The following is a 68,463-nucleotide window of genomic DNA, read 5'->3' as shown; positions in this document are numbered from 1 at the left end:
CTACATCATGGTTGGAAACCAGGGTGAACGAGTACGAGGAGGAAAAACAGCAGGACGAAGAGAGAAAAGTCGACCAGCGTGGCAACAAATGCCATGGCTGAAGGTCGTCGTCTCGGACCATAAATCCAGACGGCTCGAAACCGACTTTCGTCCGTCAACTCCACCTCCAGCCCCACCAATGAAACCGACCTTGAATGGATAAAAGCAGTCAACACACAGTTACTGCGAGCGGACGCTGTTATAGTCGAACTCCGAAAATGATGGACGAAACCGACCAACGAGTCCACAGTATTGTCAGATCGACATCAACCTCGGACGCGGAGAACAACACCAAGGAAGCCCGATTTATCCTTCGACCAACAACAGTGTGGTCAGCTAAGAATCAGGAACGGCTGCAAACATTGGTAGCCATGATTCAGTCTCGTAGACGACTTCTACAAGCGGAAGGAAGCGGAAGAGCAGCGTAAGCTGAAGAGGCCGCCCTCTGCCAAAAAGCCAAAGGTACAATCGGTCAAACCGACACAGGTAGTTCCACCGGCGAGTCACCCAGACGAGCCGATGGACGAAGTACCAGTACCACCACTTGAAGGCGACGATGAACCGATGGATACTTCGGAGGAAGTCGGAACAACAGAAGTAATCCGACCTAAGCCCCTGGAACGACCTACAACGTTACCTGGGCTCTCACAAAGAACCACAGAGTGAACAGACACCTGATGGTCGACTTATCCTCCAACCAGGCGGATCGAATTCAACAAAGTTTGCACGGAAGCCAAAAACGACGGATAACGTCGAAGAGCAGGGACCACGCAGGCGGCTCTTCCCGTCGAAGTCGCCATCACCAGTCCCAGTCAGGACCAAGGAACAACTCTTGGAAATCCTGAAGGCGGCTCCAGTCTTCCTTACCATCGGCCGAAGAGAAGCCGAGCCCGTCGCGGAAAGTGATGGGAGCAAAAGCCTTGTTCACTCCGGCCGTCCATAAGCTAGTCGGCCAAGCCAAAACGCTGGACCTTCAACGGATACTCTACGAAGCACAACTTCAAGGAGGTATCCGAGATCGGACCATGACAGAAGAGCAACAGACTCAAATGGCCCAGAAGATCCATGCTACCATCCAGGATAGAGACAAAGTCCTGAGAAGGTTGGTTACTCTGAGATGCGGAAAGCAGGAGTTACGACAACTCCCGCTGGATACGAACATGATCCAGACGATTCAGCGGCTCCGCAACCCGAGCATCAACCCGGGCGCTTACACATTGGAGATTCAACCTCGGCCTGGAGAAGAGGTTACCGAGAAGATCCCGATAACAATGTCGGATAGCAGCGAAGATGAGGAGAACGCGGACAACATCGACTCCGACGACTCCATGCACCAAAAGGCAGCGGCACCTACGAAGGGATCTATACCGAAACGAGGTAGATCGCCGGTAAAGCAGATTTCGCCGACTCGATCAGCATCCCTGCCGACTAAGCTGCCAAGTCAACCGACGACTGAGAAACCACCTAGGTTCTCACCTCGGAACACCCTAACGAAACCAAAGAAAACCGAAGAAGCGATGGATACAACATCCCCTTCGGAAGCGCGAGTCGGAATTACGGTCGAAACGTCACCACAAAGGGACGAACCGACCTCCGTTCACTCTGGTCCACGTCTAACAATAGACGAGTCTCGAACGAACGAGTCGACGACCGAGTCGGGTAACATACCGACCAAACGGAGTACGGCTAAGGAGAAACCACCTCAAGACTCGTCGCGGGAATTTCATGACGACCTCGCCTTACAACACGTAAAGGACTTGACGAGGTTGGAACAGGACGTCTGCATCGACATGGCGTACCCAGAGGATAGGGAACTCTGGCATTCGCTGAGAATCCGACGTGCCAGTATAGTCGGAAATACCACGGAAGCTCGGCGTGACCACGACCGACTTACCGAGAAGATGGCCGACGTGATGAAACGAATGGGAGAACACTACCGAGTGGAAAGGAGTCGACCTAAAGCCCTACAAGAGGCTACGCCGACTCAGCGTAAGGTCACCGCCCCGGAACCCAAGTCGACTAAGAAGACGGTACAACCACCCGTCGTCAAAATGAAAGTTCCCCCTCTGATCAGACAACCTTCTGTCCAGATCGACGATGACCTCGACGCAAGGGTCATCAACTCGGCTAACTCCGCGAAATCCCACAAGGATAAACGGAAGGCTAAGAAGGAAGCAGCAAAACAGTCTGCCAAGCCGCAACCGACGGAAGTTCAGAAGAAACCAGCCAAGTCGGAAGCCAAGGAGCCGGCCAAACCGAAGTCGGACTCCACGGTTAAGACGCCGAAGCCCAATCCGGCCAAGCGGCATAAGTCATCCGACGACTTGGATATTTCGGATGCCGGCCCACAAAGGACCGAGCAGAAGGAGAAGGCTCAAGAACCGCACGACAAGGAGGCGGTCGAACGGAAATTTAAAGAAGTCATGGAACGAACCGGCACAAAGCCGGCTAAGACTTCAGGAGGTCGGCTACGGAACCCACCCAAACCACCGACCCCGCCCGAACAATCTCAGCCTTCTACATCCAAGCAACAGTCCGATGTAGAATCCGACCAGGCCTCGGACCTTGAAGATAAGGATTCAATCTCCGACCATGGAGATGGGGATCCCTACGAAGGATTTAAAGGCGACATGAAAGAAATGTTTAACCATGGAGCGGACACCGACGAATCCCAGTGGCCAGCTCCAGACGATGTACGTGAGCGTCTCCCGGACGAACAGCCGGAGGACCCGGTCGAAACATTAATCCGCACAGTCCGCGTGCACGTCGAAGTCGTCCGTAGTATTCGGAGCGCCAAGGAAAATGGCAGGGACATCTACCAATCCCTGGTACAAGACTTGTCGAATAACATACAAGTCGAAGGCGAAACCGGAAAGTGGTTAACGCATCAACTCATGATGCAAATCGTCGCCTGGACCCTCGACTATGGATTAGCAGTCGCCGTCCACCGACAATGGGGACGGATGGCTGAACTTATCCAACCGGACCTCATCAAGTCACTTAAAAGTGCAGCAGCAAGGAACGCGGATGACACACCGACTAGAATTGCACGGTGTATCGGATACATTCGGAACCCCCGCGGATCGACTCTGGTCCAAATCGCCCGTGTATACAACGTGATGTACATGGACAAGAAGGGGAACATCGACGAAATTATCACGTATAGGATAGGCGAACGAATCGCGCTCCTGGTCGAGAAACATATTCTCCAGACGACTAATGCGGAACGCGATGTCCCAGTTCGGTATACCGTGCCAAACTTCATACCGGAACAACATCGGCGTGAATTCAACCTCCGGATGTCTTACGTCAACACGGACAAGCCTCCGGCGGGCACGGAACCGACCGAAGAATACAGTGAATCCAACGAACAACCGTCGGAAGATGCAGCCACTTTGCTGCATATAGCTCGAACGGCTGCACAGTCGTCACAAAGACGAGTACAAGCCTTAACCCGACCTCGAGCACCGCACGAACCGACAACATATGTCGGCACGGCATCGGCTCCGGCGGGACGAGCAAGCACTGCGAAACCAACTCGGAGTGCGAAGGGACGGTTTATACCGAAGGAGGTACAGTCACTTCCACCGTCCTCGCCTAAGGAAATTTTGCCGGAACCAGAGGACTCGACCCAACAGAAGGGAAAGTCGAAGTCGACTAAAACAAAGTCGACTAAGCCGGCTAAGAAAAAGGAACCGAAGTCATCCGAGCTGATCTCGTCATCCGAGGAAGAAACCGAAGACGACGACGACGAAGATTTCCGAACACCCGGAAATGGATCGCCGAAGGATGACGACGACGACGACGATGGAAACGGTAAACCCCCACCACCGTCGAGCTCGGCACCTCAACAGCAGGCCGAACCGGAGATACCGGCTAAACAACCCGAAGAGAAGGATAGCGGCGACAAGGCCGACGACTCCAAGAGTAACGAAGACGATGGCGGAGTATACGTTCCTCGTCAGTACGGTAAACGAGTACCACTGACGCCCGACTCCGACCACCAGCCACTTCGTTCGGACTTTCATGAGGACATCATAGAAGTCCTACCAGACGACATACCTCCATTGGTCAACGTTAGGCTGAAGTATACCGGCATCAAATCGGCCTCGAAACCCAAGCCGAGTGTCTCGGAATATGACGCCGGATGGATGTACACATTCGCCGCTCTGAAGGCCTTGGCCACACGTGGACCAAAGTTCGCCACACCAAGAATCGCCTTCAAACTCCTCCAACACTGGAAGGTAGATGAAACGGGCGACTGGCGACAACTTAGTCAGAACAACGTACGACATTACTGCGACCTCGGATACCATGCTGGGAAGCTGATACGTACATACACCAGCGGAAAGCGGATGTATTACGAGTTCCCACCGGCTAAGAAAGACCCGGCTCCTTCAACATATGAAGGATGGATACACGCTATCCAAGCGTGCATGGAAATGTCCTGGCACCCCGACGGACTTACCCGCGGAGAAATACTCCACCAACTCATAGCGCGGTTCGAGTTCCAGTGGACATCAGCGGAACCCCAGCTGGTCGATCCCAAATACAAGGCCAAACCGGACACGATTGCCGGACGGAAGAAGTATTCCCTGGACGATGAATTAGAATTCGTCATATCGAAGGCACTCTACCAACAACAATTCGCCACAAATACCGATAAAACCCAAGGCGGTCAACGGTTTATCGCCTTAAATCCATCCAATCATCGACATGGACATTTACCGAAGGAACGACCGACCTCGGCACAATCGACCGAATTGGCCGACTTGCACCAAGCAAGTCGGCTCGGGTCGCCAGGAGCGCCCACACGGGAATGAGGAAACGCAGAACGCGTTGGGAGAGAGGCATAACCGACCTCCTCCCATTGACACCACGTAGGCGTCATCGACCAACAGAAGTCGACTTACCTCATTAGACGACCACAAAGGCGTCTTGGACCAGTTCGAGAACCGACCTGGCCCGACCGTAGTAATCATAGGGTGTAACTTATAGGATGCAACCGAGAAACGGTTCGCTTACTTTTATTTTGACAGACTCGTACGGAAGCTTACACGGAGGACTGCCGACAGTGCAGGGACAACGCGACACGGGACAACAACAGACTGCCATGCGCGGGATGCATCGTTTCCTTTACCAACGAACGAGTTACCGGTACTGGAGCGCAGACGCGAGCTCAGGCAGCGGCACTTTACATTAATGTTGTCGCTGGAAACCTGAGCGCGTACCGATACATAGCCCGAAACGAGATTTTGGTGGATCAGCTACAGGCCCATGAACAGGACAACCTAGCGGTCATTCAACGACAACGAAGTCGGGACCCAGGTTGGGTGGGAACAGTTCCACCAGTCTTAACAGATAGACTGTGGGAGTACCGCCAGCTGCAAGAGGCTAACCGTCAATTAGAGGACCAGAAGAAGATCAGAGAGGTCGACAAACGAATTGCCTCGATGAAGGTCCATCCCCCACCGACCGATTACGAACCGGAAATAAAGATTCGGGTACAGACACCCACACAGGGTCCCCCGACGGTCGGAGAACTGATTCCTACCATACGCGACGTCTTCGTCGGAGATCCACACCGACCAATGACGGGCGCTTCGTTAACTATGATGATGAACATGCCGGACGGAACTCAACAGCCAGTTACCTTCACACCGGCAACTCAGGAACAGTTGATGGCAATCCCACACAGGGCAACGCCAGTAGTCACACAGGCTCGTCCAACTGTTCCTCAGCAGATCCCCCAGCCCGGAAATCGAACCCAATCGACGGCTCAACAACAGCAGCGCCGATCCAGTAAGAACCTTACAGGACATGACCTTCGACACCGGATCGGCCCAGTTGATCTTCGAGACAGAATCGAAGCGCAACGAGCCGTTATCCGTGAAGCGGGAAAGGAGCCAACTCGAGCTCCACCGGGAAAACGTACTGGATCGGGAGAAACAGGAATCGGACTTACGGTCGACTTAACAAATAAGTCGAAACGTAATGTCATCCCACCTGAACAACGGCCGGAAGCTCAACAAGCAGAACCACCGGCCGAAGTCCAAGCTGAACCAGCGGCTCAACAGGAGCAGATGGATGTTGACGTAGCCGACCAGATGGCACAACTGCCACAAGTGGAAGTGCCGATCCGAGAAGACCCTCGCTATGACCGAGCTCGACAACAAGGAATCGAGGTCGTCATGCCACACCCCACCGAAAGGACGAACCACATTATGAACGTCATGAATTACGAGGAACGGTACCGACCACAAATCTGGCGGATGGTAGAAAACCTTCGTCAATTTCTTGTCCGATCCGGATATCAGACGCTGTTCGAACAACACCAGTGGCAGGCCGACTTTAACATGAACGCGCACACAGCGCCGAATGTTGAACACCCGTACACCAGATCGAATGCGTTGCCGTCGATGACCGAACCGGTCTTGCTGAATGTACCATTGTACAGCCCGGACGGAACACGTGCGAGCCAACTAGGAGCTCGGGAATACTCCCATGACGAGTTGGAGAGTGTTGCCCAGTTCGTCATCACGGACGCACATCCAGCCTTTGTAATTACCGCGGCTCGGGCAGCACTGGATTTAACCCAGCATCTTCCGGAAGGAGAAGTTGACACGGCCCAGGATGGAGTCACGGCATTCCTGCGATTTATCTTCGCAGCTCGACTCGGCAATTACTATTGCCATTACACCTTATACGGACTGTATAACAACGAGGCGATACCGGCGGCTGTGGAAACCCTCGTGACCCAACTTGGCACACCGATGAGGAGTGTTATCCTGGCTGTCTGGATGCGCGACTTGCTGTACACCCACGAACGGTATGCGACAAAGTATGCCTTTCGTGAGGATCACATAGATCCCAGCGACGACGCGACCAGATTTATTAGCTGGTATCGACGGAAGAAAACTTTGCCCAGCGGATTCAACTCATCGCCCTACGAACCTTGGATGTCGGATGACATAGCACCTGGCGCACAACCGTACGCGCTGCGACTCCGCAAACAAGCGGCCAGGGAATCGAGAAAGGGCAGAGCGGAGCGCCCAGGCCAGGAAACAGATGAGACCGACGAGATGTCTCAACGGAGCGGCCCGGCGACCTGTAAACCGAGGGACCCGAACATACGGCCACATAACCGACCTGGCCCGGACGATGACGAAGAAGAAGATTACTTCGGCGGCGATAAACCCGTCGAAGTCCCACTTAGCTAGGGTCGAGTTCCCACATTGGAACTCGATTCCCCATTTGGAATAACTACGGGAACTTAACGCCGAGAAACGGCATGGTCGAGAACCGACCTTCCGACTGAGAAACAGTCTAGCTGAGAAACAGCGCCGTCGAGAACCGACTTCGGAATAGACACTTCTCTTTAGTTTTTCTGGAAAATGACTAACCATGTACGCGGCGGACGTCAACGACGATTTTGCCAGAAAAACCGACTACACAAGTCGGCCGGATTCTTTGGTCGGACCCGGAAACGCGTGGTTAGACCCGGGTATTTCGGCTCTTTCACCGTACCGGTACGTTCCCCAAGGAATCCCCTGGAATGAACTGGGCAACCGACCCCAGTTCCCCAGCTTGGCAAAAACAGATCGTAACCACATCTGCTAACAAAGCAGATCGTCAACCACGTTCTGCGACCATCGGAGCCAACAGAAGCCCCAATCCGCGTTACATGGAGATTACTCCGGCCAACCGACTCCGGAGAAGAGACCGAGAGGATTACGCTAACATGGTGCGAAACACGTGACTGCGCGCGTTTCACGCCATGTTTGCCAAGCACCCGTGGCCAACTTCGGAACCGGGTAGCCGAGCAGCCTTCACCATTGTAAACAGCGGAAATCCCTCGGCCGAGCCGCCAACAGTGCAGGAAGACTCGGATTTGACTAGGTACGGGAGCCGACCACAAAGGTCGACTTCGTACTTTGCCCATAACTTGGAGACATAATGGATACTGCTGCGCAAGTCGACCACAAAGGTCGGTTGTGCAAGCCGACCACAAAGATCGGTTTTGGAGACCCAAACAGTTCGAACCGCAACGATGCAGATCGTTAAAACCACGATTCGCTACCTTTAGACGACCACAAAGATCGACTGAGTATGGTAGCCGACCGACAGAAGTCGACTATGGAGAATGGATGGAAGCTGGCAGTAGTCACGTAATAATTCAACCGGATTCTCCGTTTGAATCCAGACCTACAGGCTCTGTACCTGGAGATCAACCGCAGTCTCCCCCGGCCGATATCGGGTAAACCAGCCGATTCACCGGTGACCACGACTACGCGCGTCTCTGAACGTGCTGCCATTCCCTGAAGAGGAACAGCGACGGTGATTTGGATACTGGTGTACCAACGACTCCGCCGCGACCTGCTTCCCCATGCCTTCAATGGAACATCCTAGGCAGACTGAGTTAGAATACTCGACCTGCACCCCTTTAACGAATCCCCGATGGCGATGCCCACTTGCCCGCAACAAGTACCGGCCAATTGGACAGCGTCACCGGCAAAAGAAAATTTCCCCGTGGACATGAGTCGTCTACCCCCAACAGAAGCGGCTAGGCGTCACAGGTTCGCGACAAAACAAAATGGAAGAATCGGATCTGACGACCTAAGGGACTTGCATGTGCATGAAGTTTAAACCAAAGAGCTCGGCTCGGCAACCGGGGCCACAAAGACCCTTAGTGTTGTGAGCGAGCGCAGTGCATGATGAAACGCCAGTCAATCGGCCAACAGACGCCAAGGAACTTCTACCTTGCACGACTCGACGGCCTAGAAGCAAGTCATTCGGATTGACCGACCTCAACAGTAGCTCGGATCCGACCTGGAGTTCATATCAGAAACCACAGAAGGAACGGAGTTGTGCTGCCGAACATCCTTCTGCCAGTCCGAACTGACCGTAGGATGTCCTGACACCAAGGACCCGGCCAACTGTAGCCGAACGCACAGAACTCCTAAAATGAAGTGGACAACCACCAGATGGAGGTCGGAAGTAAGCGACAACAGCCCGGAAAACCAACCAGAAGTACGAAATCGACCTCTCAGTGGAAGAACTTACATTCCCGGCGGATAGACACAAAGTTTATCCGACCTGGGGAAGTCGGAAAATAGCCGACCTCCGAACTTGGATATGGATATCCGACCTCAAGCCGAAGTCAGAACCGACCGCATAGAAGTCGGAAGGGTACGACAATAAGTCGGCAAAGGCACTCGGAAGTCGAGAACCGACCTCCTAACGGAAAAATCCGACCTTCGGACGGATGGAAACATAGTTCATCCGACCTTCCGAAGTCGACCATAACTGACCACATGTCGGAAGCCGGCAACTTAGTCAACATGACGGAAGAAGAACGACAGATATCTGCGGTGGACGAATTCGACTTGAAGGAACTTGTTTAGCCCCACATGGGCATGTTATTGCAGGTTAACCCTAGTCGACCACTGACGGATAGGATAACCGACCTCGACAAAAGGTCGGATAACAACGGAACAGATCGGATGGAAGTCGACTGGACACTTCCATCGCTGAAACTCATAAAATCCGACCGGACCTTCGAGCCAGTTCGACTCGGATAGCCCCAAATCAGGCTCGTTGTAGCAGATTGAACGGTTGTAACCGACCACTTTTGAACGGAACTGTTGTACATGACGACCACACAGGCCGCATGACTCACATACAGCTTTTCCGACCTGGACTTTAAGATTTCGGAACATGGCCGAATTTCCCCAGCCGCTGGTCGACTTACCGGTAGGCCGACCTTGGTCAAACCGACCTCGGTTCTATTCCCCATTCAGAGAGGATGCCTCGGCATTTGCACTCGCAACAGTGCCTCTCTATCCCAAACGGACGGATACGAGTCGGAAGTAAGTGTTTAACCGTGCTTATCCGACCTCGGTGAATTTAACCGGTTACGACGGGTAACCCGGGAACCGATGCCCCGGACCCAACTTACCGGATGAAAGCGGACAGGAGACCCCGTGGAGACTCAACTGCCCCGTGGACGTCATCCTAGTCGGAATAGGACCCCCGGACAGATTTTTGCATTTTTTTTTAGTATTTCTCCTAACAAACGGAATTGTATTTTTCTAGTTCGATCTCTTTAACAGATCTGTTTTTGTAACCCCTTTTGCTCACTGGAATTGTGATTAAACTTTACTTCATACTTTCTTTCGCGCTGTATACAACTTTCATTACACTTTTCTTTCACACTGTTCTCCGTTGCCAACAGAAGCAAGAAGCCAGCCAACAGAAGCATCACCGGTCCAACGAAACGCCCGAGCGGCTTCCGGATTTTTCGGCCGTGAGTGGTTTCCACTCATGGGTCTGGAAGTGAAGAAGGGACGGTCAACCAGACACCGGACTCCCACTGCCAGAGGACGCGTACCAGCGACCCCACATTGGGTCCGACTGGAGAGTTGTGCGGTACTGGTGCGGTACCGAGTCGGAGCATCCTTCGCAGGAGCTCGGATTCCCGCCCAGAGGCATGTCAGAGGCACATGACTGCGCCTGGTGCATACGGCCCACCATGGACGTATTTGCACTCATGCTTGCCATATCGCCTCTCTCGCTGTACGTACGTGTGCTGCTGCACTGCACTCATATCCGCTGAAGCGGATATACGCAGCGCATACACTGAGCCACACTTGCTCTCTCGTCCCTCTCTCGCAGTATGACTCAGCGTTCATACGCTCGCGTTGGATTGAGTCCAGTCTGCGCATCATCCCACAGCTGATGGCACACAGCACGTGCTTGCCGCCAGTTGCTTCTTTCACGCCTTGACGAACGCAAGAGCCTTTCTAGCATACACTTGCTGGTTTAGCCATCAGTGCTTTGTTCTTGCTTTCCTGCTATTACGCAGCATTGCTCCCTTTATTTGTCAATAAAGCATCACTCGTGATCTCCTCGCGCTTGCCTGTTACACTGCTTACAAAACTGAGTGGACCGTTTCTCCTGAGGCCTCTCAAAAAGCATCTTACCGAGGGTAGACATCTTATATTTCGATTTTTTACCCCACGCGCCCTTTGTTTCGAAAACCAAAGCAGAGAAACTGAAACTGTCGCGTAAATACCCGTATTTTTACTTTGAATTTGCCGTATTTCTACATTAGCGCTTTTCCGCTTTTGTTAAGAACGGTTTGGAAACGATGCTCCAAGAACATTCAAAAAACATTAGGAGAGGGTGAGTCAGGACTGGTGGGTCGGGGTTGGAAATGATTGGTAGATCATGTCCAAACAATAGGCGACAGTCAGGCACCGAATATTGTATATCCGTCCAAACAGGATGCGGACAGCGTACCGTCACACATCCATTCTCCTTAAGTGAATTGGCGCGGTACATGGTGTTAAAAATGGGATACATACACTAAAACTTTCACTTTCGCGCACTCCGGATCACTCTTTTCCTAATCCCTTATCTCATTCTAAAGCTAGATTTTCTGAATACCGTTTGTGCGCGCAACATCCAATTGCCGAGATATGGCATACTAAAAGGGGTGAAAAGTTTAAATGCATTGTTGTGTACCAAAAGACTGGTTATTACCCGATCTTCTTAAAACCTTGCTGCGAAAGATACATGGCCATGAAGTCAAAAGTCAACCAATAGCAGATCCATAGCATCTTTTTCCGATTTTAAAATGAATTTCAAAAATTTTGTAATTCGTTTTAAATTATGGGAAAGCGCTATGAACGTCAAATTGGTTCACTTTCGACTTTATGGCCCATGTTCCTTGTATAGCAAAGTTGCAAGAATGTCGGGTTATATCCAGACTTTTGGTACTCAACAATGCATTTAAACTTTTTGCCCATTTTAGTACGCCATATCTCGGCGAACGGATGTTGCGCGCGCAAACGGTTTTCTGAACAATGTACAAAAATCTTTTAGCTTTAGAATGACATAAAGTATTAGAAAAAAGTGATTCGGAGTGCGCGAAATCGAAAGGTTTAGTGTATGTATCCCATTTTTGACGCTATGTACCGGTTCATTTTCCTTAACACGATAGAATTTGGCAGAAAAAGCTCTTCCCGTTCTCACAAGCACCGACAAAGAGAGGATTTAACATGCAAGATTTACATTTCACACCACGTGCCACTAGCCAGTTAAATTCGTTGGAACCATACACAGTGGTTACTATGCAATCTTCCTTCAGCTCACGATGCAGTCTTCCTTTGGGAATTTCCAGACGATTCACGTGCCAAGCACACAGACACCGAGTTTTCAGCAGTTCCGGGGCCGCTCAAAACGCCTGTGGCCACACCCACACGCTGTCCAATCACCGTTCAGCAGCGGGATTCTGGTTTCCAACTTTTTGCACTCCGCCTTAATAATAAAAATTCTAACGTATAATACAACTTCAATCCATTGCTTTACTAGCATTCGTAATGGATTCTTAGATTTCTCAATTTTTTGTGACATTTCTAATCTAATGGTGAGCGTAAGTAAAAGTTAAGGAGTTAAGACCGTGTGTAGTTGTGCATTCAGTTTCATTCCGTTGCCTTCACGATGGAGCCATAACAGCTCCTAGTTGGCTGTTATTGGCTCCTCGCCATCTCAAAGATTTTACGGTACCTTCATAATGTACCTTAGTGCTTTCGTGGTTAATCGTTTTTCATTCTCATTAAATGGTTGATCAATTTTGTTATCTAGTGTCTTTGGACTGCATAAGTAGACTGTTGCATAGATGCATCGTATCCTTCTTTACCAGATGAACGGCAACGTATATGTGGTAATTTCATCAATACTTTGGTTTAACTCAGAGCCGGATTTAATTCTAATGAGGAGTTCGTTGAGTATTTGGCGAACGTTAAGACGGTTAAGTCTGCATGCGCTGCAAAAGTGATATTCGTGCCCAATCGGGCATTCCGTGTCCCACCATTTAAAGACCTGGAACAGCTTCCCGACGGCTACTCCGCGGATGTTACGTACTACTTTCGGGAAATTGATTTTGAAGGAAGCTGGTTACTGAGCACTTATTGCTCCCGCACAGCGATGGTGTTGAGATGAGCCATGATGGTGCATTTCGGTTTATTGCATTGCCGCCATTGCGGCAACTGCAGGACTACCACCTCCAGTATGACGAGTGTCACCATCATAGCAAGGGTCCGCGACCTGTGCTTTGATTGTGAAACTCTTTGTAACTGCGGGGCCCATGTGCATGACAAGGATTCGAAAGCCTCTAACAGACGGAAGCCTATTTTATGCCGGACGTCAAGGCAGCGTAAATCAGGCTCGGATTTTCTTAGCCGCCGATAAGTACCACCACAAACCGTTCCTAATGACAACATCCTCGGTTTGGTACACGCGACACCAGAAATACTTGCAGCCACACTCTCGACGCCGGATCGTCTACGAGTTGGAGATGCACGGAATGGTTCTTCCAAACGAAGTGTATGACCCGAATTCCTGAACCAGGTATGGCTCTCTTACCAGAGTTTGAACTGTCGTAAGAAAATCGCATTGGGTTTGAATTCCGGGGTCGTGGATGCGGACACTTCTTGGCAGTCCCGTCAGTTGGGCCCGTGTAAGCGTAAGAATCTTTGCTCATGCTTTTAACATTAATGATCTTGCTGTTCAGCAAAGGCCACTTACTCTAATAACTAATAACTACTGGCTAGCTATTTGAAATACTACATCTCCAAGGTGTAATCAGTCAATACCATATTTATAATTATTTAATTACCAGTATATGTATTAATGTCGGACGAAGAAAGAAACTTTTCGGTTTCACGAAAAGGATAGAAGTATACATATGTATGGGCGATTTCGCACAACTCCAAAAATTCGACCAATATTTTGCGACACGTATTTCTAGTATTCCAGCTGTATTCGTTTGTGTTCTGCACGTATTCCGCCTTATCCGTTAAGTGACTCTACAGTGGGCCGTGCACAGGGTATTCCCCGTATTCCACCGGTGTTATTGCGTTTTCCGCCTGTGGTCTTCCGTATTCCTGCTATGTTTTCTTAGGTTTTCTTAATCAGACTACCGGCGGAACTCAGGCAGAACACGAACAGATACAGCTGGAATACGCGGGAATACGTATCGAAAAATAATGATTCGAATTTTTGGAGTGGTACAAATCGAGTCATTGGGAACTGAGCTGGAAGCTCGATACGGCGTGGATGGTGCAACGGACGATGACCCTTTTGTGACGCTGTCAGGCACTTAACGCCCATCGCCAGCGCCTCATCAACTGCGTGCAGGACCAACGTCGAGTCGTCTGACGCATGGAAACGCCAGCATATCGCCAGATGGAAACAACAACATACTGCAAGGACGTTTTGACCGGCGCAACCGGGGCTCGGCCATCCGGCCAAAATCCTCTGTGCAGTGCAGATATCCCGGACTCCGGCCAGAAGGCAGTGCGCACGAGGGGAACGATATGTCGCCTCGCGAGCGGCCGATCTGGCTCTTCCGCGCACTCGTATTGTGGTGCATCTATCTGAACTTATTGTGATTTTATTTCTCAATATGTACAAAGCGAGCTTCGCTCAACAATTATAATCAAATGAAGAATTTGTCCCAGTTTACATGACAAGGGACTGTGCACAATACACTCATAGCATTACCACGCATAATCTCCGAAGTCCAAACTTAAACGTTGAAACAAAAAACAAGTCGAGCGACTCTCGCCCGTTCTCAAATACAATTTCTTTCCAATCTGCTTTAACGTAACAATACCCATAGATAATAAGTGAACTTATTATCTATGGGCTTGTTAGCTTATTATCCATGCCTTATTAACTGCTGAGGAAGCGGCTGTTCTGTCGTCAGCTATTGCTGCGTAATGTGTGTCCTCACATTCGACCGCGTCTTGTACTGCCAAAATGTTCACGGCATGCGAAGTGAAACAGTTTCAGCTGCAGTTCAACTAAAGTATTATTGCAATATTCTTACTGAAACCGCCAGATAAGTCATGCTCGCAACGTCTACAATTGCCAGTGGCTGCTATCAAGGGAAATTAATGCGCCTGAAATGATTCATCTATTCATCCTTTACGCCACTTGTTACAGGTGGAATCATTACACCAACTGCTGATTTGAAATTTATTCAAATCTCCAACGTCCACATGTGGCAGTTGATACAACTGTCCGGAAACGTTTGTACAAGCGCCCTTCGTGTAAATGTCATATCAAAGCATTTAGAAAAATGCCTTCGCAAGTCCAGTGAAGCACGCTACCCAAAGAATGCTACACGAGCAAAAAACTAAGTATGACATCAGCATTTTGACATCATTTCGATAATGTCATAACATCGCCGTGAGCCAACCAGTTTTATTGATGAAATACGTATAGCGATATAGCTATACGTACTCTGTACACGCGGAACAAGCGCTTGGAATTCAATAAAGACATTTTGATTCAGAAGACGCGTCAAACAGACATTCACAATATTATAACACGTTAAGAATTCGTATTAGTATCTTGTTTAAATAAAGGAGAAAAGAGATCGCGAAAAGCCGGGCAATATAGTGACAGCAAGAGCAAATTTAGAGTATAAATATCCTATGAGAAGAGCTTCCGATTTCATAAATGGAAAAGAAGAGAACCGACGATTACCAAACAGTGAAGTCTGAAAAACTTTCCTAAAATTACACTGCGTACATTTAAATAGGGCAGAAACAACGATAGCGGACAAACGATGCGATTTCTTGTAGAAGGTAACGTATGTAGATGATTCAGTCTTGTTGAGTTGCCGTTGAAAACCGAGCCATTCCTCGCCTTCCTGCGCAGTCCGTTCTCAAACAAAGTACATGTTATTCTTGCCCTTTGGATCCGTGAAATTTTCGTGAATTTTGATTTTCTCGTTCAACAGTTTGATGTCGATGGAGGCGCCCGATCCGGATCCAGACGACGGAGTACTCAGTCTGCAACAGAAAATCACATTATTGAACGATATCCATGAGAAGTACCTTATTGCTTACGTGTCAATTCCACTGTCCGAAAGGTGGTGGCGCGCGCGAAATGCCACATGGTGCGCGTAGTACGCCGGGGCCGGAATGGAGACACTGCGGTTGCAGCGCGCGTAACAGTATGTCAGGTAGTACGAGAACAGCTCGATTTCGTTGGCCGTGAAGTCCGCGTCATCGTACAGGACGTTGTAATGCGCTGGGCGAGATGTTCCCTGTGAAATAATTTTCAAATGTTCGAACACACTATTACCAAAAGTCAGCAGCAAAGGAAATAGCGATTATTCAGCTGCAGTTCGCATTTTAATTTATTACAATCTTGGAAAACCTGGTGAACACTATAAGCCGCACATAAAAACATATGAAGAGGAGCGTGTTATCTGGACAGTGCTATGGTACTGTGCTATAGTGGATGCAGCGAGTAAAATCACACTCTGCGTCATATTAGAGTGAATGGCTAAAGCCATTATTTATCGGATTCGCTGTTCACCAAGTTTCGAAACGAGGATGTGTACAAGCCTGTTGACAAATTGAGCATGCAAAGGTACAGGTAGAGCGATATTAGCACGAAGTTAGCGCTTGAATGATGGCCACTGCACTATGGTTAACTGTAAAGCGCAATTGCGCTTCGTATTTAGATTGTCCCTTATACTGCATCCACCGTTTGCTAGCCACATTCCGCCAGACAATTACAATTATTCTCATTAAAATATCTGGCATGCGTTAAGCCACCCAGCCAGCCAAATGCCTGTTCGTGTTTCAACAGTGTGGCGAGGCGCGCCGGAGAACGAATAACAGCGTTAAGTACCAGTAAATGTCTAATGTTCGCTGTATTTTACGAATGCTCAATTTCCCGACAGGCTTGTACACCATTCTTCAAGCCGCAAACGTATCAATTTAGGCCAAGCAGCAATATTGTACCGTTCCAGTATAAGCTGTCGGAATTTTGACTGACCTGAAGTCCTCCATGACTGCACAGGAAATAATCCATTTCCCGGAAATGGCAAATTCCCTTATCCACCACAGTGCCTGTTAAACATAACATTAACAGCTTAACCCGTACCACAAAACGGGAATTCGGCCAGCGAGGTTACTCTCTTACCTGCTGGCACGTTCTCGCCGCGGCCCACTTCATCGTTCTTATTCTGGCAGAAGAAGCGTGTGTGATGACGTTTACCCACAATGACATACGTAATGTGCGGCTGATAGCCCGGCTCCAGTTTGTTACAGGCCCGCTGCAGGGCGTACACTTCCTGGTGCATCACCTGGAAAGGAAGCATCATTTCAAATCGCAGCGTAATAAAATAGAGATGTTGCTATATGTACCTGCTCAAACTGGCCTTCCGAGACGCCGTCGCGGTAGAAAATCACCCGCTCCGGTTTGCGGCCGCCGTTGCGATGCCGGAATTCAATCATGAGTTCGGCGATGAGATCGCGCAGACAGTCGGCCATAATCTCCTGGCGATGGCCCTGCGCACTGACGCGGGCACTGTACGATGTGAAGGTCCGGTTGTGGCTGGCCACGACCGCCGCAATCGAGGGTTTGTCTTTGGACTCGCCCGGTGACGGATGCGTAACGTCGGCTCCAAACACGATGGTTGGCTGAACACGGAAAAATAGCTCGTTTAAGGGATTTGGCCCGGTACATAGCATCAAATTCGTGTACATCCACGGGAACGTTCGCTGTCGCGCACTCCCAGACACCTTTTTGCAGTGCTTTACGATATTTTGTAGCTAAAAGAATTGTATACGTAGGCGTGAAACCGTTTGCGGTTGCAAAATTTGGTTGGAAAGTTATGGGTCAATCAAAACTGAAAACTCCAAAAAGTTTAAATGCATTCAAGTGTACCAAAAATCTCATTATAAACCGAACTCCTCCGAATTTTGCATGTACATGCACATTTCCACAGAGATCGTGTTTACACCTTTTTTTGCGCCTTTTTTTCACATTTTAAAATAAATTTCAAACAGTTTTAAATTTATTGAAAAATTAAAAAAAAACGGTGCGACCTCTGGTTTCGGTGAAAAAAAAGATCTTCCTGTGTATATGCCTTTACATGAAAATTTGAAAGAAGATCGGTTTATAATGAGACTTTCGGTACACCTGAATGCATTTCAACTTTTTATAATTATAGTTCGCCCATAACTTTCCAACCGGATGGTGCGCGCGGATGCGGCTTTCATGCCCACGTATACAAATCATTTGGATACGAAAATCCATATCACAAAGCAATGCCAAAACGTATTTGGGCTTGCGTGACAGCGAACGTTCCCGTGGATGTACACGAATTCGGTCCTATGCAGCGGGCTAAATGCCTTAATAAACTTCATTAACAGCTATTACCAATAATTTGAATAACACTCCAAGTTAGGTACGTCTTACAGGTCATAAATTGTACTGCGTACCTTTTCCACAAAACGCTTCAGGTGCTCGAACATCCGCGGGAGCGGTTTATCCTTCGCCGTCAAGAAATTGGACACATGCACATTGACACCGCCCACTTTGGCATTGACCTTTAGGAGCACGTTGCCCACGAGCTGCTGCAACTTGGGACCGCTGTTCTTCTGGATCGTGAAGCCCTTGACGACCTGCGTCTGCACTCCCACAATGACGTCCCCGGCTTTCTTCACTTCGGGATACTGCGTGTCCTGACTGATCAGCACCATAATCAAATCCACTTTGACACTCCCGAAATTCTTAATAATCTGCCGCATAATTTGCACAAAGTCGGGATTGCGCCAGTCCGTGATTTTCGGGACTTTCTGCTGTTCCGGATATCCGATGTCCATTCCCTGAAAATTTTATAGACGTTGTTGAGTATGTCACTGGTGAGACTCTGTTTTCAAGCAAAATATACGTTTTCTGACTGGAAAGTCTCGGCAATACCTTTTGCTTGCCCATGTTAACCAGCGATTCGACGAAGGCGGAAACGTCCACGCGCCGCTCATCCACCAAGCTGATGATCACCCAGTTCTTCAATGATCCCGGCGTAGCGAACCTAATGTTACGTGGGTCGAATGTCCCTGCAAAACCAGTTACACTGCTAACAAAATTCTTGCTTTTGCCATTTATAACTAGCAACGTTAAATAACAATTTCGTTTTCGAACTGTCATCCGTACCATCAGCTGATTTCACCGTTACAGCTTTGTCTCCGGCGGTAATCGTGGGCGCATCCAACTGCCGGCCTTCCACTTTGGCCATCTCTTTATCCACGGTGATACCGAATTCTTTCAGAACCGGGTCGGTATCGTATTTAACACCGTTGCGACGGGTATTCTCCACGAATCGTTTGCGGTCATTTGCTGCAATGAAAACGCATTGAAAATTACCACAATTTCCAAACACCGATGAATTGTATACCGGTGTTACAGACGGTAAGTAGTTCTACGACAAAAATGTACAAATACGAAGCAATTAGTTGGCGTACCTGTCTGCGTGCATTTCTTCACCATGGTCGCCGTCTGCTCGCCGGTCATTCGCTTGTCGCATTTCTGCTCTGCCAAGCTGCAGACTTCCAATGGCAAATAGCTTCCCTTCGTTCCAACCTGTATGCACAGTCAACATCGCTTTAAAAGAAGAAAACTGGTATGTAATGCCAAATTCGTGTACATCCACGGGAACTTTCATCATTCACAGTGTTTTGCTTATGACATTCTGTAGTCAAACGATTTGTTTTACATAGACGGGAAATTCTTTCGCGAGCACAATATCCGGTCGGAAAGTTACGGACCAAACAAAATTTCAAAAAGAACAAGTGCTTGGAGACGCTCTAAAAGTCTAATTATTCACCGACTTTTTCGTTGTTATGGGCAGTTACGAGCAAACTTTGAAGAAGGTTAGTTAGTAATGAAACTTTCAGTACATCTTTGGAAATTTCGTTTCACCAGTAACTCCCTAACCGGAAGTTGGCCGTCCAACCGGAATTCACGTTTATGTTTACAAATCATTTGGCTGCAGAATGTCATAAAGCAATGCAAAACCGTTGTTTAGGATTGCGCGGAAACGAAAGTTTCGGTGAATATACACGCATTTTGTGGTATATCTCACTTTTAAGCAAGGCAGTCCACGATGCTTCAGCACGATATTGTACTCCGACTTGAAATAATCCGCTACACTTTTCTGCTGCCCATTCAAATCGAAGAAGAGCTTCTCCGCGGTCTGCTCGGTCACCCCGGTGACGCGAACGCGGCGGATACCACCGCTGTGCTTGGTCTCCACCTTCAAGCCTTTGATTTCCTTCTCAAACGTCTTCCGCTGGATCACGTTCAAGCTAGACGGTGAGTCGTTGAGTAACTCGGATAAGAAGCCCAGCAACTCTTGTTTGCCATAGAAAACCGTGTGCGATTTATCCAGGTTGATCATGACTTTCCACTGCGTGGGACGGGCACTCTGTACAAATAATGAGTCAAAGGTTCTGACAAATATTTAAATGAAATGGCCCGGTACATGGTGCCAAAAATGGGATACATACACCTAAACGTTCGCTTTCGCGTACTACGAATCACTTTTCTCAGTTTCTGTAACATTTTATATCATTCTAAAGCTAAATAATTTGTATACATTGTTTGGAAAAATGTTTGCGCGCGCAACATCCGGTTGCCGAGATATTCCGTACTAAACTGGGCGAGAAGTTTAAACGCAAAGTTGTGCACCAAAATTCTGGATATTACCCGATATTCTTGAAATTTTTGTTCACTTTTGACGTTTCTAGCCCGTTTTAGTTCGCCATATCTCGGCAACCGGATGTTACGCCCGCAAACGGGTTTCAGAACAATGCACACAAATCATTCAGCTTTAGAATAAGATGAAGTGATACACAACACTGATTTGGAGTGCACGAAAGCGAAAGTTTTAGTGTATGTATCCCATTTTTGACGCTATGTACCGGGCCATTTTCCTAAGGAATCACGACAAATGGGCTTCAATATTTTCGTGTTTTCTTATGTTTTCTAAAGTTTCTTAGGTTTTCTTATGGTACTACTGCACAACTAGAAATACAGTGCTCGTGCACGTACGGAATAATATCCCGTCCACATATCCCTTCCCTGCCCGAGTGGCACCGGTTCCGCTAGATGCCGCGAGAAATAGGATCGCCGGATCGCGATATTGGTTGCTGTTGACAGAGCTGCTTGTCGAAACACCGTGTTAATGCACTGCAGAATCTGTAATCCCAGCGCGCCATATAGGAAACGTGGCAAAAAACTCGTACGTTTTAAGTAATAAGTAATCATGTTAGGTATAACGTAAACAGAACAAAACATACAACAATCGGCATGGTATCGCGCTTTCCGGCCATACAGTCGTACAAATCCACCCACGATATCGCCAGCGGTTTGCATTGTTGGATGGAGACCTGACGAAAATCAATATACCAACGCGTTAGCGGGTGAGTTTTCCATGATTGGAGTGTATTCTTACTCTGCTGTGCTGTGATGCCACAAGCTAATACATGCATGATACCCGGATTATTCAGACATTCGAATCTTCCGATAAAAGTTGCGGGCACTTGGTGCAATAAGCTTTTTGATCGCAGAAGGTTAGAGTAGATTAAGAAAGTCACACATACACCCAGTCTTATCATATATGTTAACGCGAGGTTCCCAGTGGTTCGGTCCCTTTGCGGTAATTCATAGAACACGGTCATAGCAAGACTTTACATCAAACACACTTGACGATATATCAAGAAAATGATTTTACTACATAATAGCGTTAGCAAAAAGTTTTATTTTGCTCACAGTAAACTAATTATGAAGTTTTAAAGTCAAAAATTTCAGGGTGAAATTTACTGAGTACTGTTCATTGAAAAAATGTTTTGCAAACGCTATTCGGTGCGGAAACAGCGTGAAAGCTTATCACACATTGGAAATTTCAATATCATTACTATTAAAAATTTAAAGTGCAAAAAACCGATCCAGGGGTGGTGGGGCGGTGTCGCCCCTAAACATTTTCTGCTATAACTCTTAAAGCTTACATGATATCAAAAAACGGTATGTGTAACAAGCTCAGCAGGTAGCGCTCGATTTAATGACACTTTTTGAGTAATTTTTTTATAACGCCTTAATTTGTTGAGAAATTAAGTTTGATTTCTCAGGAAACGCGTTTAAAGTCTACCGTGTTTTGTTGCGCTATGTTCAGTACAGAAAATCTACAGCTGGAACGCTGAGTGAAGCAAATGAAAGACAGAAGGGCTGGAGACTTCACACGCGCACGCCGCATGCAAAAACAATAGCCGTCGGTCAAATAAGTTATCACACCATCCTGTCACTAATTGCTTCGGCTCAGCATTCCTTTGGAACGGCTGATCACTTGACCTGCTCTAACAGTAGCTTTGCATCAGAATCCCATCCATCGCTCTTGACCATAAAAGACTGAATTCATAACCCGGATAGTCTAAAAGCAGCGCTAGCCGCTTTTTCTCTGTTGAACAGCGCTTCCCCCTTCGGCACTCATAACGGAAAATCGTTTTTTAACGTAAATAATTTTTTTACATACATGGTAGCGCCATATTCTGATAGAGGAGACTTTATTCCTTACAATGGGCTATAAACTCCGAAATGAATTTCCACTGGGAACCTCGCGTTAAGTGGGTACCTGGTTTTTCAACACCACGCGCACAAGTTTGTTCGGAAGAAATTATGCCCGAAAGAAAAAGAAAGCAGGTTTATTAAAACTGCGGCATAAATTTTATCAAAATTACTCAATTTATATGGAAATAATGGTAATATATAACTTTGTAGCGAGTATAGATAACACCACACTCACCGTTTGCTCAGGACAAGATGTCATTACTCTAACCATAAAACTACATACGTCACGAACCAACGACTCCGAATACTTATAACTAGCGGCAGGCAGCGGCTATCTATTCAAATGCAACGGGGAAACGCGATATGCGTGATGGGTACAATCCCCGAACAGGATAGCATCGAAGAAGTGTTTTTATTATAAATTATATTCTGCTTTGGTACTAAGTTTTGTACTAGCACTGTGATACTTATTAAAGGTCTTAACACTTATAACTATATAAACCTTAATATCTTGGTAATAGGCTTAGCTTTCACGTTTTTTTACCTAACCAGTAAGCATCACCGTACCAACAGTTAACAGTTACATAGAGAGCGTAGATGTACAGTATATATACTCATATACATATATACATACGCACCCGCACTAATCGTTCTCCCCCTTCTTCGTCTCGGGGCAGAGTTACGAGCTCGGAAAACACGTGATCAGGAGCCACCTTTACTTCTTTCACGGAGTACAGGTTTTTCTCGCCATCGTACGCCGGTTTGCAGCCGTTAAGGAAGGCCTGTGCGGCCGGGGCGCTGAGGAAGAGCCCCATGATCTTCTGCTTTAGCACCCGGGGAACCGCTTTGGGATCTTTATTATCGCCCTTCTTCTTCTCCTTCCGCTGGGTCCCGGTCCGCGGGGCCTCTCCAGCGGCCGGGTCGCTCTTCTCGAAGACCATGTCCACATCGTAATGATACAGGTATCCCGTTGTGGGCGTGCGGATGGCATAATGGTTGGCCTGCAGGGGAACGGGTCGTCCCAGGCTGCCAAATCCCTTCTTCGGATCGCGCTTGACGGCCACCAGTGTCGCCATTCGCAGCGATTAAGCAGCGAACTGCTAATTCTTTGAAAATAGTATTTGTTTAGTTGTTTAAAGAAATGTTCTCCAGGAGACTTTAATTCGCCTCAACCTTGATACGAATGTGATCTAGAGTAGAGCAATATAATTGAGAGTATTACTGATCGTGCTGCTCTGTGCCGTGTGCATGACATAGATATATGTACACATCAGCCTACAGCAGAATTCTGTGACGTATTGCTTCTCTTGTGTACGTTCAGTACGTATAACTGGCGTTCAACGAGTGGTGGTGATTTGTCTAGCGCAGCAAATTTGCTGTTGTTCAACGGATAAAGATCCGTTTACGGTATTGGCTCCTTGATAATAAATTAAATCAAAGTACAGTATAAGTATTACGAAAATATCAAGGTTTGCAAACCAAATTATTTTAACAAAAATTAATTAATTGTCTACTTATCAATACGACAATACCTATACGGCATACAACACTTATTGGGTACCCTGTTTCGGCTTTATACTGGTACTGTGACCACGTAACCGGAAATCGATCCGCACAACGTTATCGATTTTTCAGTTTAATTCATTATCCTAAGGATCTAAGCGAGGTGTGAAGTAACCTTAGCTGTAGAATAAACAAGCACAACCGACAAAAATGCCAGGATCACAAAAAAACCACAGCACAAGCAAAAGATACAAATGTCACTGCGCGGACACAAAAACGATAGCCGTACACAACATTTTTGAGAAGTAAATACTGTACGCTTAGTAAAGCAGAATAAAACTCTTTAGTACCCGTATAGTCTTTGGTTTCTCGAATCCGTAGATAGAACACTAGGATAAAACACTATGGGAAATCCTCATCGGATGAACTATGTCCACCGTCGCGCGCTTTAAATAACTGATTGGTACATTGACCAGTTTCCGTGCAATAACGCATCGTTGCTTCGTTGAACTTTGCACACAATGCCGGAATGGAAACTGCAAAAAGGAGGTGTTTAACAGCAAAAGCTGTAAATCAGTTGGGGAACGTAAATGATTAAATTAATACACATATTTAATCTTTGGAATTTTCTAACAGCTATAACTCTCGAAGCGCATGTTGCGCGCACCAACGGTTTTCGCACCAGCGTATACAAATCATCTGGCTACAAAATGTAATAAAACGAAACACAAAATAGGCTTGGAAGTACGCGAAAGTGAAAGGTTCCGCGCATGCGCTGGAATTTGGTATTATGTACCGGGTCACTTCTCCTAAGGAAAATGGCCCGGTACATAGCGTCACTAATGAAATACATACACTGAAACTTTCGCTTTCGCGCACTCCGAATAAAACTTACATGCAGAGACTCAATTTTCAAATACGTAATAAATTTGGGAATTTGGGTAGACTTCAAAGTATGCGAATGCTACCGCCACACTAACGTTTATCGAAAAGAAAGTGAAGTGTAGTTCGATTACTACTCGCTGGTATCCTGTTCCTCTTGCGTGCAAAACTTTTGGCACGTAATGTGATGCGGCACCGATGCCACAGGTGTTTGGTTCAAGGAAATGGCCCGGTACATAGTGTCAAAAATGGGATACATGCACAAAAACTTTCGCATTCACGCACTCCGAATACTTTTCTGTAATACTTTATGTCGGCAACCGGATGTTGCGCGTGCAAACGGTTTTCCGAACAATTTATATAAATCATTTAGCTTTAGAATGACATAAAGTATTACAAAAAAGTGATTCGGAGTGCGCGAAAGCGAAAATTTTAGTGCATGTATTTCATTATTGACGCTATGTACCGGGCCATTTTCCTTAAGAGAAGTGACCCATAATACCAAATTCCAGCACATGCGCGGAAACTTTCACTTTGCGTACTTCCAAACCTATTTGTGTTTCGTTTTTTCACATTTTGTAGCCAGTTGATTTGTATACGCTGGTGCGAAAACCGTTTGTGCGCGCAGCATGCGGTTCGAGAGTAATAGCTGTTAGAAAATTCCAAAAGATTAAATACATTCAGATGTATCAACAGTCTTATTATGAACGGATCTCCAATAGATTTTGCATGTAAACGCGCATACGTCGCAGTATGCAGGAAGACTATTTTAAACGAAACCACAGTTCTGACAGTGTTTTCACATTTTAAGATATCTAACATTTTTGAAATTTGTTTTAAAATTTGAAAAGATGGTGCAATTCTGGTTCGGCGTACAAATGATTTTCATGCTTGCGTGCGTTTATGTATAAAGTTTAAAGAAGATTGGTCCATAATGAGACTTTTGGTACACCTGAATGCATTTAAACTTTCTGAAATTATTGAATTGCCATAACCCCCGGACCGGATCTTGCGCGCACAAACGGCTTCCACTCCACTTAAATTAAATCACCTGGCTACAAAATGTCATAAAACGAAACAAAGATGTGTTTGTGAGTGCGCGACAGTGAAAGTTTTCGTGCATGTACATGAGTTTGGTACCATGTACCGGGTCACTTCCCTTAAGGGATTTGGCCCGGTACATAGTGCCAAATTCGGGCACATCCACGGCAACTTTCCCTGTCGCGCACTCCAAAACCTTTTTTTGCATTGCTTTATGATATGGAGAAAGCTGCGCACACCACGTTTTACCACCAAAGTCTCCGCACACCACCTTTCACCACCACCAGGCTCCGCCCACCACTATTCGCACCACGTTTTGTCTCGGGCCACCATTTTTACGCCACCATTTTTTTATTAAAATCGTCGGCAGTCTCGGGACACCACATTATACTCGTAGTTTCGAAGATATGCGGTGGTCGGTCGTATATACGACTAATATGAGTTATGTTGTATTTTTCGTGTGTGTACAGAAGGTTAAACTTTTCTTAAAATATGTTGTATCTATATTACAATGTTTTGGGTTTTTCAATATAGTGCAAGGCAAATCTATACTATACAGCATGCGTAATGCAAGTAAGTAAGCACAGCATAAACCATAAAGTAAGTAAGCACTTCTTTAGTAGGCAAGCACAGCAAAACACAGGTGGTTGCGAAAGCAGGCAACCACGCGCAAACGAAAAAAGCTTGAGTTCGGCAAGTCTGCAAAACCGAAAAATTCGCAAACTATAACGGAAGGCAGACGAGTTGTATCAAAAAATACCAATTAATAACAATTAATCAATTTTGTTGTTAATAGTGGTGTGCTGAGACTGTGGTGGTGTGCACTCTGCCCTTGGTGGTGTCAGGAGATTTCGGTGGTTTTTGAAAAAAAATTCAAAAATAATAAAAAGTGGTGTGCGGAGCCTGGCGGTGGTGTTTCGTGGTGTGCGGAGACTTTGGTGGTGAAACGTGGTGTGCGGAGCCTTCCCCTTATGATATTTTGGAGCCAAAGGTTTCGTATACATAGGCGAAAAAACCGAATGTGCGCGCAACATCGGGTTCGGGAGCCATTAGTGAAATAAAATTCCAAACGTTTAAACGCGCGGAGGTGTACCAAAAGTCTCCTTATGAACCGATGCTTTTCAAATACTGCACAAAAACACACATTACTATGAATATCGTTTTGGTACCGAACCAGCTTTCAACCATTTTTTTTCAAATTTTAATTAATTTTTAAAATTTTAGAAATTCATCTTAAAATTTGAAAAAAATGATTGAAAGCTGGTTCGGACAAATGAAGACACACGTTTCACGAACCTCCCGATCTGGCGGACGCACTGAGCATGAACATTTTCTCCTCCTTCGTGAATTGATAACCCAGTTCCGTTTCCCAGTCCTCATCATCATCTTCAAACCGCTTTTCCCCCAGCAGCTCCTTCACCTCCCAGGCGCCCTTAAAACGAGGTTTCTTCGATTTTATATTTGAACCGGATGCCCGTGAGACGCCCCGACGTTCTCCTTTCCCTCGATCAGCCCTCGATCTCCTTTCCCTCCTTACCATGCATTTATCACTGGTTCCAAGATGCGCCACGGTCCGATCCTGCCGCGACCGTCCACGGCTCATGGGCGGCGGTATATTCGAGGCCTCGCCAGGCATTTCGGTCACCCAATCATCCTCTGGATCGGGCGTATCAGATTTGCTGGGAACTAGCGCTATCGTCTGCTGATGACGCGGATCCTTCCGTGGACGTCCACGACGGTGACGACGCTTTGCCGGCGGAGCAGGACTTCCCGTATCGAATGACACTTTCGTCGACCAGCGCGCTAAATCCACGGGAGATGCCATTTCTGACTCTTATGGAACCCCGGACAACCTCACTCCGAAATTTATTTTCAGAGTATAAATGTTCGATTTATTTCCGGGAACTGAGTGTAGGAGTAGCTAGCAAAGCAAAATGCAGAGCGCACAGCAGGCCTTCGACATGAAGAAGTTAGTACTGGTTTAAGCTGATTTTCGTAAGAATTCTTGCAGACAAACGGATGTAGACCAAAAATTTACCCTGCAACCTGAGAGAATGACTACATACCGACACTTACCACATAACCGTCGGCCGGGGGTGGCGACCTAGTCGGGTCGACTTCCGCTTCCGGTGAGTAAATGAAGCATTCTCTTACAAACTCCTGTATATCCATCGTACAGCAATTTGTAAGTTTTGACAAACCGATGTTTTTTCTGATGTTTTGTTGGTTAAACGCAGTTGTTTGCTTGGCTTACTAGTTTTATTGCGGAAATCTTTTGCTCCAATAATGGTTTGGAAAGGTATTTAAAAGTCGTGCATATGCTACACGCAAAACTTCCATTTTTTAGATACGCAGAGCAAAAAAGAGCTGTTTTCACTGCCTAATTTTGCGATACGTATCATACGACCTGAAAATATGCACCCACTGTATCTGTACGCTCGGCATCGGATGTGCACACATTGGTCATGTGGTGAGTTTTTGTCGTTAAGATGTGGCAATTTTTTAAAACAATTCCGCCAATATCATCCGTAAACCGTACTGAAGGTCTTGGACCTATTCCTTTATGCAGTCTTCAAGCATTTATTAGGAAACATTCACGCGCGCCGCGCCCTGAGTTGGAATCACCCAAGACTCCTGGTACAGACATCGACGACGGGACATTAGGAGGCTTTTCCTTCAGCTGACTGAAAAAATTCAACTGCTAATTCCCGAAGCTCTGCATCTATGCCTTACCGTCAACATTGCAAAATACGAACTGTGTCTGCGATTGTGCTTTGGGCACAATAAATATCGGCCGACGGGCCGCTAATGACTTATCCCGGCTGTTTTTCTGGCAAAGTCATCGTCTCAACGGATAAATTCAACGTCTTTGGATCTCCTCTACTGCCATCTGCAGTAATCTCGGTGTTTAATTGAAACTTGGACTTGGATCCCTTAACTTGGATCACATAAGTCGGAATACTGAACGTGAGCAACTTGGATTTCCTAAATTGGACTACTTCGATTACTGCCTTATATGGGCTCCCCTTATATTACTATCCCTTATCTGGGCTCCCGAGCAATATGGGCAAACCTCTACATGGGCGGTAACATTATTACTCACACTGTCGCAGCTGTTATCAATGTTATGACTGACTGGAAATTTTGTTTAATTTAAAGTACGTATTTGATAATAAAAAATAATAATCTGATATGAAATTTCGACATTTTTCAGTTTGTTCAGTGGCAAATCCGGTTGAAATTAATGAGAAATATATATAAATAATATATAAAAATATAATTCGGATGTGCAATTTCGGAATTCTTTGGTTTGCTCACTGGTAATCCGGTTGAGAGAAGTAGGTAAGGGACCAGGGTAGTGCTATAAATCCGATAAGTATAATTTGACGGGTACTGCTAACTAGCCGGGAGCCCAGATAAGGGAGAGTAATACAAGGGGAGCCCATATAAGGCAGTATTCGAAGTACTTATTTTGAGGCTTGGATTATGTTTTTTCCAACTGTTTTCTCGCGCTTATTCTTTAGCTATTCTCAGAATATTCTTAAGGTTCTTATAATTCTTCGTTTCTTAGGTTTTCTTAAGTTTCTTAGGATAGAAAAAAATAAACCTAAAAAATTAAAAAAAATTTATGAATTATAAGAACCCCAAGAATAATCTGAGAAGAACAAAAAAATAAGCACGAGAAAACAGTATAAGTAAACGTAATCCAAGCCCCAAAATAAGTAGTCCACTTTAGGAAATCCAGGTTATCCAAGTTAAGTAATCCACGTTAAGTAATCCAACTTATGCAATCTTAACTTATGTAATCCAAGTTTTGGGATCCCAGTAACAGACGCACAACAGGCGCGTGCAGTATTTTTGAGCTGTTTTGGATTTGTACATAAGCTCGATTGCTGCTTATGAATAAGTGTTTCGAAGTGAAGCTTGATTGCTGCTTATGAATGGGGAACCTATGAGCTTTTCGAAGCACTTAGTGTTTCACAGAGCTCATAGATTCCCCATAAAGCTAGCTTGCTGAGTTGACCAATGTCCATCTTTCGCAAGTCAACATCGTTCCACGCGCGCGGACTGTCATCCGACCAAAATCCGTTGTACCTGCAGAAAGAGAAACCACCATGTTAACCGAGCGTCCTGCAATTCCGGTTTCGTCTGGGTGTGCTACAGATAGTGCTACGTTTATCCCACAAAATTGTGGGGAAACCGGGGGTGTCCTGAATAATACGCTCTGAAATCGCACAGAGAAAGAGTTTGGGTTAGGCATATACCACTGGTCCACATATAAAGCTTTTTGCATAAACTTGAAAATGAAGATTCGCTGCATAAACATAAACCCGTGGTATAAACAAACTATGTACCGGATAAACAGAAACCAGATGTTATACACCTAAGTAACCTAACCAACCCCAGCAGATCTTATTCGGAAGTTTCAATACGCGTGGGATACGCCAATGATTGAGCGGGACATTTCCATGTTGATGTCGAGTACAGAAGGAAACGAACGTAACAGGGCTGTCTTGCTGGCTGCACTAAACAAAGACTCTGGAGCCTGGTTGAATGCGTTGCCCGCTCCATGTCTGGGAACATTCCTTAGAGACGACGATGCCGAATCGGTGTCGCATTGCGGTTTGGATTGCCAGTGGTAGTGGCGCACAACTGTATTGCATGCGGTAAGCAAGTGGAAACTAACGGACACCACGGGTTATCCTGCAATAAGTCAACCAAAGGACGATGGGCGCGGCACCAGGAAATGAACAGTATTGCTAAGAATTGTTGTGAAAGTGCCGGTTTTCCCTGTCAACTGGAACCGACCGGCTTATCGAGTAAGGACGGAAAAAGGCCCGACGGGATTACGCTGATTCCAGTCCGCCAAGGGAAACCACTGGTGTGGGACGTAACCAGTTGGTGTGCACGGTCGCAGGCTCTCATGTCACCGGCAGCTCGAAGAAAACTGGATACGTGGCTCAGCTCGCAGAAAATGCCAAGCGCCGGACATATTCGTTTGTGGAAAATGGAAACTTTTTTTATCCTTTAGTGATTGAGACGTTGGGAGTATTTGGCCCCGCTTTCAGTGAACTGTTGCATTTCATGGGCCGTAAAATTCGAGACTTAACTGGAGAAGCGCGTTCTACTGCTTTCATTAAGCAGCGCTTTACTCGCCGTTGTAAAAGGAAATGCTACGGCTGTTTTGAGCACGTTACCTTTTAACCCAAGAGAAGATAGAGATTTTGGTTGTTTTTTTAATGTTTAAATTTTAACTATTAAGTAGTGTACCGGCGCTTGCAGTCATTGTTATCGTGGTGGCTATTGCCTATTAAAGACCTAACCAAGAGTTTGGAGGAAATATAAGCTTTTCCCGTAAATGCTAACAATAAGGTACCAACAGCACGTATGCAGTGCGAAGTCTGCAGAGATGAACGAGTGCACTTCGCTTCGCTTACCACAATGATAATTCTGCTCCTTTCGGTATTTAAATTATTTATAAAAGGAGAAAGGTTAATGCTATATAAATTATATTGATAGTTTATAATTCCGATGGATATTTAGCTTGCATCAGTCATACTAAATGCATGTAGAGCTGTAACTACTGTAGTTTAGCGTGCCATCATAATTATTGTAAGTGTGGCAGTAGGGAGTTTGGTGTAACCCGTGAATCTGTATTTATCGCTGTGTTGGTGCAAAAGAAATTACGGGGCAACCTTGTATATCAAAACGTACAGTTCTATGTGGGGTTGTCATAATACTTTCTAAGCTAGGCCGCTGTCATAAGCGGTTGATATTTATACTGTTCTGTGCCGGGTTCAACTTACTTGGCGAGATATTGTCGGATGATCTGCCACTCTTCCGGGTAAGCAAGAGCAAAACACCAGCGATAACGCACAGCGGGAGGGGGGAAATCATCGGTCCATGGCCCACATGACATGTGGGCCATGGACCGATGCTTTCCCTCGGGGGCACATGAAACTCCGACTGGTCTGCCGCCAGCCGACTTCCCAGTCACAAATTAAACGGGGAACGCAGACCATCGTCCCAATCACAACGGACCGCGCTGCGGAACTGCAGTTGTCCTGAAAATCCAGAGGATAATCATTGATGAATATATCAATTCGCAGTTTGGCAAGGGGCATGACGTTGGGTTGGGAGTGCATTACTTCGTATTGCATCGTATAAAACAGCGTTTGGCCCATTTGCAGTGCATCGACGATCAGTCCTTCACAGTGGGGCTGGAAGTATTTCCGCCTTTCTAGTCCCATACTTGTCAGGGAAAAGAATTTGAGCACCAGGAAAGGCACGCGGATTTGCGCAACTTCCAGGAAATCCTGCACCAGCTGTGCAGCTCTGACTCCCAATCATGGTCCCGTGCTTGGATGGTGACACTTCTCGTCGCGGAAGTGTCCGCCTTGCTTGACACCATCGCTATAATACGTTACGTGACAGTTATGGTCGTCGCTTTGCTAACTGGTGACATGTTCCGTCAGGACGCTGATGTGTTGAATAGTGCGCGGATCGCCCAGTATCAGTCGCCACACTGCACAGACTCTGCAGAATAAACTTACCGAATTTCAGTTTTGCTTCGGGATTCCGTTGTGCTTCGCAGTGAGCGTGAGCGAAATTTCTTAGACCCTCTCGCTGCGCAAAGTTAATGGGAATCCACATTAAAGCGCGATTTCGGCTAAAACAAACCAGCCAACAGAATCGAATTTTAAACTTTACTGCAAGTAAACGGAACTCTCTGGGCTCCATTAAATATCCAGAGAAATAAGGTCCATAACGGCGCCCGCAGTCGCAAACTACAAGTTACAACCAAAACGCACTAAAAAGTTACAGAGTACTTTAAAGTCATTCGGCTCTATATCCAGTTTCACTATTCAGTATAACATATTAACATTGCGGCATTTACCGCATGGCTTGGGCTTGTGAGTGGAGGTCCAGATCTTCCAGGATCTCCGTTAAAAGCATGGATGGTAAGTCACCTAAACATAAAGGGCTGTATGTTTACAAACATAAACATAAAAGGCTGTACGGATCAGCGACTGGACTCGATACTTCCAGGATTCCAGGCACGTGTGTGGATATAATGTACATTTCGCAGCCCACAACGAAATATAGCAGAATGGCAGGGCGAAAGCGAAACGGTCCGTCGTGTTCATCGCGGAGTGCTGCGAATACTATCCATTTCCTGATAGATTTCTGCCATAGAAAAGTAACCTAACTTTATCGAAGCCGGAACAAGAAATCAGACTGTTGCTGAACTAAGGAGATACTATTTCCACGCACTGAAAAGTGCGGCCTTAAAACGAACTGCATTAATCTAGAGCAGTTTCACTCCGTTTATATCGTCCATCAGATTGATTAAGTAAAAGCATCCCTATCCTTAGTTCTAGTCGGATGCAGAGGATAATACTTGTAGCTTACGCGTTGGTTTACCAGATCAGGAGCGAAACTTCGGGAAATATAAATTTTAAACGGTATCCAGACAAACCTTCACTTTCTGGAACAATCCTGGAAAACAAATCGTCGCAAGTGGACAAAATTCGCCAGATGGGATTGAACACAGAAGGGCCTTCTGCATGCGTTCGCATTGGTAGAGATACTCGTACATTCTGAAAACTGGCAACTGCAAACTGTCTTAATTGCTTAATTTAACTTAACTGCCAAATCGGAAAGCTTGATTAGTGATTAACGACAGTACTCACGTAACCGTCGGCCGATGGTGGCGCTACTTTAGTCAACTCAACTTCCGTACACTATACAGAACGATTGATAATAACTGAATTTTGTCGGAGTGTTTGCAGTTCTTGTCTGCATGCTTCCTTTCGAATCTGCGGACTTTCGTAGATTGTAAGCCGTAAGACAATTACACAGGAGGCTCCGATTGGGATGACACAGGTTCATCCCAAGTGGTCAAACGCAACAACGTAACTCACGGTATGTTTAATGACAAGAGCAATGCAAGAAACGGTGCCAGGTTGTAATTATAGGCAAGGTTTAAACAACAGGAAAAATGTCGATGCAAGCTGTAGCAAGCGAATACTAAATTGGATTCAAGAAATTCACGAGAAAGAAAAAAAGCCGGTAAAATGATAAGTCATAACGCGATAGAACGACGAATCATAACTGGGTAGTCAGCTTTTCGGTTGTACAGGTATCGCTACAGTACCTTATGGAAGTAACCACAAATACAAACAATTGCTATTTTTACCTCGATAACCAATTGGGAATTGATCAGCGGATTAATGGATGCGGTTTCTCAGACTGTCCTTTCCCCAAATCGTAATAGGCGCGGGCGACCAAGTTCTTACTTGGTCGTCCGCGCATGCTATGACCGTGTTGTTCCGAACAAGAAGGTCACCGCAGTAAGTAAGGTGTCAATTAAATCCGTTTTTGTTATGGTGTCTTCGAAGATACATGCACCTTCATTGCATGTATCCAAAGAAAACGCATTCATCTTCCTCGAGTGCATCCGATGAAGGTACACGCTGGTCCAAAACCAAATTACATTATCTGCAATAGATACATGTACCCTCATCGGATGCACCTGAAAAAAAGATTCAGTTTCCTCGTGTGTATCCGATGATAATACACGCTGGTCCGATATCTAATTCAACTATCTGCAATAAAATTAAAATTGATTCGTATATTTTTAAAGTTTACGTATATAAGAATAATTACAGTATTGTGAGGAAATTAGTATATTTGCATTCTTACTGCGCATTAATTTTATGTAAGTGAAAGCGCATACTGTATATCAGTAGTGAACACCATAACCCAGCAACATTTGTTTGCAGTAAACACAAGCGTAGTGAAGAATGTAAAGGACGAAAATATGGAAAGAGAATGACGTTAAACAGTGCAAACCACCTGTGATTTATTTATGAGCACACACATACCATATGGCGAAAAAAACGCTCTTAATCTGGAGGGGATGCGCCCCCCTCTCGCTACGGCCCTGCTGATATGATCGCTTTCTGGCTTTTCAATAAGAAAACTTCCAACACATTTTGACCGGGAAGTTCCTCTGGGTAAATTTCACGGTATGTAACGAACATTAATCCTAACTATCGATATCATTGGCTGTATCCTTCCATTCTACACTTGTGGCACTGATGTACCTGAACTATAATGCGACGAAAGTTGCACAATTTACATGTAATGCGAAACTGTCCCATATCAAAACAGAATATTGTCACAATTGATCCTGATTGTGATCCTCAAATAATCCCAGAGCCTGGATCCCAAGAATAAGGATGTTTTAAACCACGATCAGATTGAGGCCCAACCGGAGAACATACTACACTGACGCATGCATGCAGCGTTAAGCTGGGCACTTGAATGAACATGAACAAAGTACAACCAATCATTAACGACAATCTAGTGGGGTACGCCCCTGCTCGTTATAATATACCGTACTACTGGTAATACATGTAATTAAATTTTGCTGGTAGGTTGAAATTTGCAGATTTTCGTGGATTGCAAGCACGAATCCTTTTTCATGAAACCGATCCTTTATCTGCAGACTTTTCGGTAAACCACTATATTTTGATTCCGGTCACCCGGAGTTTGTGGGGAGTAAAGCCGTTGATCGCACTCTGACAGAGCTTATTGGCGAGTTGCAGTATGCTCCACAACGCCAGCTTCGCAATCTTTCACTGATGTTACTTCTTCTCCGTTTTATGGCTGGAAGTATTATTGCGGACAACGGTTGATTGGCCCAGTTTGTGTGGTTTTGAACCTGTCAAGTCCGTAAAATCAGCCGGGAACATCTTGCGTCGGTTGCAGTTGTGGATGATAAAATGTACAAACCTTGTGGATGATAAAATGTACAAATGTTGTGGATGATAAAAATTTTGGAAACGCTATTCGGTGCGGAAACAGTGTAAAAGATTATCACACGTTGGATATTTTAATATTCTTGCTATTAAAAATTTAAAACGCAAAAAACCGATCCAGAGGTGGTGGGGCGGTGCCGCCCCTGAACATTTTCTGCCATAACTCTTATAGCCTACATGTTATTAAAAAACAGTATGTGTAACAAGCTCAGCCGGTATCTGCAGTGCTCGATTTAATGGCATTTTTTGAATAATTTTTTGATAGCGCGTTGATTTGTTGTGAAATTAATTGTAAGTTTGATTTCTCACAAAACGCGTTCAAAGTCTACCGTGTTTTGTTGTGCTGTGTTCAGTACAGAAAATCGTCAGCTGGAACGCTAAGCAAATGTAAGGACAAGGGCTGGAGAGTGGAAACGCCAGACGCACACGCCGTAAGCAAAGACAATAGCCGTCGGTCAACTAAGTTATCGCACCATCCTATCACTAATTGATTCGGCTCAGCATTCCTTTGGAACGGCTGATCACTTGACCTGCTCTAACAGTAGCTCCACATCAGAATTCCATCCATCGCTCTTGACCATAAAAGACCGGTTTTATAACCCGAATAGTCTAAAACCAGCGATGCTCACACATGCAGAAAGCCCTTCTACATGCATTCGCGTCTGACGAATTTGTCTACTTGCGACGGTAACTGTTTTCCATTACTACAGTGTATGAGAAGGTGACGGTTGTTTGGATAGCGTTTAAAACTTATATTTTCCTGACGTTTCGTTCCTGATCCTGTAAACCATCGTAGCGCACCATCGCGTAAATCCTTCTAGGGATATTTTTACTTCATTAATCTGATGGAGGATTTAAACGGGGTAAGACTGCTCTAGAATAAATGCAATTTTGTTTTAAGACTGCATTTAAGTTTTAAGACCAATCCTACTAGAACGGTCGCCATGGTCCGAGATCCTCGATTTACCACTGGCCATACCACCCATTACCACAAACAGTGTGACCGCGAGGGCGAGTTTTTATTTTGTTGGTGGCTATTGCCAATCAACATAAACAAAAAATGTTAACTACCTAGTACCGGGTAGAATGACATCCCGTGTGAATGCAAACGCCATTAGATGCTAAAATCTTTGTCAAAAAATTTTTTGGAACAGTTATCCGGAAACAATCGAAACTCAGAAAGAGCCAACCCACAGGCCATACCAGCCGAAGGTCATACCACAGGCATCTGAGGCGAAGCCGAAGATGACTCTAGTTATGTAATATTGTGAAAGGTTGGGAAATGTGGATTGGCCACTTTGAAAAAATTGGATGTTGCGTGCAGTGCAGGGGAAAGCACTAGTGTTAAACTCGAACGCATAGGACGTCCACCGGAAGTTCTGGGAGTCTACATATATGTAGACTGCGAGAGCAAGAGCTGCGCTCCGGTCTGCCAGTGCCCAGTTTGGTGCATTTTCGGATTTTCCAATATTTTATTAATAATAATATTGTTATTACATCGAGAGCAGACAACCCGATCAATGGGACTTCGTTGTCTGGTAGACACAAAAGTAAAAACAATACCCATTCGGAGAGCAGATTTAAAGAACCACCCTACCAACACTTTTTGAATGGTTAGGTTTAATGGCTTATTGTCTACAGATACAAGGAATCACTCCTTATCAAGATCTATAGACAATTCAAACAAATAAAAAAGTGCAATAGCTTGCGTTTAATGGAGTCACGGTATGCTTCCGATGCGCAACATGAGCCATCATGTACATATACCTGTTTGAAAAATAACCGGAAATAATTATTAATAGTTTGCAAATTAACATAAAGCTGACAGCACTCCAACCAACAAAGACAAGGAATGTTTTACCAGTGTCCGGTTGTCCGGTAATAGAGTATTTTAGGCAGCGGTTATCTATCCAAATGCAACGGGGAAACGCGATATGTGTTGTGGGTACAATCCCTGAAATAGCATTGAAAAAGTGTTTTTGTTATAAAACTCTTTTTTCTAGTACTCAGTTTGTACTTACATGACGATATTTATTAAATGCTTTGACACACGGTTATCTTTAAATACCTAAAAGCTGCAAAGTCCTAAAAGTTTTCAGCTTGTATAAGCAACTGAATAAAGGCCACTTGAGTATATCCATAATCGAGGCCAAGGCCCTCAAACAGCCAAATCTACAGATACGGTAACTGCGGCAAATTAACACTAGAAAACACTAAAAGATAGTAAGGTCACAACATACGTCTACAATTCTAAAATATTAATAGTGCACGGCTATTCTGTCGATCTTAGTGCGCTAAATTGTCAGAAATCTGTTTAAACTGAGTAAACAGGTGCAGGTGCAAGTTTAGTTCCGACGGTTCTTCTAAATTATCGTTCGTTAATTGTTGTTGAAGTCTGTATTTCTTTGTTATAGCACAAGATGGATTCCCGACCAGTGTTTCCGGCATTTCGACGGCTTTTGGTTGACAAAGAGTCGACCAACTACCAGAACAGCGTAGCAGTGCGGATGGACATCGGCACCTGCTGTGGGATACATCCTGGACATCCAGGGTGACTACGTGTTGGTCGACTTTAATTGCTCCAAAGCGCCGGCGCGCCGTATCCATGCTTCACATGTGTGGCCGCTACAATTCATGTCCGCCAGTCTGCTTTGCGACCAGTATCGCAACATGGCCGTATTTGTGGCTCTCCGCGACCACCACGACGCCGCTTTCCGCTTCCGTCCGGCCACGGTGCTGAGCATCGTTCGAGAATGCGCGATGTATGTCATCAGCACGACCGTACCGGGAACTGGAAGCGATGCAGCGCCGGGTACGCAGTGCCTGGCCGTTGTGGACCGGGGTCAGATTATGCACCGGTGGCCATTCAGTGAAGCGCCCTTACTCGCTAAGTCAAGCGGGATTCTTTACACGCGCCACGAAATTCTCCTGGGCCCGGCACAATTCCCTTATGACACAGTAACGGACGCGCGGCGGTTTGTGGAAACATTTGGCCAACTGTACACGGCGCATCCATCGCTGATGGACATGGAGGACAGCTGCCGTTTCGACATGCGAGTCAGCTCCGATCGGTACACCTTTATCGTCGTGGGCGGTCAGAAGGACACCGCAACCATTAACTGGACAGTGGAGACATTGCGGAGGATTCTGGAGAAGCATGCCACCTTTCGTGCCATCCTGCCAGCAGTGAATATGGACATTACCGAAGGCTGCCTCGAGGGTTTGGCTACACAATAAATCAATTAGAATACCTCCTGCAGCTTTATATAGCTACAGAAAATTTGCAATCATTTAATGGAAAATCTTACACTTTTTCCGGAAAAACGCTGGCTGGCTTCGCGCAAAAACTGGCATCTGATGTAATTTTTGGCCCGACACTATGCTTTTACTTGTACAAAACTGACCCAGTTTAACTGCTTTCTAGAGCTTCTACATTAAGGATTTCATCTTTTTTGGTTCTTGGGTTTTTTAGTGACCTCCCCTCCCATAGAAGTGGAAATTGTCTATGGACATCTGCTTTTGAGGCTTTCAACTGAATTTTGCGGCCCTTCACTGCGCTCCGCTCAGTTAAAAATCATCGGCAAGCAGTTCCTATCGGAAATGACCTAAATTTCGCAAGATCTGCTGAATTTTTTATATAAATATAACGGCTCTCCTCTTCACAGGCGAATTTAACTTAGGCTGTAAGCCACTGAGAATTCAAGGATCCAAAACGGTGAAGTTACCTGATATAAGCACTGGTTCAATTTTTCGAAATGGCTACGCGCGCGACTATCGCTTGCAAAATCAAACGACTGCGCGCGCGAGTTAGTGAAACTAGCTCCTCGATTTGTATACTGTAGTATCTCTTTAATTACCACAGTATCAGAGCTACCACGGTATTGCTAACGGCAGGTACACACGATAAAAACCCAGTTCAAATATTTTAATGTTGTAGAAAGTAATTTCTTCCACATACTCGTATGTCGTGCTATACAGGACAAGCTAAGTCAGCATGATTTGATGAATGAAGTTTATTGTCCTTGCCACATCCCGCCGCAGTGGCAAATCTAGGGGGGTTTCTAAGGGGGAGCCAGAGAATTCAGAGTATTCTTCCGCTTTTTCGACGACCTCCGCCGTGAAAAAAAAATTCACAATGTGCCCCCCTCCTGCGAATTTTTTCGACGTCCGAGTTACGGGGTGGGTTGCATTTGCCCTGGAGCCCTCCCCCACCCCCCCCCCCTCAAAACTCGCCATTGCTTCCGGCACAATCAACCAAGTCAGTAGTCTTCGCTGTTGTAGAGCCACACTGAGCAACTACACCGGTACCGTACTAGTTGCTAGTTTGGTTATAATTGTCCCTCTGAAACAAATTCGACTCTTCTTAAAACAAGGGACTGTTAATTTTTATGTCATACGAGGCAACTGTAAAAGCATCTGGTAAAAATTGACCAGACTAGTTTTCACAAACTCAAGAGAAAACGCAAGGACATCCAACTCATCCGCACCACGAAACTTTCCCTGTTTCCTATAAGACTCTGTCCGCCTAATGTGCAAAAAGGGAGTCGAATACTGCCCAAACCGGAAAGATGAGCCGGTCGCATATACAATCAACCACAACGGCTCTCGAAAGTGGTTGCAACGCTTACGTTCAACTGAAGCTTGTTAACGGTATGACGGAAATCGAATATTTGCCATCTGTGGACGATAGCTCACCAGTATTGCTCAGCATATTATAACAGCAGCCGGTTTGACAATGCTGTTCTAGTGGGTTGGTTAGTTTCAACCTTACCATTGTTTGTCGACTCTTAATGTGGAAAGGTTTGGACGTTCAACAGCGGTGCTGACCGGGAGCTGACTAACGTGTACACGGTGACGGCGGCTGGGATGCCCGCTCATCCAGTTGCGGTTAAGCGGCACGCCACAAGGTCATTGCCAGAGTTTACTACTCGTACGGCCGTTTAGGTGAAACACTATGATAAGTAAATGGGCGATGGTCGTTTAAGTAAAACACTCGAGATAACATTTCCACAAACCGATTTTCTCGGGAATTTTCACCTCAATCGATCAAACGAGATGTACACTTTACAGAGTACTTGAAATTTTTAAAAGAGCCTGAACCGCTTTCTTGTAAAATGCGTCGTAAAGAAATCAGTGACGAAAGTGTTTTAGCCACGCCACGACTGCCAATGCATTACGCTCTACGCATTATGCTCAAATATTTGCAATCATGCCATACATGGACGGCTGTACCATCGCCGTGTAAGAAGTTTATTTAGACCAAATTGAATTCAGTTTGAAGACACCAACTTCAAAGAAACGAAGAAAACAACACATTGGAACATAAATTTACCTGAACTGAAACAACAGCCGCACATGTGAGATGGCGACAAATCTTTGAGCGTAGTGCAGTGGCACTCGTGGCGTGGCTAAAACGCTTTGGTCACTGATTTCTCTACGACGCCTTTGCAAGAAACGGTGCAAGCTCTTTTAAAAATTCGCGGGCGCAGGAAGAAAACGGGTTTGGCGAACCGGTTGCTTTTGGGTTTACAGAGAATGAACAAGCGGTTACATTCGAACTGCTGCTTGGCACGGTCCGTAAACCACTACCCCCGGCAGCAGCGGCTGTTGAGACCTTCTCTTAAGTACTCACTTTTAAAAAATTTGAAAGCAGTTTTTACAGTACATAAGTTTACCGTCTTTCAAGATCTCGGGCTCCCAGTGCGTGTCCCTCTCAAGCGTTTTAAATTCGCCTGTGCATAGATAGATTAAACCATTTTTATTAAAAGAAATTCAACTTGTTTAATTTGTATGCGAAGCAAGTTGCCGAGTCAAAAATGCTGAGCGTTTTCGCTAGAAATTTCTTGAAATTTATGTTGAAAGTAGTAAAAAATTTCCGAATATTTTGCAGTGAAGTTAATAGACAAGAAGCAGTGCTGTTAAATGTACCGACTCTACAGAGTTTAAGAAAAGGCGCATTACGTTTTTACTGCGGCAGTTGTTGAAACTTCTATAAAAATTAATACATTTACACGAACGTCTGGTTCAAGTAGTTCTTGGAGCGTGACAAACGCTAAAGGTCTTTAGAAAAACGTGAAAATGAAAAAGAATAACGTACTGCAACATAAGTAAAACAAAATCCTGAGAAAACATAAGAACGCTAAAAATCTTAAGAAAAACGTCAAAATTTTAGAGAAAAGTCTTAAGAAAAACATTAGAAATACGAGAAAAGATAAGAAAACTTCGGAAACCTAAAGTGTTCGAGGAACAGTAAATAAAAGTTTCTGCTTAAGAGAAGCATACCGAAATGCCCGTGTGCCGAAGTGTCCAATGCCGAAATGGTCGGAAATGGTATTCAGTAGAGTAGTCGCTAATTAATAGCATAGTTATTTGATAATGTGTGTATTGTGGGATACTGTGGACCCATGCCTATATTCCCATGTCCCAATCCACTGCTGACTACCATTAAAGAGCTTCTTTTGCGCGAGGTCAACTGCTAGTAATTGGTATCGAATAACAATATGCTGTGTTTAAAGTATTCACCGTTGAAAAAAACCCGGAGACCCCCTTTAATTTCGCCACTCGTCTGTTTAAATTCTTTTAGGATCTGGGAGCTCCGTTAGAATTGATGACCAAAAACCAAACGATTCGGGCACATTTTGTAGAGCTGCTTGCTTATGCCATCTGCCACACATACTCTTGACCGAAGTTCTGGAATACCTGGACGTGCATGCACAGGCCCAGGCCAGCCGGTAAGTCATATTTGGACAATATTATAGAAATTCCGCAGATGGTAAACCTAATTCGAAGTCGTTCTTTTCCCGCAGCCTATGTTGGTTGCCCTTGGGCTTTTCTGTCGCACTATGATCGGCGAAATATTGAAGTAGCATAGTGAATATTTTGCCGCAAACCAGCTCGGTGGCTATTTCGCCGCACCCACACTGTCTCTTTAGCTAAATATTCCACATATTGATTGTTTGCACAAATATTTAGGAATATTAATCAGGTTTTGACATTTTTATGTCATTTCTTAAGCTTTCTCCTTTATATAAATTTTTATGTTTTCCTTATATTTCCTATGTTATCTTAGGTTTTCTTATGGTTGCGTATATTGTATAATGCTGATATATTTTCGATTATTTCTTACATTATCTTATGTTCCTTATGGTACCTTATGATATCCTGTGTTTTCGTATCTTATCTTATGTTCGTTTGTTTTCCTATGGTTTCCTGGGTCTTATCTGGTTTTCTTATGTTACCTCGTGTTTTCTAATTGTTCTTTATGGTTTTATCGGTTTTTAAATTTTTGAGTGTTTCTTATGTTTGCGTGTGTTTTTTTTTACATTTTCGTGGTCTTCCTGCGTTTTCTTATGTATTCTGGTTTTTTCTTAGGATATTTTTTCTTTGTTGTTCGAAATTGGTCTAGGTTGTCCATGTTTTTTGGCCTGGTTTCTAATTTTCATAGTAAATTTGAAAAAGCTTGTAACGGCAAACAAGTTTCTTTGTGAAGTAGTAAGAAGCAAAATAGCCAGCGAGCTATCTGGCTGCGCGTACTGCGGTAAAAATTAATAACCTGAGGGCCCATGCTCAAACTCGGACTTGGACTCGGACTTGGAATACTAAAACTTCGACTTCACTTGGACTCTAAAACTTGGACTTCACTTGCACTCTAAAACTTGGACTTTATGACTTGGGCTTGGAATAGGCGTTTCTTATGTTTCTTACGTCTTCTTACGTTTCTTCATGTTTTCTTAGGTTTCTTAAGGGATTTGGCCCGGTACATAGCACTAAATTCGTGTACATTGACGGGATTATTCGCTTTCGCGCACTTCCAAACACTTTTTTGAATTGCTTTTTGACATTATGTAGCCAAATGGTTTGTATACAGAGGCGTGAAATCCATTTTCTCGCGCAACATCCGGTTCGGGAGTTATGGCTATTAGAAAATTCCAAAAAGTTTAAATGCATTCAGGTGTACCAAAAGTCTCATTATGGACCGATCCCTTTCAAATTTTGCACGCAAATGCACATAACCATGAAGAGTGTTCTTACACGGATCCAGGCTTACACGATTTTTTTCGAATTTTAAAATGAATTTTAAAATTTTTGAAATTCATTTTAAAATTTGAAAAACATACTAGAACAGTGGATCGGTGTAAGAACGATCTTCATGGTTATGTGCATTTACGTACAAAATCTGAAAGGGATCGGTCCATAATGAGACTTTTGGTACACCTGAATGCATTTAAACTTTTTGGAAATTTCTAACAGCCATTACTGCCGAACCGGATGTTGCGCGCAAAAACGGACTTCACGCCTCTGTATACAAGTCATTTGGCTGTAAAATACCATATAGCAATGGAAAAAAGTGATTGGGAGTGCGCGATAGCGAAAGTTCCCGTGGGTGTACACGAATTTAATGCTATGTACCGGGCCAAATCCCTTAAGTTTCTTATGTTTCTTTGGTTTCTTAGGTTTCTTAGGTTTCTTAGGTTTCTTAGGTTTCTTAGGTGTCTTAGGTGTCTTAGGTGTCTTAGGTTTCTCAGAATACCAAAGAATACCTAGATTACCTAAGAAATGTTAGTAACCTCAGAAACCTAAGAACACCCAACAAACCTAAGAAACCTAAGAAAACCGATGAAGCCTCAGAAACCTAAGAAACCTGGGAAAACATGAAGAAACGTAAGAAGACATGAGAAAGGACTATATCCAAGTCTAAGTCATAGAGTCCGAGTTTCAGAGTCCAAGTGAAGTCCAAGTCCAAGTTTTAGTAGTAAAAGTCCGAGTCCAAGTCCGAGCTTGAGCGCGGGCCTAACCTGAGGGCGAGGGCTATCAGACCCCTTTATTTGTATAGCGTACAAGAAACTTAAACTTGACCACAGATCAACGGCATTCTGTTTACGTGCTGCGGCACTTTCCTTTACATGTACAGAGTTTGCGCGTTGTGGCAAGAAATACTGGGCTATTCCCGCGCGACACCACACATCTGTCTCTCATCGGAAAATTTCACCTGCACCCCGTACGGTGAGCATAATTGTTGCCGGATCGCCATGATGTTGGTGGGGAGACTCACTGGCCGTACCAAGAGTGTTACGATCACCGCCCGCGCCCTCGACTGGACGGCGGAGCTATTTAACTGGCACATCGCACGCTGGTTGCCGGAATTCCTGGAGGTTATGGACATCAAGTTGCCTTTCTTTGTGATGAAATCCTTCTGTCTGACATACATGGTTCCAGAAGTTTTGAATGCCTTCGAGCAGTGCTGTAACCAACTAGTTCTTGATCAATTGACCATGCGTGAAGGGCTTTTCGGGGAGATGCGAGCGGAAGTGCTAACTTATCGGCGGTCTATTCCCTTACCTGACCGCGAAAGACGCTTCGCTACAGCCGAAGCCAGCCTTGTAACCGCGCAGTCGGTTGTGGATGGGACGCTGATCTGCCCGCCCCGATTATTCTGCAAATGGCGGGACGGTTGGGAGCACATCTTCCACAGATTTATGTGGGCCATGGATGGATCGCTCCCTGCGGCCACGGCCCACGTGTACGCCAGAGTGGAGGTTGTGCGCACTCGCTGGCGCAACACGCTGGCCTACCCGGATGAATGGCAGACGGTACGTTTATTACCTGTGGTACAACGGTTATGCAACAGCTTAAAACAACATAATTTTACAACATGAAAATTTCATTTAACTTTTCTGCTCCTTCCATCGTTCCCAAAACTGATGCAGCGTTTCCTCGTTGTATCACTAGTGACAGTCTTTGACGTAGAAATTCATGGGAACGTCTTTCGCCTGTGTGTTGCTCCAGTCGTTTGCCCAATTCTTTAATGATGGCAATGGCTGACGGTCCCCATGGGCCCATTGTTTCGAAAGCAATTGGAGAAAAAATGTATCTGCCGTTTAAGTACGAGTACAACTGAGACTTCTTCTGTTCTGCTTCCACCGCAGCCGCACTTGCGTGAGTTGCTGTTTTCTTGATGTGAGAAGGGGCAACAGTGTCTACGCAAGTGAAATCCCACGCTAAACACAACCCTCTCTGCCAGGCAAAAGTTGTGCATCCGTCAGGGCGTCGTTCAGACGTATGCGACGTGCCACGTGGCTCCAGTTTTGCCGGAATCCCAGCTGAAACACACGCGCGACAAACGATGTCGTTTAATCCACCATGTCGTGGGAGTCTACCAGCAGAGAACGCGCAAGACAGACCATGGTGTCCGTATTTGTCTACATGCTTTTGGCACTTCATGCATTCGTGGGGTTCACATATTGCAATCGTGGGGTTCACATATGGCAGACCATCCGCGGCTTCCTAAAAAGGCAAGTTAATTGCAGTGCTGGCACAGGAAACTGCAATGCGTTGGATATGGTTGACGGTTTTCATCCCCTGCAGGTTCAGTGGATTCAAGCCGGATGGAAGTGCGCAAACGTGGAACGATGTCGACTTGAGAACAGTAGATCTCGGCCAGTTCAGCAAGCTGGCACTGTGGGGAATCTATGAGATATTCAACGTTTAATAATATTCTAGTTATTACACCCGCCATCATCTTCAATACATATTGCGATTGAAAACTTAACCTATGGTTTTGAATGGTATTAACGATTTTGAATGCTGTTTAATGCTTTAAAATTGATCATTCTTTGGTTTTTGATTAGTGCAAATCTTCGCAAGCGCATTGTTTTGCGTATTGGCTGCTGCCCAATAAAGACCATAAAAATTCCTTATGCATAAATAGCAACAGTTTCTACTCCAAAAAGGTCAACGAAAAATGCTCGCGGTCGTGCCGTGTGCGTCTTTCTCATTATATGAGAGGTACTATCATTGACAAATTTTCACTCCGTCTTTTTAAAAGTGTTTGAAGTTTTCTCAAATTAATGGATCTAATTCAGCACTTTCATGCGTTTACAGTACAGGAGAGGTGTTCGTGGAACATAAAATATGATGGACAGGAAAGTGATTTCCATGGATAGAAAGTTTACTCTTAAAGAAATTACTTTCCTGTGCAAGCGAATGGTCTTTTAAGACACGCAAATTGTACTTACGATCGCAGCCGTACACAATCTTCCCTGGACAATGTGTGGCGATGTGCGTGCACTCTGTTTGTACATTTTTGCATGATCTCGGACCTTCATCAAGTTATATACTAAGTTTTAATGGTTATATATGTAAAACTTATTTTACATAATTATACTAAGTTGTACATAAACTAAATTTTACATATCCTAAATTTTTTGAAAAATTTACATTACTTACGTCTAGGTAAGCATACTTGTACTGTTGTACAAGTAAACAACTGCCTATCCCGTGTTGTTGTCCAGTTGTCCTTAAAGGCACACGCACGTCTTGTGCAGCGCGGTACACGGAAACCGAAAGGATAAACTCTTCTTGTGAACATTTCGCTTTGGCTGCCTTAGGTTAAAAAGCCCTAGGTGTTCAAATAAACACCGCATGACGATGTTGACAAGTAACACCGGGATTGACCTTTACACGCTGGATCAGTTAAGATGCTAGTCCGAAGATTAACACATAATGCTGGGATCACCTAGGAGTTTTTACGGCCCTGCGGATGATCAAAATCAACTACATAATATTTATATTTGCCAAGACGTCGTTTATCGATATCAGTTTTTTTACGCCGCAGGTTACTGTCGAATGTTTCTTGTTGCTACCTTAATTAAGGTCATTCATCACCATAAACCATCAGCAGCCTGAAATATCTTTTGCAGTTCGTGCAATAAGGGAGACACTCATACTGGCCGCCCGGGCTTTTATTTGCTGTTATTTGCTGCCGCCTATCTCGGAAGCAGTGTTGTCGTGTTCCCGTCCCGGGTTAAATGTTATGTTTGAGACGGAGGATCATGTTCGCGTTCTGGCAAAGCCTGGCGCAACATAACCTGACTGCATCAAGAGCGGGCCGCTCTTCATGCTGGCGTGCGATGCGGCGAACATGGCCGCGTGATCGTGAGGACACCGGCCGGTTAGCAACACCGACTAACCCGCCGCAGCAACCGCCAACATTACTGCTTTGTCTAATTTAGCTTTGAACGCACTATTTACTTTTATTCGGCCTCAGCCAGAATAAATAAAAATTCGCCTGCGCAGGTTTCAATTAATTAAAGAATCAAATTTTTAAACAATAAAAAATGTGGTATATATACGTACAGCAGTGGGCTGTACAATGTCGCTGTACATACTCTGTTACCTAGCAACCGATGTACAAGTGCTTATTGCCTTACGCAATTATTGTTATTTTGACCACTCCGTACAAACTTTTATATATATTTATGTATATTATACTTAAATACTTGGAATCTATATTACTATAGAAAAGCAAAACTACAAAAAATAGTACTTTTTTGCCAGATCATGGGGACCGTTCCGATGAAGACTTCCTGGTGTATGACAGCGTCGGCAAATTACTCATGTGGCAAGCGAAGATTGAATTATACAAGTGTTACGAAGCAGATCTTGCGGAGATTGGGGTGAAAAACTTTGCTGTTCAAAATCAAAAAAAAACGGTCGAGATTGCGCGTTTTACGCGTTGGCATTCGCGTCAGAGATTGCCCTGTATGGAAAAGACCCCGCGGCAACTTTTTACACAGGGAGAGACCTACGAAACTGGGTCGAAAACTCCTTCAAAAGCGCCGCTGTCCAAACCCTGCGAAGAAAAACTGACGCAAGGGCGCCAAGAACTATTCTCTCACGGGAATTCGAGTTTGTAACTGCTGTCAATGGTCTTTGAAATACCTATGCAGCAATAACAGCTGTTAACGAAAAAGCGGCTGTTCCAGAACTAACTTTCCTGTGAAAAAATTTAAAAAAATTAAAAGGTTGTGTGCGGAATGAAAGGTAGCGCAAAAAGGTTGCGCACGGAATGAAATGGAGTGCAAAAGGTTGTGTACGGAGTGAAAGGGTGTGAAAGGGTGTGGACGGAGTGGTCACCTATTGTTATTAGTTAATTTCGTACTAGCCGCGAGATGGTTAATAAAATCTATTAACCGCTAAGTATGCCACAAAAAAAACATCCAAAATCGTTAGTGTCTCGCATGATCCTAGAAAGTGCGTTAAGGTCACCAAAAACAGCCGTTGCATTTCCACGGACTACCGCTAGACTGAAACGTTGTCTTAAAAAGGCGGTAGTTCGAGGTTTCCCGGTAACTTCACAAATCCTTCTGCCGAAGAAACGGATCAGCTCGGCGAAAGGTGTTCCGAAGGTTTCGAACGTCTCGACTGCCAGTGGACAAAATAGGTACCCCAGATTTTCGACTACTTCGTACTTCGCACGCTAACTTGCTGAGCCAACCGTGCTATGCTTCCCGCTTTCTTCGAGCTGGCATGCACATGGGACACACGCCACAATATCCTAGCTTGTCGCATCCCATACAAGGGCTTCACCATCCCGCACAGGAATCAAGGTCATGCCATCTGGCCGCTTGTTATCGCGTGCAGACAACCCAGACGCTTCACTTTGCCTGGGATAGCCCGCAAGTTCCAAACTTCGCTTGGTCTCGTTGTTTAGTTCGACGTGCCAGTACCATCTATCTTTACTGCTTGCACAGGACAAACCATGGTGGCCGTTAGTTCCCACTCTGCTTCCGCAGTTTACGCACTCGTGTTAGTCCACCACGTGAATACCAAATCGAAGGGCGACACCGATTCTTCCTTCCTCGTCCCGGAGGACAGTACGCCGATTTGGTGTTGGGAGAGCATTCAAGCAAGCGCCGAGTCGCGTTGAAAAGCGGCCAGCAGTACTGCTTTAACTGTTTCGCTTGTGGCAGCTGCGGTCAGTGAGGATACGATGCAGTCTATCGTTGGTCGATCCGATGTCCACTGGAACTTCCTGCTCTCTTCAGTCGGAGCTTCGTATGTTGTCCGTTCCGACCACGGCTGTATAAGGGGATCCAGGAGAACTGCCGTTTGAACGCAATGAACGGAGTAGACTAAGTAACAACCAGGTGGTAAAAGGGTCCCTCCCGCGAATTTATTCTCGGTCTAGGACTATTCTTAAGTTACATATAATAGTGCTACAGCATATTCTTGGTATTCTTAGCGTTCCTCGCACACGTATTCTTGGTCTGCTTTCTTTAAATTGGCTACAGTGGACACAACCCTTGCACCGTTATCGTGGTCGTCACTTGTGACTCACAGGCAGGAGTAAGAAATAACCCAACGTTGTCAACGGCAACAGTTCACTGCAAATCCGTACACTTTTTCGGCACAGCATTTCCTCACTTTTCCCGTATTTTCCAGTGACGAGTATGTACTGACTGCAGTCACTGCACCTTGCATTCGGAGAACTTTTGTACAGTATGTGCAGTATGGCCCTATAGCCCGTTGAAAATGAAGCGTGCCGCACTAATATAATAATTACGTTAAGCGGGAAACTACAATAATTATGTTATACGAGCTTCTACACGTATTGGCTAATGTTACTCTGGTTCAGCATTCTGAGGGACCTCGCCCAACCGTGCATATTCCCTTCATATTGCACCACAACGCGAATATACTGGTACAGGCGGTTACACTTTTGAAAAGCGCTGAGCAAGCATTTTCGAAGTTTTTGCAACTAAACAATCTAATCAGAAGCGTAGCATAACTATTAGGTACAGCGTTGTAGGCATTAACTAGAAACATTAGGTTACTTCTAAATCGGTCCAATCTGGAAACTACAAAGGTTGTTCACTTGGCACGGCTGACCTTTCGTTGTCCTCCCCCTCCCCGCGGCGGTTTCGCAAGGATGAATGTGGAGGAGGCGGGCATTGTGGAAATTCCGAATTCCTGTTCCCGGTATTACGACGGCATCTAATTGATAGCACAGCTTGTCTGAACACAGTAGCAGTCCGGGCGGAGAATGATGGGACCCGTGCTCAAGCTCGGACTTGGACTACTAAAACTTGGACTCGGACCACACTTGGACTTCTTAACTTGGACTTCTGAATTGGACTTCTTAACTTGGACTTTTACAACTAGGACTTCTAAACTTGGGCTTGAACCCTTCAACTTGGACTTTTCTTAGGTTTCTTAGATTTCATTGATTTCTGAGGTTTCTTAGGTTTCTTAGGTTTCTTAGGTTTCCTAGGTTTCTTAGGTTTCTTAGGTTTCTTAGGTTTCTTAGGTTTCTTAGGTTCTTTAGGTTCTTTAGCTTTCTTAAGTTTCTAAGGTTTCTGAGGCATACTAGTTTTTTTATAAGGAAAAGTCCAAGTCCAGATGAAGAAGTCCAATTTAGATGTCCAAGTTTGGAAGTTCAAGTCAAAGTTGTGAAGTCCAAGTGTGGTCCAAGTCCAAGTTTTAGGAGTCCAAGTCCGAGTCCGAGCTTGGGCGCGGGCCGACTGGTGGTGCTGGTGCATCGCTGCTGAGGAAAAATAGTGACACGTATTAGAGCAGGAAACGGTACCCAGTGCAGCCGGTGAACCCACAGCACCATCAGACGGATCAAGCGACCTCGACTTAGAGCCTCGAGGGTTTGTGTTCATTGAGTGAATATCAAATAAGGCTACCTATATTAATATTAATATCAGACGCCGGTGCAACACTTACAGAGTATATCTGTGGCCTGTGCGTATTATACTAACAGCGCTGCTGATCATAATTCCGCGACGCCAGTCAGTGCTGTCGTTATCACAACCCATGGCCGTATATATAATGGGAAAGATGTCTTCGGCTGTGGCTCATTGAAAGAATAAATATTTTTTAGTGTTTCTCACTGTCGAAACACTTCTAACCTTTTGCATGCTCTCTGATGCTGATGTTTTCGTGTATAACGACAAGACGTGGCAGTGTCGCCAGAGTTCATCTGCTCAGTAAATTTTTTTTCGCCTAAACCACCAAATTTTTTCGACGCCACCCACGACGGCGCCTGTATCCACTTTTGCGGTACAAGGATATTGTAGTGTGGTGGCTACGCGCAATAGTTGCCTCGTTTGGACCAGCACACACAACCCGAGCCCAGAAGTACTCTCTAATTGCTGCTGTTCCAACTCTCCAGTCTGTCTTCCATGCTCGCGGTGGTCAACCAATCCATCAATGTTGGCGAGCAGTACGGTTGACGGAAACACTTAAAGAAATGCAACTGGTCCCTTGTTTGTCAAAAACCGATTTCGCCCTGGCAAATAGAATTTCTTGTTTCGTACAAAAAGAATCCCGCTGGTTTTCATCAAAAGAGGCGGTTCATCGACCGGCAACCGGCTTTTGATTTGACAGCGATCCACGGCTGCAAGTGTCACCTTGTCCGTTCCCGGCAATTTTGTGGAGAGAGTAAGAATATTTGGCAGTCTTGAAGAAAACACAGCCGAGTGGCGGGGCGAAAGCGAAACGATCCGTCGCGTTCATCGCGGAGACCCATGAATGCTGGCATGTTGCGGCTCTGGTCACGGTTTTAGTGCAGCAAAGATGTGTAGCGGACAACTTGCGAAGCGTGAACGTACCGTGCAGGCGCCGTGGAGGTATACATTAAAACGAATAAACTCGAACTGCTTTTGCAGCGCTTCCAGGGAGCAATCGACTGTTCAGGTTGGAAAAGGATGCGAGGTCACGGAGCAGCTACGATTATGATTACCAGAATCGAGAAACACCAGTTTACTGTGCGGCCAGATCGAAGGCCTAATTTATTGGGACGCGTCCGGCACGAACGGAAGAACGTATGAACAAAACTAAAATCAGGTTTAGAAATAGAATGAGCAGCTTCGGATAAATTTGTCTAGTCATGCTACGAACATGGTGAGCTGTTCAGAACAGGGGCGGCACATGGTGAACCGCTTGGACAATACCCACCCGCTTTAATAAAGGTATTACAAAGGTCACCGGCTTAATGCATCTGTCTGTAGAAGCTCAATTCATGTGAATAAATTAAGGCGGCAAGCGTGGCAGTGATGCCAGTTGCTTTATTAGGGGTATTGCGGCGTTGAGTGTGAAGGCCAGCGGCATTAATCAGCGGTTGAAAACAGTGCGGGGGGAATTTGCGCCGCAACACACCCGTTAAATGTGCAAGCACCAGACGGACAACGTTAAATGTCCACACGCGTCATCAGCCGGCCGACCCTGGCTGACCGGTAATTGTGTAGGAATGGATTAAATTTTATGTGGATTTCATTTTGTCGCTGATGTAAGTGTAATCCTGCACGAGGTTCAGGGTAGATGAGCGCCTATGCTAATCTGTTCCGTAATTCTGTCGTTAAAGGTGGATTTAATTCTACCGTGAATTTTTTTGATAAATAAATTCGATTAACAAATATGTCGATTTTTACAGTAATAGTAGTTAGGTTTTTATGCGATATCCATATTTGACGCGCATCAGCCATGCCAACTGCACTTAATGCATAGGAAGTGTGGCGTGGCGGGCCGTGGTCTGGAGCTTAAGATAAGTTCGCAGCCATGAATCTGTACAGATAAATTTCCGCAAGGAGTTAATATCCGGACCGGACCTAATTGCCCAGCTTGCCCCGTAATGTCTATCGCAACAACACGCCGGCCAATGCAAATTAATTAGTTACGTCAATTTCCACACCACGGCACGCCACGTCACAGTTCTTACGCTCAACATGCATTTGGCTTAGCGGGTGCGTGTCAAATATCCATCTTATAACTATCTTCTTAAGTACAAAATAATAAATAATGGCATGGGCGTATTCGGTGCGAACCCAAGATGACCTGATGCCCTCAATAAACTAAACCTACAATGAGGACAAAAGCGCAGCATTCTGTCTGTGCGCCTTGCATGTACATGCGCCTGCCGCTGCACCGTAAGCGATCCGGGGATTTACGATCTGATCGGAGATTCTTTGCGTGGCAATGAAAATCATGGGTGTGGCTTGTGCACACCCAGCCTTACAGCGAGCGAGACCGCTGCGGCTGTGTGCAATCACATACATTACATTCATATTAATTTTAAAATCTCAGTTTGGGCTAAAAGTTTCCGATCAGACTGTAGAATCCGATAATTAATAATTAGAAAGTGTTCCATTGGGAAATTGTAGCCGAACGAGAGAACTGTGATTTCCTACCAGTGAATTTGTTGACGTTCTTCCCTCTGACCCAGTTTTATCGTCCTAAATACTTAAAGTAAGTGCTACTATCGACCTCGGGACATTTTTTACAGCAAATTTGTCCACAGGATAATTTTCAGCGCATTTTTCTGATACAGAAACTATTTTTTTAAACATTTTTTGGCAGAAAAAATTTCTGACTGCCGGGGTCCCGTACGCCCCAACTTCCTTTGGCGGTTGCAATGGCGCCACAAATAAATATTTGATTTTTGCGCCTTACACACTTTTTTTTGGATGAATTGATATCGCTGAATCTGAAAATGTTGTCAGAAAGCTGTATCAGTTATAGGAAGGAAAATTTTTGTGTTTTAAATTTTTTGTGAGAGTTTGCAAAATTTTATTTTTTTCGAAAAATTTTCCTTTGATTCCGCTCAAACGGACTATCTGAAAACGTATTTAGATTCAGCGATATCAATTCATCCAAAAAAAGGGTTTAAAATGCAAAAATAAAATTTTTGTTAGTGGCGCCATTGCAACCGCTCCAGGTAATTGGGGGCGCACGGGGCCCCGGCAGTCAGAACTTTCTTTTCCAAAAAAATGTCTGAAAAATAGTATCTATATCAGAAAAATGCCCTGAAAATTATCCCGAAGTCAGATTTGCTCTAAAACAAATATCCCGAGGTCGATAAGGGACTCGTGCAGTCACTGTCAGTAACAGTAATTTCTGTGCAGTCTTAGGAGAATGAGTCATCTTCTCGTCTTGGCTGTCTGCTTGGCCAGCTGCATCCCGGGCAGTCTCGCCTGCGCCCAGAAGCCGAAGGGAGCCGTTGATACAAGTGAGTCACTGTACAGTTTCGGCAGGTCCTGCATGGCAGGATCGGGTGCCTGTTATTTGCGACCTATTTCTTAAAATAACCTATTCTTTTGATCATGTTTGTTGCGCGAAGCTCGCCTTGTGCATATTGAGAAATTAAATTAACCTATTTCTTAAAAGAGGTATTTTCGGTTTATTAAATTTTATGAATATTCAGGAACAAGAATATAAAATATAACCACAGAAAAATCAGGGACTTGGAGATCGGAAAAATAAGAAAATTTTGGATAAAACGGTAAGCGCCATTAGATTCAGCATGTTCCAAACTGTGTCACATCCAATTTATTTCTTTAAAAATTTATTTTTACCCGTACCACCGACGCCGGTTTCGGCAAAGCTGTACCCGGTACAGCTTTCAAGGTAACCTTGAAAATATAACACTCCAAAGTCCAAGCCGGCCAGTAGGCTAAAGTAACTTCTGACCGTGAGAGGGGACTGTCTGCCCACGGCGCATGCAAACTGGCGAGTAACGTTGAAGAAATCGTTTACCAAAAGTGATCTTCCGTCGCAGCCGGCCTTTCGATACTGTAATTACACTGTTACGGTCAGTAAGCCTGCAGCTAAGCCACTTGATTAATCTGATAGTAATATTTTGCCGAACTCTAATACGAAAAACCGACCAAGTTTCATTATCTACAGTAAAAAAGATTTCTTAAAAGGGTTGACCTTTCCATATCCTTAAAATATTCAAGCATCGCCCTACTCAAGGGTCTTCACTGTATTGTATATGTGCAGTGAAGATAAAGGGCAAGCAAGACATGATAAAAGGTTCGCTGTGCGTGCAAATGGAAGGAGTGTGTTGTTAAAATAATAAAAGTCTACAAGACAAAACTCCTTTCAGGACTTTATATAGGCTTGTTACTTGTACTACTTCGACGTGTTTTTCATAAAACTTCTCGGTAGTAAGAATTCTGCAGTCGTTTAAAGATATTAGCCAAATGCCCAGCTGAATGCATATGGGCATATGATCCCTTCAATCGGGCTACTGGTACAGAATGCAACCGTCTGCGCACACTATATTTAATATTACCTAACGCTGATACTTGGCACAGAGAACCTCGCGCATTTTATGTACTAGTACATGAAAGGCTGTGAACAGTACATGTTGTACAGTTGTAGTTATTATACTGGGTTACAAGATTATACTGGATTTATTATACTGGGTTACAAAATTCCATTTAAAACTTAGCGTCAGTTTTTAACACTGAATAATTCCGGAAGCATTTGCGTAACCACCGTTGTTCCGCTACACTTCTGTTATGGATAATGGATAATCTGGATCACTTCAGTTTTGTTTGATTTGGAACGGGGATATTCAGGTTATTTTGGAACCACATTTGCTGGCGGATCGTTCAACATTACTGACAGGTGCGTAACATTAAACAACAACAACCGTAGCAATCATCAACCGTTATAAGCATTTGAGGTGTTACTGATATGAATTCAGCACAATACACTAATTTTTAATTTTTATGAACGTATATTATTTTTCATGAACACATTCGAATAACAGATTTTCGATTAAGCGAGATATGGCACTCTAAAATGGCGAACTGTAGTTGAAATTCATTGTAGTTCGCCATATCTCGGCAGCCGGATGTTGCGCGCGGACAGTGATGAATCTAGGCGGGTTTCGACGGGAGGGATAGAGAACTCATACTAAAGGCGGGAGTATTCTCTTGGGGGGGCATTAAAGTCTGAAAAAATTAAACTTTTTTTAAAGTGTTACTCGTTTTAATCAGCACTTGGCCAGTCCCGAAACGGATTAATAAATATTTCATATTCTGACTACGTGATCGGAGCAGTGCATGGAGCAGGTTACCTGATTAATGCATTGCTGAACATGTAAACCGAGCCGTTTTCGAAACAACTAGCCGAATAAAGCAATCGCAAGGTACGGCTGTGTAGCTGCGATTATAAGAGCCGCGTCAATAAAAGGATTATCCAAAGCATCCGACCTTTCATTACGGTCCAGTGGTGGTCAAACCTGCTAGGTCACTTGATTGATCTAATAATCGATCTAAATATTTTGCCGAAATTTAATAAGTCTTTTTTCTACAGTGAACACAATTTGTAAAAGAGCTGACCTTTCCTTGATGTTTCAAAGCGTTCACAAGTTTTAAGTGAAGCCTCATATACAGGTAACGCTTGCAAGGCTCAATGCGCATTGTGTGAAGTTTGATTTGGGAACATTAGAGTTCGGACAAGGATTACGTTAATTCTGAAAAATGTGCGTTAATTTTAAGTTTTTTTAAAAAGCGGACGGCCCGCTCTGGCTCTACATTTTCCTGCCCGCTCCCGCCTCGAGCAGGGAATTTCCCGCTAGCGCTTACCGTAAAAAAGCGGGTGCTGGTGTGGGCAGTTTTCCGTGTTTTACGAGTTCTGGGTGAAATGAGACTATGAAAAGAAAAATGTGTGCCAAAACTCTCATTATGGACAACTCCTTTCGAATTTTGTTAAAAAATGCACATAGGCATAAAGATCGTTTTGACACGGAACCGGAATTCGGCATTTGCTTCCATTTTTTAATCAAATTTTTAACTTATTTAAATTAAAATGGTTAAAACATGATGGACACCCAGTTTGGGGTCAGAACGTTCTTTCTGCTTCTACGAATTTACTTTAAAAAAACACTTAAAAGTGACGCCGCATCCTGCGGCCTTGCGAAGGAAATGGATGGTTTAGAGTAGCGTGGTTACATAATAATACTTTACTGAAAAATTTTTTGTACAGTTGTTGAATTTTATTACTGAGAAGTTCGATTGAGTGCACGGCTATTTGAACGAGCTGGTCTGGCAACCACCTCGCGTACGCGCATACGTGTAGTAGTCTGGACTCTGGGTAGTTGATTTCGACTGCCACTTGATCTCCAAAACTTGCAGCATCAGTTTTTCGCTGCGACTTTAACAAAACTTCCCAGTCAATGTTTCAGAACACTGAACGAAAATTTCAGAAACTTTTTGGTATCTTGGAAGTAGGTCTTTATGGCGAATCAAAAAAGTTATGTTTGTTTTCGGTTTCTCGTAGACATACCATGGGTCCGTGCGATGTAGGCGATGCTTGCACCCTATGCTTTGTCTATGAGAAACCAAAACAAGCATAACTTTCTTGATTCGCCATAAATAACTGCTCATCAGAGATCAAAAAGCTTATTAATTTTTTTTCTATCTTCTGAGATGTTGTTTAGAAAGTTTTAAGGAAAGGTAAACGAAAAACTAGTGCTTGAAACTTTGGATCAACTGACAATGACATTCAGTGCAGTCTTTCACTGTTCACATACATGCTCCTCCTCTGACTGTACATCTCTGTCTATCCTGAGTTACAGCATTATGCCTATCCTGAGTTTGCACTCACAGAATCTCTCTATTGTCAGTTAAATTTCTTTCTGTCCTAAGTTACCTGCTTACAAGTTATAATATCACACGGCATGACTCCATAGGTTAAAGCTGTATTATCATTATTACATAATAATTATAATATAGCTTTAGAAAATATCTAGCGTTATTTCCTTCGCAAATTTGAAGACTGTCGTGTAGAAGTAAGACGTTGCACAATACCGACCACAACACAATCGGTTGACAATCTTTTCTCAAACTGCTCTGAATAAGAATGGCCTATCTAACTACGGAGAAGATCAGGAACAAGTCCAGAACCGCTGGAACTCAGGAATCCCTGCTGCTAACACGAGAAATACATAAATGCGAGTATACTTACCTGCCTTCACGCTAGATGTTAGCAGAAGCGATAAGTATAAGATCCATCAACAGGGCGATACTGGAAATGAAGAACGTAGGGACCAAATGGTCAAGGGATAAGTGGGAGCTAAAGGTCACCGTATTACACTTCGAGACTATCACTGATTAGGAGAACCCAAGGCATAGGCAGAAAAGGTCACCAGGAGGTCTTATAGCTAAATCCTCACTCGGAAGAGAACACCAGAGCAAAACCGTAAGGTTAATCACATCAAGAGCAAGTCCCTAGTTTTGTTGAGCTAAAGGTCACTTCGAGACTATCACTGATTAGGAGAACCCAAGGCATAGGCAGAAAAGGTCACCAGGAGGTCTTATAGCTTAATCCTCACTCGGAAGAGAACACCAGAGCAAAACCGTAAGGTTAATCACATCAAGAGCAAGTCCCTAGTTTTGTTGAAATAACAACTCTTGATGCTGCACTGGGCGCCGTTGCACTTAAATTGCTTCTTGTCATACGCAGATGCCTCGTATGTCGTACACGCACGTACCAAGAACAATAGGGATTTAGAAACCAGCACCTGAACTACAAGAGCTGTACACGTAGACGAACCAAAACCAGAGGTCGCGTCGTACTCGCGAACATTAGGTGAAGCCGCTCGTTTGAGTCGCGGTCGGTAGACCAGTGCAAGGGTACACCAGTACACGTCAAGACTTTTGGCAAGTGCGCGTTCTTGCGCTTAAACTTTTTGGAATTTCCATTTACCCACAACTTCCCAACTGGAAGTTGCGCGCACAAACGGGTTCCACAAAAAGTGTCTGGGAGTGCGCGACAGCGTGCGTTTTTTGTGTACTCTGTATGTACACCAATCTTGTAGCGCGTTTCGGGTCACTTCCCTTAACTTAAGGAGCATGCAGCTGTTACCTGTTGCGCTTACTAATGTTTATTCTTCCTCTTCTCCCTATAGTCAACAAAATTCTGGACGAGGCCAAGGAACGCGGCGGCGCCGACACCATGTGTCTTCAGGGATATGGGCGTGGTCCAGGCTTCCGGAGGTTCCCCTTGCCAGTGTTGCCGCCGCAGATGCAGATCATCCGAGCGCCCGAGGGCGGCACACTGCTGGTGTACTGCAACAACACGAACGGCGCGCAGGTACAGTATGACGACTGCCACCGCGATCAGTAGAAGTAGTCTTTTGGTAGTAGTAGATCAATTTTCTAGCAGGAAAATTATTTCTTTCCTGCCGGTCTTTCAATTCGATTGCCGCCAGCCGTCTCATGTTAATCCTAGGACTGCAAACTTTCTTTGCTCTAATCATCTTAATAGCGAATATCGCTATCACAAATGTTAAATTAATGCTTGTCTCAACTGACAGCATTCACAGGTTCCCCAAGCAGAGGTTCCACCGGCATTCACGTACAACGGAAGGCTGGTTTCTCTGGCCAATCCCACACTAGCCTGGATAGAGTCGGAGGAACTTCACTGTTGTAACGGCACGACGAAAACCAGTCACGGTGACATCGTTGCCCGCCCACGCTTTACCCAGAACAGTTGGCGGGCAAGCGAGTACCAGCGGGCCACCGGTGCGTTCAGCATCGTCCTGGAGCACTTCAATGACGGGCACAGCGGTGTGTACGAGTGCCTGCACTCCAACGGCAGCCAACTGGTGGTGACGCAGCGTTATTACGTCAGCGCCATCCGCACCGCCCTCAACCGCCACAACGTCTTCGATCCACCGATGAAGAACCTCACCGTCCGCTACGGTCGCTACGCGGAGATGGTCTGCGCCGTCCGCTTCAATTTCCTCCCCGGTTCCCTGAACACCCGCTTTCTATGGCGCAACGGAGGCCACCTGCTGATGACTGACTCCATGCCGCAGGTGGCCGGTAAGACCTCGGCGTGGAGGGCTTCAACGGGCACTTTCATGTCGGCTTTAATGGTAAGGTGCGGCGCTGCCATTCCACGCTGGCGATCAACAGCGTCACGTGGCAGGATGCCGGGCTGTACGAGTGCTGGTTCCGCATCAACGACCGTCTGGACGAGTGGATCATGCAGGAAGCATACCTGCACGTCATTTAAGCAGCGCCGCGGTTGGCAGTGGTCAGTAAAAGTGCGAAATTTATTGTTCGATCTCGTCGTAGCAAAAGTGAAGTGAACTATTTTCTATGCAAAAACACGGAAACACGGCAAAGATGATATTATTAAATCCTTGACGTACACTTTTTGAACACCGAGTCCTCAGCATCTACCGCGCCGAAGCACAAGCTCAGTACAGTTTACGCCAGCCCCATAATCCACTTCAAAACAGAAAACCAATGCAATGTATCGTAATCACTGCCAAGGACATCTGATTACTAGCACGTCTTCACAAAAAACCCCTTTACTCGGCGAGGGTTAAAATGGCTGGACGAAAACCTGTGGCTATTCCAGAGAAAATATGACTGAAACTTCCATGGATATAGCCGTATAATTGTACACGGATTGTGCTGCTTTTTCACAGGACTGCGTACACTGGCGATAGGATTAGAATTCCTGTGTTAGGACTACTGTGTTCGACATCCTTGTACTTTTTTGTCGCTGCAAGCTAATAACCTTTCATACGATTTTGCGTTTTTGTTGACCACCCGGAGTGCTGATCAGGAGAAGTGCTTTTTGTCAGTGTTGTGTTCAAACTGACAAAAAACTTGATCCAATTACATAATAAAGAGCAACTGTCGAAATTGCACCTGCCCATGTATTAGTCGCCGTTCATGGGCAATGATGTTGGCACGCAACACATGTTTTGACGGAATGCGGTCCCCTTCAGTTCAACTGCAAGAACCCGTGTTAGCCGTTTTTGGATAGCGCTGTAAATTGTACCTTGGTGCTTTATCTCCGGTTTAATTACTCATCCACTAATTAGTCAGCCAGCAAGGTTAACGAGAGTTGGAAAGTCCGAAATCAGTCGATTTTCGCACGGTTCGTTTGTAATTAACCTAAGATGCAAGTTTGAATTATGTTTTTACTGGTGCTTTAAGGGAAGTGGGCCGGTACATCGTACCAAAATCGTGTGCATGCACGAAAACTTACACTTTCGCGCACTCTCAAACACAATTTTGTTTCGGTTTACGACATTCTGTTGCCAGAAGATTTGTATACGCTGGCGTGAAAATCGTCAGTATCGGGGTCATTAAATAAAATATTGTCGGAGATGATGTTCTCGCTTCGCGTAGATCCGTAGACTTAGCTGTGTCACAATGAGATATTAGCTCATACTCTGTCGTTGAGTTAGGCCGGTAGGATAGATTATTACGGTAATTATACCTATCGTACTGATCTCTCCGTCACGGGTTAATGCAGTACCATAACCGTATAAAGTAACGAGCAGGTGTGTGCTCAACTAGATTGTCCTTAATGATTGGTTTTATGTGGTTCATATTCATTCATGCGTTCAGCACGACGCTGCCAGCAAAGGTCCATGAATGCAATGCATGCGGCTTCGCCGCTGTCAGTGTGGTAAGTTTTCTGCGTGGGCCTCAATCTGATCTTGGTATAAAGGATCTCTGTTCGCGGGATCGAGGCTATGGGATTACTTTATGGTCACATTCAGGGTCAGTTCCGTTTTGATATGGGAATGCTCTGTACTACCTGTATCTGTAGGTTTGTACATGCTAAGTAATTCAGACGAGAAGGTTGAAGGTACAACGCGACTATTTTATTTTTATGCCATAAAAATAAAATAGTCGCGTTGTACCGACAGATTTCTTATTGCAAAAGTCGTGCATTTTGTTAGGTAGCACGTTAGTTCTCTGGCAACCGTTTTGCTTTCCGAAAATTCACTGACCGACATACTGTCTTGGCGGCCAATACAATATGTCGGTATGTATTGCTGATTCACGCAGCCTGCGGACCGACAGATTATCGACCGACAAATCGCTTTTCGACAACTCTGATGCCATACGTTTTGCTGAAACAATTTTGCTGTCGGACAGCTTGCTTATCGAGTTATCGGTGTGATTCGGAAGTTTCTTAGCTTTTTAGGTGCATTTCCTAGGGTGTAGTAGCCTACCTTCGTTTTTTTATGTTTTCTTTTGGTCCCTTGAGTTTCTTGAATTGGTCATCCTCTAATGTTTTCCTTTTCCTATACATCCTCATGTTTCCTTATAATTTTTTATGCTTTCTTGTGATTTCTCAGATTTTTCTGATGCTTCTTAAGTTATTTCTATGTTTTCTTATATTTTGTCTAATATTTAAATTAATATGGTTGGTCATAATATTATATTTTACTGTGCTTTTTCAGGTTATATAGCAGAGTGACGTCAGCAAATTGTCGAGGTTCAGCAAACTGTCGTTCAGCACCTTGTGGACCTTTAAGCGAGTTGGCGTTTTAAGAATTTGTCAGGTAAACATTTTGTCAGTCAGCAGAAAGTGGTCAGCAAGTTATTGGTCAGCCAGATAGCGGTCAGGAGAATGTCGGTGTGCCATCTGGGTGCATTATTGCACCCCCGCTAGAGGGGCTGTCAGCACAGCAGCATGGTACTCCTAGCCTCCTATTATTGTCTGGTGTATCAAAAGTGTTGGCAGTAATGTGATTACCGAAGTATTGATGGATTTATCTTGGCTAACTAATAAAAAGCGGTGATTCCTGGCCAATATTGGCATTTGGACAACTTTTGACTGGCTGTGAGTCAACGGTGCGATGTACGGAAGCGGTGGGGATGGACACGGATTGCTTCTTGACCGGGATATTGACGATGATCACTTTCTGGTCGGCTTTCATTTCTCCCCATCCCCTGCATGCTACGTCTATGGTTCGCAAGCGTCGCAACGCTTGCGAACCATGGACGTAGCATGCAAGGGCTTGCGTTCTGGTCCCGCCATTTGTTTTAATCCTGGGCATCACAGCCGTCTGCTGTAATCGTCGCGGTGAGCGACGAATACGTGCATGCTGAAACAACATGTCGGTATTCGTGGCGCTCCGCGACGTTTACCGCGGCCCGTTTCGTTTTCCGCCACAGTGCTGCGGTTCGTTCCCGAATGCAGAAAGTGTATTTTATCTTGACAAATTTGTCTGGAATGCAACAAGCATCCGGCATTGCATTGATCGGTGGGCCATCACTGCTGGCAAAGCATAGCGGCATTCTGCACGATGACCAGCACCAAGCAAATTTCGCCGATTTCACAAAGAGTCTTTCATGCTCGCTGTACAGTGTGCAGCAAGCATGAAACCTCCGTTGGCGAAAAAGTGTAAATGCTGTATTGCAAGTATCACACTGTGTTTGTGTCAGTTGTATAAGAAATTTTACACTAACCTTTATTGCTAAAAAAATTTGCATTGGGTGTCAGTTATTCAGAAGCGCCTGGTCGCTGGAAAACGGTCGACGCAGCCGAATCCACCGTTTTGTCATGCACCAGCGATCGACAGAAGAAGGATCTGCGAAAACAGTAAGATCGGATGATCTTCCTCGGATCCTTCGCAGGCTGCACCAGATGGAAATTAACCACACTTTCCGCCCAGACCGCCGCGCTCCTGTCCCCGATGGTGTCCCGGTGTGATCGCTCGATGTGGAACTGCTGGATAATAACTAGGATCATTATGGTGTGTCATGTGAGAAACATGATGTGATCATCTTGTAATCACCGGTACACGATCTAGACTATAGGTCTATGACCGACGCTTATGCGACCCGGAATACCCGCTGGGTATTCACGCCTACGGTCATCTATCTATATAAGCTATACTCTGCTGTACCATCTGTATCTCATGAGATTGTACCCTCTCAAAATATGTATGCATGCCTAGCATTGTACAGATACCATCCGCGTACAGTCATCATGTACTATCAGTAACGATAGCACGGATAAAGATATTTCAAGTATACTGTACTCTATTTAAGTTGTTTATAAGTTTATTGGGAGCGATTGATAAATAGTTTTATCATGAGCGATATTACCAGTTTTATCATTCATTATTGTAAACTTTCGCAGACGCATTAATACGCTACAACAGCATGTGTACGTGATAACACACTAACAGCACATATCTATAACCCAGTAAGTCTCGTTTCTTAGGTTTCTTTGGTTTTCTTATATAAATAACAAGGTTATATGATTATTATCTTATATAGTTACCGAAGTTATAATAAACGACTACACGAAACCTATATGGTCGTACATGTACCACACAAATGGTGATGCGAGGTGGTGGCAAAAGCCGCTATAGACAATTATTATTAATGGTCACAAAATAATTTCAGAACATATTAGGAAGAAATTTTAGAAACGGCAAAATGTCGACGGTAATTTATTTTGGACGGTTAAGTAACGGTAAAGGTTTTTCGAACGGCGTTTTTCAACGGTAAACTGAGACGGCAAAGGTATTCACAGCGTCTAAGGCAAAGGTAAAGGTAAACTTGAAAAAAGATAAATAGAAAAGGCAAAGTTCGGCAAAGGTAAAGTACGCCGACCGAACTGGCAGCGTTTCTTTCAGATCACGATATCGAATAGCTGGATGCAAATCAAATCATGCTTAATCTTGTCTTGAAGGACAGCAAGATACTTTTACTGTCAAATATGGTCAGATCTTGAATATCCTTCTGCTTCATACGTAAGTCGTGTCACGAGTAGACTGGTAGAATTACAATCTGTATGGACGTGGTTTCCAACGGAAGGAAGTGCCCGAAAAGTATCAGCCAGTTAGCAATGTGTTAAGTGAACTATGATCTAGTGTTCGAAAACAGAGCAAGAATTAACTTATTGAATAGTATATTCAAGAACAAAATACAGTACTTCTTCCCCGTTAAATTGTTGGCCACTCTATTGTTCGGTACACAACCTTTCATTCCGTGCACAGCCTTATCCGGCACTGCCTTTAAACCCGCTGACTGCCTGTCCTGGGCATTGCGAAACGAATTTACTTTTGCTGTTTTACATACATTTCCGCCACAGGTGTTCGTTCTAAAATTACTGCAGTGTAAACGATGCTGCTACTTCCACTGTTGCGCCAGAGAAAAACGTGCGCTGAAAAAGGTTTAACGGCAAATTCGACGGTTAAACAGTGGTATTATCCACCTCGTAAAATAATGATGCAGTAATCATTCTCCACTGGAGGCGTGTGGCTGTACCATAGTACCACAGACTGGGTTCTCCAGCTTCCTAAATCGTCAGAAGATTGATCGCGTCTGCAGCGAATAAGCGGGAACAAATAAAGGATAGGTGGTACGAACGCCAGCCAAGTCAACCACGCTGCGGTGCGCCGTTTCCGGTTTTTTCCGGGTCGCTCAGTGGGCTGGCCACACCCACACTTTGCCCTATCTCAGTTTCATGGGCAATTTCTCTCCCTCTTTCGCTGCTGTACCTGACCCAAGTTTGCAGCCGCGCCCAGATCCGGAGCAGTGTTTAGCCTGCCACTGTGCTGCTTATCTGACTCCGTACTGTTCTGTGCACGGAGCCTGTATCGTATGCCATCGGAAATTTGCACCGCATGTAAAATTCGATCGCTGAATCTGCAGTCTTCCTTTGGTATAACGGTGCAAGTATGAAGGATAAGCGCATGTATGTTAATTGTTAAACCACCAGTTCTTCCCAAGTTGGTGGTTGTTAACATTTTTCTTATTCACAAGTTTTCAAACTTTTTAGACAAATAGTATCACCACAACATATCCTTTTGCAGTTCTCAAAGATCTCCCACCTGAGTTTGTACGGCGTACAAGCTGAGGTGGGCGAACAGCAAATGTAATTTCTATTTCCATGGTATATCCAGTGGAATCAAAGGTTTATTGGTAAACTCGGAACTCGTACTGGTAGCAGTAGAGTTTGAAAAGATTTGCAACGTTAATCGCTCGGCGAACAGTAAGTATTGTCCCAGTCGCTGAATTTAGTATCACGTCCGTACATTTCGCGAGATGTTTCGTAGACACCCCGCATTTCGACGATCTCTGTGTCGATCGCTCTTTAGACTATAGAGCGATCGATACAGAGGTCCTCGCCACGCCATGTACTCCATCCACTCCAGTGACTCCACGCCAATTGTGGCGACAGAGCTGCCATATTGCTAGGTAAGAGGAATCCAGGAATGCCTGACAATTTATTTCGAAGAGCCATAACACGGTAATTTTATAACATAGTGCTTTCTCAGTTTCTTTTTCAGCCCGAAGTATCAAGGAATCTTTTGCCGAAGTGGGACTTCAAACCGTAGAATTACAGTAATATCGGTATAATGAACTTCAACTAATTCTTTCAAACTTTTTCTTGCTGCGATAGTTTGAAATTAAAAAGTTTTCCATTTCGTTGGACCGACTTGCATTTGGGTGTTAAAGCTTTTATGCGAAACGTCACTTTTATTTATAAAAAGTGATAAGTGTACGAAATGTACGAAAGTACACTTATAAATGTACGTGTACGTACACTTACTTTAATTGTAAAATTTATGAACGTACACGTACCACGACAAGTGTACGAACGTACATTTATCAGAAACACTTCTCATACACCCTGACATTTTGTTTGTTGTAACGTGTGAGGAGCTTATTGTATTCTTCGTGTAACCATGTTTTTAGTGGACCACGCCATCCCACCAAGGACGCCCGAAGTAACCGCACTAGGGTTGCTCGTGGACAAGATCCGTTGGAGGATTCCAAGCACTAATGGCAGAAGAGAGTCTTATTTACGCTTTTTTGCATCACTCACGATTGCTTCTCCCAAGGGTACGTGGAGCCTGCAACTTTACTGGAGTCGTCATATTGCTGTTTGCAAGGTAAGTATGAATGTGTTGATTATTTCGCCAAATTTCGGGACGTAGCCTGCGATGTACATCAGTAACAGATCTTTGAGTACTTCTATACTGACTGAGATACAGTAATCCGCGATCCGCTTGTTTAACGCCATTCTCTTTTCATATTTTCGTCATAAGCAGGCTTCGCAACGCTTGTGTTTATTCCTAAATAAATTGTAGCTGGGTGATATTTGTTATGACTGAAGTATGTGCTTATACTTTATAAAACTGATGCGCACTTTAAGAACTCAGATATATTAAATTCCTCACAATATTGTAATTTTATATTCTTATGTACGCAAATTTCAAAAATATACTAATTAGTTTTAATTCTATTGCAGATAACGTAATTTGTTACTGGACCAGCGTGTTCGTTCGTCGGATGCAACCGAAAAAGCAGAATGCTTTTTCTTTGGATGCATGCGATGAAGGTACATGTATCTTCGAAGATACCAGAACTAAAACGGATTTGACTGACGCCGTACTGACTGCGGTGACCCTGTTAATCGGACCACCGTTAGGAAGGTCATCGTAGTCAGTAAGAACTTGGTCGCCGGCACCTACTACGACCTGGGCGAAGAACAGTTTTTGGAATTGCATCCGCCAATCCGCTGGCAAATCCCCAACAGATTATCGACGTTGTATGTATCGACGTTGTATTGTTGTATGTAACAGATTCATGTATGTACTTGTATTTGCTGCGATAAGGAACTGTAGCGATAATATTTGTACGACCGGAAAGCTGACCACCCACTTATGATATATATTCCACTGCGTCAGATAATATGTGTACGACCGGAAAGCTGACCACCCACTTATTTTTCATTACTCCACTGCGTCATTAAATTCCGTTCAATTTACCAGGTATTTCTCCTCGTTAATTTTTAGAATCCAGTTTTTCACTCCCTTGCAACAGCTTGCATCAACTTGTTCCTCCTTTCTAAACCTTGCTTATAATTATTAAACCCTTGCACCGTTTCTTGCAGTGCTCTTGTCATTAAACATGCCGTGAGTTACGTTGTTGCGTTTGACCGCTTGGGATAAACCAGCGTCATCCCAGTCGGTGAGACCTGTGTAATTGTGTACGCCGTTAACAGAACACACGACACGACACCGTTGCCGATTGTGCAAACCTTTCATCCCAGCAGTCCTATAGGGAATGGGTGATCGTCACCTCACTACAACAGCAGCCAGAGGCTGCCTTTACATCACAGTACGGATCATAATATTATAATATATCAAAATCGATAAATTTTGTTATATGTTATCGTACGCTACCTATCATGAGTCGGAGACGCCAGTCAGTGTTGTCGCTGTCACAAGCAAACGCGGTAGGATGTCTTCGGCTGTGATTTATTGAAAGACTACCAGGTCCTGTCATTGCTTAAAACTTAAAACATTTTGTAATGCTTTTCACTGTTAAAATACTCCCGACTTTTTTTATGCGCTCTGAAGCTGATGTTT

At 44.9% G+C, this 68,463-nt stretch overlaps 4 protein-coding genes and 3 long non-coding RNA genes across 9 annotated transcripts; 4 read left to right on the top strand and 3 right to left on the bottom strand.

The window, feature by feature from the left end:
* Positions 1 to 15,291: 15,291 nt before the first annotated feature.
* On the bottom strand, positions 15,292 to 23,708 carry LOC129601849 (protein argonaute-2-like). The gene is made up of 13 exons (XM_055500758.1): positions 23,115 to 23,708; positions 21,213 to 21,302; positions 20,965 to 21,111; positions 19,997 to 20,338; positions 19,377 to 19,494; positions 19,069 to 19,251; positions 18,835 to 18,971; positions 18,354 to 18,740; positions 17,274 to 17,549; positions 17,050 to 17,212; positions 16,903 to 16,976; positions 15,963 to 16,162; positions 15,292 to 15,905 (listed from the first exon to the last, which is right to left on the bottom strand). The coding sequence occupies exons 1-13, from the start codon at positions 23,550 to 23,552 to the stop codon at positions 15,779 to 15,781; spliced, it is 2,682 nt and encodes an 893-aa protein (XP_055356733.1). The 5' UTR covers positions 23,553 to 23,708; the 3' UTR covers positions 15,292 to 15,778.
* A 340-nt stretch (positions 23,709 to 24,048) lies between these two features.
* Positions 24,049 to 27,960, bottom strand: LOC129601850 (uncharacterized). 3 transcript variants are annotated; one of them, XM_055500761.1, is made up of 3 exons: positions 27,440 to 27,960; positions 27,199 to 27,334; positions 24,049 to 24,515 (listed from the first exon to the last, which is right to left on the bottom strand). In XM_055500761.1, exons 1-3 carry the CDS (start codon positions 27,725 to 27,727, stop codon positions 24,382 to 24,384), a joined length of 558 nt encoding a protein of 185 aa, XP_055356736.1. In that variant the 5' UTR covers positions 27,728 to 27,960; the 3' UTR covers positions 24,049 to 24,381. The 3 variants fall into 3 exon arrangements, 2 of the variants coding, with proteins under 2 accessions (XP_055356736.1, XP_055356735.1); XR_008692293.1 differs by having other exon boundaries at positions 27,188 to 27,960; XM_055500760.1 differs by having other exon boundaries at positions 27,199 to 27,960.
* A 3,866-nt stretch (positions 27,961 to 31,826) lies between these two features.
* Positions 31,827 to 33,500, bottom strand: LOC129601851 (uncharacterized). The gene is made up of 6 exons (XR_008692294.1): positions 33,383 to 33,500; positions 32,947 to 33,090; positions 32,801 to 32,873; positions 32,457 to 32,690; positions 32,052 to 32,316; positions 31,827 to 31,967 (listed from the first exon to the last, which is right to left on the bottom strand). It is a non-coding gene; the product is annotated as an uncharacterized LOC129601851 (long non-coding RNA).
* A 1,273-nt stretch (positions 33,501 to 34,773) lies between these two features.
* Positions 34,774 to 47,523, top strand: LOC129601853 (uncharacterized). Its single transcript, XM_055500763.1, has 7 exons — positions 34,774 to 34,934; positions 35,360 to 35,763; positions 36,083 to 36,592; positions 38,144 to 38,949; positions 42,313 to 42,460; positions 44,641 to 45,319; positions 47,429 to 47,523. Exons 4-7 carry the CDS (start codon positions 38,364 to 38,366, stop codon positions 47,438 to 47,440), a joined length of 1,425 nt encoding a protein of 474 aa, XP_055356738.1. The 5' UTR covers positions 34,774 to 34,934; positions 35,360 to 35,763; positions 36,083 to 36,592; positions 38,144 to 38,363; the 3' UTR covers positions 47,441 to 47,523.
* Positions 47,524 to 55,805: 8,282 nt separating this feature from the next.
* On the top strand, positions 55,806 to 60,326 carry LOC129601852 (uncharacterized). The gene is made up of 4 exons (XM_055500762.1): positions 55,806 to 55,925; positions 59,215 to 59,399; positions 59,632 to 60,186; positions 60,240 to 60,326. The coding sequence occupies exons 2-4, from the start codon at positions 59,262 to 59,264 to the stop codon at positions 60,324 to 60,326; spliced, it is 780 nt and encodes a 259-aa protein (XP_055356737.1). The 5' UTR covers positions 55,806 to 55,925; positions 59,215 to 59,261.
* A 1,435-nt stretch (positions 60,327 to 61,761) lies between these two features.
* LOC129601854 (uncharacterized) lies at positions 61,762 to 63,927 on the top strand. Its single transcript, XR_008692295.1, has 3 exons — positions 61,762 to 61,837; positions 62,527 to 62,628; positions 63,573 to 63,927. It is a non-coding gene; the product is annotated as an uncharacterized LOC129601854 (long non-coding RNA).
* Positions 63,928 to 65,841: 1,914 nt separating this feature from the next.
* On the top strand, positions 65,842 to 67,563 carry LOC129601855 (uncharacterized). The gene is made up of 5 exons (XR_008692296.1): positions 65,842 to 66,077; positions 66,142 to 66,283; positions 66,364 to 66,439; positions 66,785 to 66,981; positions 67,341 to 67,563. It is a non-coding gene; the product is annotated as an uncharacterized LOC129601855 (long non-coding RNA).
* The last annotated feature ends 900 nt before the right edge of the window (positions 67,564 to 68,463 follow it).

Source organism: Paramacrobiotus metropolitanus, unplaced genomic scaffold, assembly GCF_019649055.1.
Source record: "Paramacrobiotus metropolitanus isolate TYO unplaced genomic scaffold, Prichtersi_v1.0 Parri_scaffold0000286, whole genome shotgun sequence".
NCBI lineage: Eukaryota > Metazoa > Tardigrada > Eutardigrada > Parachela > Macrobiotidae > Paramacrobiotus > Paramacrobiotus metropolitanus.
Note: the sequence above shows the minus strand (reverse complement) of the source record. Positions and strands in the feature narration are given on the sequence as shown.

Coding starts and splice junctions, on each gene's coding strand:
- LOC129601850 (XM_055500760.1), bottom strand. CDS start 27,727: ATGGCATCTCCCGTGGATTTAGCGCGCTGGTCGACGAAAGTGTCATTC. Junction 24,516..27,198: donor TGCGTCCGCCAGATCGGGAG/GTTCGTGAAACG, acceptor TCCTTTTTGCAG/TTTCCATTCCGGCATTGTGT.
- LOC129601852 (XM_055500762.1), top strand. CDS start 59,262: ATGTGTCTTCAGGGATATGGGCGTGGTCCAGGCTTCCGGAGGTTCCCC. Junction 59,400..59,631: donor ACAACACGAACGGCGCGCAG/GTACAGTATGAC, acceptor CAGCATTCACAG/GTTCCCCAAGCAGAGGTTCC. Junction 60,187..60,239: donor CTTTCATGTCGGCTTTAATG/GTAAGGTGCGGC, acceptor GTCACGTGGCAG/GATGCCGGGCTGTACGAGTG.
- LOC129601849 (XM_055500758.1), bottom strand. CDS start 23,552: ATGGCGACACTGGTGGCCGTCAAGCGCGATCCGAAGAAGGGATTTGGC. Junction 20,339..20,964: donor TGTGGACGGGATATTATTCC/GTACGTGCACGA, acceptor TTATTTGTACAG/AGTGCCCGTCCCACGCAGTG. Junction 16,163..16,902: donor GCAGTCATGGAGGACTTCAG/GTCAGTCAAAAT, acceptor ATTATTTCACAG/GGAACATCTCGCCCAGCGCA.
- LOC129601853 (XM_055500763.1), top strand. CDS start 38,364: ATGTCCGCCAGTCTGCTTTGCGACCAGTATCGCAACATGGCCGTATTT. Junction 38,950..42,312: donor TACCGAAGGCTGCCTCGAGG/GTTTGGCTACAC, acceptor AAATTCTTTTAG/GATCTGGGAGCTCCGTTAGA. Junction 42,461..44,640: donor GCACAGGCCCAGGCCAGCCG/GTAAGTCATATT, acceptor TTACATGTACAG/AGTTTGCGCGTTGTGGCAAG.